Genomic DNA, 72,089 nt, shown 5'->3' on the forward strand with positions numbered 1-72,089 from the left:
AGCAGCAGCAGCAGCAGCAGCAGCAGCAGCAGCAGCAGCAGCAGCAGCAGCAGCAGCAGCAGCAGCAGCAGCAGCAGCAGCAGCAGCAGCAGCAGCAGCAGCAGCAGCAGCAGCAGCAGCAGCAGCAGCAGCAGCAGCAGCAGCAGCAGCAGCAGCAGCAGCAGCAGCAGCAGCAGCAGCAGCAGCAGCAGCAGCAGCAGCAGCAGCAGCAGCAGCAGCAGCAGCAGCAGCAGCAGCAGCAGCAGCAGCAGCAGCAGCAGCAGCAGCAGCAGCAGCAGCAGCAGCAGCAGCAGCAGCAGCAGCAGCAGCAGCAGCAGCAGCAGCAGCAGCAGCAGCAGCAGCAGCAGCAGCAGCAGCAGCAGCAGCAGCAGCAGCAGCAGCAGCAGCAGCAGCAGCAGCAGCAGCAGCAGCAGCAGCAGCAGCAGCAGCAGCAGCAGCAGCAGCAGCAGCAGCAGCAGCAGCAGCAGCAGCAGCAGCAGCAGCAGCAGCAGCAGCAGCAGCAGCAGCAGCAGCAGCAGCAGCAGCAGCAGCAGCAGCAGCAGCAGCAGCAGCAGCAGCAGCAGCAGCAGCAGCAGCAGCAGCAGCAGCAGCAGCAGCAGCAGCAGCAGCAGCAGCAGCAGCAGCAGCAGCAGCAGCAGCAGCAGCAGCAGCAGCAGCAGCAGCAGCAGCAGCAGCAGCAGCAGCAGCAGCAGCAGCAGCAGCAGCAGCAGCAGCAGCAGCAGCAGCAGCAGCAGCAGCAGCAGCAGCAGCAGCAGCAGCAGCAGCAGCAGCAGCAGCAGCAGCAGCAGCAGCAGCAGCAGCAGCAGCAGCAGCAGCAGCAGCAGCAGCAGCAGCAGCAGCAGCAGCAGCAGCAGCAGCAGCAGCAGCAGCAGCAGCAGCAGCAGCAGCAGCAGCAGCAGCAGCAGCAGCAGCAGCAGCAGCAGCAGCAGCAGCAGCAGCAGCAGCAGCAGCAGCAGCAGCAGCAGCAGCAGCAGCAGCAGCAGCAGCAGCAGCAGCAGCAGCAGCAGCAGCAGCAGCAGCAGCAGCAGCAGCAGCAGCAGCAGCAGCAGCAGCAGCAGCAGCAGCAGCAGCAGCAGCAGCAGCAGCAGCAGCAGCAGCAGCAGCAGCAGCAGCAGCAGCAGCAGCAGCAGCAGCAGCAGCAGCAGCAGCAGCAGCAGCAGCAGCAGCAGCAGCAGCAGCAGCAGCAGCAGCAGCAGCAGCAGCAGCAGCAGCAGCAGCAGCAGCAGCAGCAGCAGCAGCAGCAGCAGCAGCAGCAGCAGCAGCAGCAGCAGCAGCAGCAGCAGCAGCAGCAGCAGCAGCAGCAGCAGCAGCAGCAGCAGCAGCAGCAGCAGCAGCAGCAGCAGCAGCAGCAGCAGCAGCAGCAGCAGCAGCAGCAGCAGCAGCAGCAGCAGCAGCAGCAGCAGCAGCAGCAGCAGCAGCAGCAGCAGCAGCAGCAGCAGCAGCAGCAGCAGCAGCAGCAGCAGCAGCAGCAGCAGCAGCAGCAGCAGCAGCAGCAGCAGCAGCAGCAGCAGCAGCAGCAGCAGCAGCAGCAGCAGCAGCAGCAGCAGCAGCAGCAGCAGCAGCAGCAGCAGCAGCAGCAGCAGCAGCAGCAGCAGCAGCAGCAGCAGCAGCAGCAGCAGCAGCAGCAGCAGCAGCAGCAGCAGCAGCAGCAGCAGCAGCAGCAGCAGCAGCAGCAGCAGCAGCAGCAGCAGCAGCAGCAGCAGCAGCAGCAGCAGCAGCAGCAGCAGCAGCAGCAGCAGCAGCAGCAGCAGCAGCAGCAGCAGCAGCAGCAGCAGCAGCAGCAGCAGCAGCAGCAGCAGCAGCAGCAGCAGCAGCAGCAGCAGCAGCAGCAGCAGCAGCAGCAGCAGCAGCAGCAGCAGCAGCAGCAGCAGCAGCAGCAGCAGCAGCAGCAGCAGCAGCAGCAGCAGCAGCAGCAGCAGCAGCAGCAGCAGCAGCAGCAGCAGCAGCAGCAGCAGCAGCAGCAGCAGCAGCAGCAGCAGCAGCAGCAGCAGCAGCAGCAGCAGCAGCAGCAGCAGCAGCAGCAGCAGCAGCAGCAGCAGCAGCAGCAGCAGCAGCAGCAGCAGCAGCAGCAGCAGCAGCAGCAGCAGCAGCAGCAGCAGCAGCAGCAGCAGCAGCAGCAGCAGCAGCAGCAGCAGCAGCAGCAGCAGCAGCAGCAGCAGCAGCAGCAGCAGCAGCAGCAGCAGCAGCAGCAGCAGCAGCAGCAGCAGCAGCAGCAGCAGCAGCAGCAGCAGCAGCAGCAGCAGCAGCAGCAGCAGCAGCAGCAGCAGCAGCAGCAGCAGCAGCAGCAGCAGCAGCAGCAGCAGCAGCAGCAGCAGCAGCAGCAGCAGCAGCAGCAGCAGCAGCAGCAGCAGCAGCAGCAGCAGCAGCAGCAGCAGCAGCAGCAGCAGCAGCAGCAGCAGCAGCAGCAGCAGCAGCAGCAGCAGCAGCAGCAGCAGCAGCAGCAGCAGCAGCAGCAGCAGCAGCAGCAGCAGCAGCAGCAGCAGCAGCAGCAGCAGCAGCAGCGCAGCGGCAGCGGCAGCGGCAGCGGCAGCGGCGGCGGCGGCGGCGGCGGCGGCGGCGGCGGCGGCGGCGGCGGCGGCGGCGGCGGCGGCGGCAGCGCGGCGGCGGTGAGTAGTGACTCTCGGGACTCAGCTGAGGTTCAGGCTCTAAAAGAACAGAATCAGTTGTTACAGGCGCAAGTTAGGGCACTGCAGGAACAAATAATTGCGATAGGCAAAATTTCACAACCAATGGAGACCGAAATGCCGGTAGCGGAGGCACCGCAGAAGGAACAGGAAAAGACCCCTAGGGACAGTCCTCCTGCAGCAAAAAAGAAAAGAGGTCCCGAGCCGGATCTCGAAACCCGCGTCCAAGGATTGGAAAAACGATTCGCTAAAAAAGAAGACGACGACAAAATTTTCCAACAACAAGTTATGACCGCGTTAGAACGCCTGAACAGTGCTATGGTAGAGATGCGGGTCGAAATGGCTAGGAGAGACGAGAGAATTCAGTTGGTTTACCAAGAGATTCATAACATTAAAAATGGCTCTGCATCACCGTAGAAATACCATTTGGCAGTGGAACTGTAGGGGCTTCAGTCGCAAACGCGCGGTACTGGAAACTTTTTTGACGAACATGGACAAACCCGAAGTAATCGCATTGCAGGAGTGCAGTAAGCACGCTAAGCTAGCGAGTTACAAATCATACGTGGGACGAGATGACAACACGCGAGTGGTCACCCTTGTCAAAAGGAATATAACGGTGCTGCAGCATAATACCGGGACAACAAATGTTGACCATATACTAATCGAGATAATCCCACAAAAAAGAAAATTCAAAAGTCTATTCATCCTCAATGTATATAGCCCGCCTCGACAAAAACGTCAATGCAACTTCAATGAGCTATTCGCCAAAGCGCGAGTGATCGCGAAAGGAGGACCGCTGTTGATAGTAGGGGACTTTAACGCGCATCACACGGCATGGGGGTATAGATACACGCAGGTAAAAGGACGCGAACTATGGAACAGCATTCAGCAGAATGGCTTATTGCTTCTGACGGATCCCCTGAAACCAACCCGCCAGGGTAACAGCGTTTCGATAGACACATCTCCGGACTTAACTCTAACCGGAGGCTGCATTTACGCCACGTGGTGCAACACAGGTGAAAACTTAGGCAGCGACCATAAAATTATAGAAATCGTAGTAGATAACGGCCCACCGGTCGTCCGCACCAAAAAGGCAACGTTGGTGAACTGGGAGGCTTTCCGAAATGGCCGCACAGGTGACAAGGAAGGCATAAGTAACATTGACGATTGGAATAAAAAGGTCATTCAGTCGGTCAACGAAGCAACGGAGGAGGTGGAGGTTGACGAGGACATTGAAGGAGTAGACCGTCACATGGTCAGGCTCTGGCGTAAAAAGAAGGATCTAGAAACGAGACTCACACAGAAAAGAGGGAATAGGAACTTGCGCAGAGAATTGGCAGTGCTTAACAAAGAAATTGAAGAATATGCGCTTGTTTTAACGAGGCAAAACTGGGGCAGCATTTGTGAAAAACTGGACAGGAATATCGGGAACGCAAGTACGTGGCACTTACTTCGGCATCTTTTAGATCCCGACAAATCTAAACTGGAGGCCAGGCAGCAAATTCACAGGCTAATACATACCTTTGATGGGACCGCGGCTACTCTCATAGCCCAAGTCCGAGACCGGTATTTGAACTGTGCAGAGGGTATAGGCCAACAAATGCCTGATTACAAGGGCCAGGAAAACCCGGAGCTAGATAGCCCGATAACGGTTGCCGAAGTCCGGGCAGAAATAAATAGACTGAGAACAAAGACTGCTGCAGGTCCGGACAGAGTCAACAATCGAATGCTAAGAAACTTGGACGACGCGTCGATCCGACACCTCGCAGCATTCATGCAGGAGTGTTGGGAGGCCGGTCGGCTGCCGGCGACATGGAAAGCCGCAAACCTCGTATTCCTCCCGAAGCCGGGGAAGCGGCCGGGTTTCGAACACTTGCGTCCGATCTCGCTCACGTCATGCGTGGGGAAACTAATGGAGCATGTTGTTCAGGCCCGGCTGAACCGGTTTTTGGAGGACAACGATATCTATCCGAACACCATGATAGGATTTAGACCGCATTTGGCCACATGCGATGTCATGCTGCAGCTAAAAGAACAGATCATACACAATTCAACAGTAGACACCAGGGTGATCGTTGGTCTAGACGTGTCAAAAGCTTTTGACAACGTGAAGCACTCGGCTATTCTGCAGAATCTCAGTGCATTAGATGTTGGAGTTCGCACGTACAACTACATACGCGACTTCCTCAGCGATAGAACGGCAACTATCAGTATGGGGGGACACACAGTAGAAGGTATTCGACTGGGAAACAAAGCCACACCACAGGGATCGGTGTTGTCCCCGACGCTGTTTAATATCGCCATGATTGGTCTCCCCCCAAAACTAGACGAAATCCAAGGGCTACACCATACATTATATGCAGATGACCTGACTCTGTGGATGTGCAGGGGCAGTGACGGTGAAATTGAACAGACACTCCAGCGGGCAATCGAAGTTATAGAAAGATACTTAGAACCGATCGGGCTCAGATGTTCGGCCGAGAAATCGGAAGCGCTCGTTCTCACGTCAATGCGATCGCCCCATCGTCGACGTATAAAGCAGGATAACCCGAAAATAACACTCAGGGTCAACGGTAACGTTATACCAACGGTGGAAACCATTAGAGTTTTGGGATTACGAATTCAGGCCAACGGCAGGAACTCGGAAACGATACAGAGGCTAGACGCTAGCACGAGTCAAACCTGTAGACTCCTGCAGCGGATCGCAAACAAACATGCGGGAATGAAAGAAGCTAACCTCCTTAGGCTAGTCCAGTCTTTTATAATCAGTAGGATAGTCTACGTGGCGCCGTATTTACGGCTTCACAAGGCAGAAAAGGAGAAACTTGACGTTCTCATTCGTAAAGGGATAAAAACGGCACTAAATTTACCACCCAATACACCGACAAACAAGATTATGAGACTAGGGGTCTCCAATACCCTCGAAGAGCTCATTGAAGCTGCAAGGACTTCACAATACCAGAGACTGCTGCGCAGTCGTACTGGTCGGAGCATTTTGGAAAAACTGGGGTATGAGCCGCAAGCATGCTCCAGACGTACAGAAAAAGTACCTAGACAGGTTAGAGACAAATTAAAAATACCTCCGCTCCCCAAAAACATGCACCCCGTTTACCATGAGAGCCGGAGGAGTGATAGAGCAACAGCGCTGCAAGCCCGTTTTGAGGGAAGACAGGACGTCTTATATACAGATGCCGCACAATGCGCGAACGGTAGGGGACGTGTTTCAGTAGCAACTAGAGAAGACGGGGACTCGGTAGTATGCTGCAGCACCAGAAATTCGACCACAACGGAGGCGGAAGAGGTGGCCATCGCGCTAGCTCTAACACAACAACAGGTCAAAATTATAGTTACAGACTCGAAATCAGCGATTAGAAACTTTGACGCGGGCCGCATTTCGGCCATAGCAGCAAGAGTGTTGGCCAGTGGTTCACCACCGGCAGAGCAGGTCGCGCTCATTTGGACACCGGCGCACCAGGGGTTGAGGGGGAACGAGAAAGCGCACGTACTGGCCCGAGGATTAGCTACATTCCGGGATCCCAGTGACGACTTATGCGCAACCCCGTACCCCTTGCGCGATGAGGAGCCCCTGCAGTTCGACGAGGACCTTAACACCTACCAAGATATCCTAAATCATTACAAATTAGGCAGATCAGTACTACTAAAAGCGTGTAAGCAACTCAACAAAAGCGAGGAGGTTATGTGGCGTAAGCTACAGACTGGAGTATTCCCGAACCCCCAGCTTTACAGCGAGTGGCACCCGGAAATTTTTAGCCCCAGGTGCAAACATTGCGATGGCATAGCGGACATGATCCATATGATATGGACGTGTCCTAGATTTGGAGAACCTGACCGAACAGATGAGTCCTGGGAGGCACTACTTCTCAAGCAGGACGAAAAAGGGCAACGAGAAGTCATCCGTCTTGCCCTGGCCGCTGCTAAGATCCAAGGGATCCAGGTCGACGGCTGAGGGGGAGGACATGGTTGGGACAGAGCTTCACCTCGGATCCTCACCAACCTTTTTACGGGTGCAATAAATGTTATTTCTCTCTCTCTCCTACCCACTTCAAGAAAGAAAGACAAATCTTCCCAGAACCACATCGATCTCTAAGTAAAACACAACAAGTCACCTGGCGACAGCTTCAAACAGACACTTTCTTTAATCCGTACATGTACTCCATATGGTTCCCAGAGCAGTTCAGCCCTGCCTGTTCTCTCTGTGGACATCAAAAGGCAGACACACCACACATCCTATTCTCATGTAATCAAACAAGCTATCACAGAGTCTGCAGCTCTCTACCCAATCTCAGTGGGAGGCCGCGCTGCTCATCTCCGACCCGGAGGTTCAACTCCGAGTCACGGAGCGGGCTGAAGAGGTCGCCGAACGACATCGTCGGTCGGCCACCTGGCGTCCGGCCTAGAAGAGGAGCCCACCGCGGGGACGGGAACGTCAACCCACCCCGCGCCTACGACCTCTTGTTTAAATAGTTTACCTCCTCCTCCTAAATGAATCAGTCAATTAACGCGGCGTCAAGGATGTGACGTCACGCAACCTGAATTTTCGAGCCAAAAAAAGGGCATAGGAAGAGATTTGCGCGCAATTTCAAAGTACTGAAGGCTCAAATGGGTATGCGAGAAGTGAATTGATGTGACGTCAAGGATGTGACGTCACGCAACCGGAAGTAGAGCCGAAAAAGGGCACAGGAAGGGATTGGCGCGCAATTTGAAAGTAACAAAGACAAGAATTGGTAAACAAGAAGTGAATTAAGCAACTGGAAGCAACCGCAAGAAACAAACAGTAGCATCCATGCTTTTTTATTACTTTAATGCAGATTCTGCAGGGCTCTTTAATTTTTTGAAAACTAACACGGGCTATCTTAAGGCAACGTCCCGGTACTACTTGCAACCGATCATGCTCATAGCATTCGACCAATGTCTTGTTTATCGAAACAAAAATTACACAGGATCATTCCATGCGAAGGTTCCCAGACTCCAAACGCGGCCACTGCCAACTTCTCTAAAGGAAAGGGCGTATTAGCAACTACACGAAAGGCCTTTTGTCAGAGTGTATTTACAGAGAAATGGTTATTTTTTTTTTTTGCTGACCAAACCATTACTTGAAGTTTGCGGACCACAATTTGACCCAAGAAACGCGTTTTATGTTATGAGCAAAACTAGATGAAATTCCGCATATGTAATTCCGCAGATGCAATTCTGCAGTTCCGCATCGCCTGCTCGAGTGCTCGTACGGGATATGGTTTGGCTATGTACGCAGCCCTGCTAGCATTTTTTAAATCAAAGTCATACCGACAATTCGCTTAAATCTATCAAGAGTTTGTGAACGACTGAATGATATTTCAAGGATAGTTTAGTGAATCAAAGTACGGAGTAGAATGTAAATATATTTGTATAAACAAACATTTCACTCAAACTCTTAACTGAGTATATTGTAAAAGCACAACACAGCAGAGCTGTGCTCTTAATTCGCATGCCTCGTATTGTAACCATCGGACAATACTTTTACATCCCGTTCTCTTCTTTCGACGTTTCTGCAAAATCATTCACAATAGTTACGTTTCTTTTAAACTACAACTGCTGGTGTGTAATTGTTTGCCTCTTTCCACCTTCTATGTTTTCACTGAGATACAGCAATGTGTTTTAGAATTACTGCTGTAGCATAGTGTGTTCCTCTACAACTTCCAAGAATGCATTTCGTCAACGACTGTCAGCATGAATTTGGTAAACGCGTTTCCATAGCGGCACAATTAGTTAACATCGTGCATGCGTTTGCTATAACAGCCGCTATCAATGGACGTCTAGATGTCATATTAGATTTCATGAAATTATTGTGAAAAGTTTATCAGCGGAAACTATTTAAAAAACTATAAAAAGCATTACTATTTCAGACATCGTATCATTCATTGCATGTTATCTAATCAGCAGAATGAGGTTCGTTTCAATTGACGAGTTTATCTTCAGTTATCTCCGACAATGGGGACTTTGGTTTTTCAGGTCTACAAATTATATTGCTATGTGGTTACCCTAGGGTCACATATACGATTTTTTCTGAGAACTGTGTAGTATTTCGTCAAATAATGTGTACTGGAGATTATAATGGACTTGGCCTTAGTCTCAAAATGTACTTGGTTGGTGCAGAAACTTCGTCATCGTTCACATGGAGAATTTAGTTCTCTCCAAAGAAAACGTGTTACGAACTCAATAACTACGTTTGAAATTTTTGAACTGCTACTAAAATAGATTGAAAGCTACAAGTAGTTGAGTGTTACAATAACTAACAGCTTTTTATGGAATTCGAACATAGGTAGCCTAGGTTCCTCAGTGTTTAAGAGCCTATATATATATCAAAGTGTAATACTTCTAGCGCAACACATGCAACAAATAAGCGTAACCAGACAGGCACTAACTCAGAATGGTTTATTTAGAAAGAATGCGCGTACATAAATACACTGCTATAATCATTGGTCATATCACAGGCTTGTAATATTACACACATGTCGCCAAGAAAAGCTCTTCTTTCGTCATGAGGCACAAAGACTTAAGTATCGCTGATACAGACATCAGCCTTTTTTCTGATGTAAAACGCACCAGCAATTCGCGTGCCAGAGTGTCACGACTTCCTCCTAATATCTTTATTTTGGTCAGGTTCGGTTTGCATATGCTTTTTTTACAATGTTTTGGCAGATGTAGGCTCGTATCGTTCTGAATAAATAGATGGTGTTGTCGTGTCCTCTCATTAACGCATTTGCTTGTTTGTCTGTATATAGTTTATCAAAAGAAAGGGGAATTTTAGATACAACCCCGCTGACAAACTTCATATAGGGATTGGCATGCGTTTCCCGCATCCAACATTTTTTTTTCTTTTGAATCCATTATACGGCGGCATTGTTTCGCAATCTTCAGGGTGGCTGGGAATAGAACCGGTACTTTGTCACTTTTTTTCAGGTTATGCGACATTCGGTGCATATAAGGTGCTACTGTCGGCGCCACTTGATTTTTCTGCTCGGGTTTTTACTTCAGCCCCTTTCTGCAGCAGGGTCTCAGTAATCCACACAATTACCTGCTGCGGATAGCCTGCTTTCCTTAGTCTCTCAATCTGCTTACAGAATTTATGCTCTAGCGTATGAGTTCATGACTTGTTTAGTGCCGATGAAAGGCAAAGGTTAGTTATTGCCATCTTCACTGTTTTAAGTGAGCGGCATCATAACGCAGGAGATTTTTTTTTTTACTTTTCCCGGTGGACATGAAGACAGCAGCTTAAAACGCTGGCATTGCACACAGCTGGCTTCATAGCACTGGACATAATGTAACATTCCTGTACATTATGCACTGAACGTATCTTAGGTACATGACGCATCTTATGCCAGTAAAATCGTTGCTGTTTGCAGTGCAGTATTCAGGCCCCTCCCAAGTTACCGGACGGGTCGTATTCGTGCATCACTTCAAGAACTGTGATGCGTAGGCTTTCTGGCACTACAAGAAGCATGCGTGTTACCCCAGACACGAATTTCGTCTTCTGAAGTAATCCCTCGCCAATGCAAAAAGTGTTCTTCGTAAGGTATTTGGCGGCTTCAAAAAAGAAGTCAACGTTTCGTCTTAGCGTTGCTCACTTCAGCAAACTGGATGATCGGGAAACTTGTGAAAGTGAATCCAATTATTCATCGAAGTTGTCTGCGTCGTAAGTCGATTGAAAGCGACAAACGCAAAAGACAATCAGCATCTGAGTGCTTATGGTCACTTTTATGCACCAATGTAAACTAAACTCTTGTAGACGCAAAGCCCATCGAGCGAGCCGTGCGCAGGGGTCACGAAGACTCACGAGCCAGCATAGCGAACGGTATATTCTTGCTCGGTAACCATGTAATTTCGGTCGCACTTACTCAACGAGCGGATGGCATCTGCTGTCCCGTGCTGATCGTGGTGATGGCGTTGTAATAAGTACAGCGCAGATACCGATGTCGCTTGCGTCAGTGTGCGCTTAGATTGGTGCTAATGGGCGAAGTGAGTGGCGTAGGATGTGGCCCGAGGTCAAAAGAAATATAAGATGACGGAAAGCTGCGTCACATTTGCTATTCTAGTTGGGTGGGGTGTTTTTATGCAGCAAACACGTGAGGGGGTAAGCGATGTCAGCAAAGCTTGATATAAAGCGTCGAAAGTACGAAGCATAGGCCTAAAAAGCTTTGCAGCTTTTTTACTGATTGGGGCTCCGTATAACTTTTGACAGCTTTAGTTTTCTTGAAATTTGGTCGAACTCCTTTATCAACCAATTGACCAAAAAACCATTGTGTCACGATCCCAAAATTGGCATTTCTTTGAATTCATTACAAGACAAGTTCAATCCATGCAATGAAGCCCGATATCCAGATGGCCGTGGTGCTCACTAAATCTTATGCCCAAGATATGATCGTCGTCCAAGTAACACAAACAAATTTGCCACTTTAAATGACGCAGGATTGTATCCATGAACCGCTTGAATGTGGCAGTGACATTACATAATCCAAAAGGCATAGAACGTCCGTCTGGTGTTACGAATGCCGTGTTATGTAATACCGTTGGAAATGTAACTTGACAACCGTAACAAAGTTGATGCACTTGTAACACGAAGAAAAATAATTGTCTCGACATTCCTCTTTCTCTGCTTAACCATAAACGAGTTTTGAACACTATCAAAACTTGTCCAATCTATCCATCGGACAAACTCGAAGTGATCATTCTCTTCACAGAGCAATATTTATAAACGAAGGCCTAAGTGAGTAGTGCTTTACTGCTGCGGGGGTAAACGTAACTCTTTGTTGTAAAGGCCACATATCTCTGGGGAGAAATTTAATCGCAGTGTACATGATCGAACCTGTTACCGGTGTGTATTATGGTTGACGTTTATGTTTTGTTCAGAAATTTATTTTTAGGGCACCCTATCTGGGCAAGCACATCAGAGGAATAAAACCAGAAAACAAGACAAATGTATTTATAGTGAATTACTTGTATTTTCCTTTACTTCTCGAGTTGGAGAGATGCCTGCGCCCTATAAGAAATGCGTTTTTTTAAACCGTCCGCTGCGAAAACGTCTTTCCACCAGACTTTTTGCTGATAATTTTCTATATAATGTCAAGTTGTTTATCGCTCAGCATCAGGCACGGTTTGAAAGCCCCTAAACATGTCAGACCGAAGATAAACGAGCTCAAATGTGACGTTTCTGAAAAAATATGAGCACACGGAAACAAACGCCTTAGCTTGTGACGTCAGCAAAGTATGTCATTGTAGCTTTTGATTGTGTTTCAAACTCATTAACGCTCCTTTCTTTACCTATGTCTTCCAAGAAAGCTTTTGTCGTAGATATTTAATTTCACAAACGGTAATGTTTGGACTACAATATAGACAATTACTAAAAACTTGCGGTATTTAGAAACGTCCGGAACTAGTCGAATACGTTAATGGGAACCCTAACTATCAAAGGCAACTTTCGTGGTCACCGACTATTCATGGAAGTTAATACGTGAAAAAAATTTTTTTCGTCTTTCAAAGCTTCATTCTTCGTAGTTGCGCCTACGGAAAAATCAAGCGAATGTTGTTCTCACTGAAAAGCCAACTCGAATTGCTGGCGCCTCTTGTTGCAATTTTCTATAGTGATATAGACTAAAGGCGTAAAAGGCATAAAAAGGGTTCATTAGTAGTGCTTACAGAACACAAATTTTAGAGTGCGCACGAAGTACTGAACTGTAAACATTCATTTATGCTTATGCTCTTTGGGATTGACGGTTAACAGAATAATGCTTTGCTACAAGAAAAAAAGAAAAAAGGCACGGCCAGGCTTATCTTCTTTTAAGTCGTTTGTCGATTTGCACATTTCGAAAATGCCAGGGCTGGGAAAAGAGCTTACAGTGATAACGCCCAGCACACACACACACACACACACACACATATATATATATATATATATATATATGGTTTTCACTCTTTTCCTTCTTTCCTTCATGCATTATAACGAGCACCCTCTTTTCCTATATATATATATATATTGCCAGGGGGCGCTCAGAGTGAAAGACGACGTTGAAGTGAATCGGCTCCGGACTCGCAGGACGTATCCAAACCTTGGACCGTGTGATTCTACCTGTACCGGCTCTGTTAATCTACCCCCTGTCGCCAACACCGTGACAAATCTGGTGGAGGTCAGGTCTGATGTCCCGTACCCCTACGCTAAGCAGGAGTGCTGGTCATATATTCGTGGAAACGCCCGTTCACAGCACTAGCCGCAGGCAACGAGGCCTACCACCTGAGTATTCCCCCTCGGGCATGACTACCAGTAGCCACGACGTCGTCGCAATGCCTGGCACGACCCCCACCTACGTGACGTTGCAAAACCCCCGCGTCCCAAAGACCTTTCACGGGGACACCTATGAAGACGTCGACGACTGGTTGCAGCACTACGAAAGGGTAGCTACATTCAACCTCTGGGATGACGCTGCACGGCTTCGAAATGTATATTTCAGCCTCGAAGATGGCGCTCGGACGTGGTTCGAGAACCATGAAGAGCAGCTGTGGTCTTGGAGTGAGTTCAAACGTCATCTTGCGGCAACTTACGGAAGCTCAGATCGCCGCGAACGGGCCGAACGCGCTCTACACACTCGGATCCAAATGCCTAACGAAACTGTAGCGGCGTATATAGAAGACATGACGCGCCTGTTTAAGCGTGCGGATCCTACGATGTCCGAGGACAAAAAGCTGCGCTACCTCATGCGTGGCGTCAAAGAGCAGCTTTTCGCTGGCCTGGTGCGCAGCCCGCCGAAAACTGTTGCAGAATTCTTTGCTGAAACATCCACTATAGAGAAAGTGCTTCAACAGCGAGCTTCGGCACGGGATCCCACCTTCCACGCCGCCTCCGTCTCTGCTGAGTTCCCATCGCACAGCATGGACACATCGGCACTACGGGAGCTCATACGTTCCGTTGTGCGCGACGAACTCCGACTGATGTATGGCACACCTCAACCAGCTCCTTCCTCCATCGCCAGCGTTGTCCGCGACGAGGTACAGCAAGCGCTCCGGCCTCCATTTCCAATCGGTGAACCTGGCCCTACTCCTCCTCCTGCACCACCAGAGTGTCACCGCCCTACATACTCCCAGGTGCTGCAATACTCTCCGCCCTCGTCGCCGTCCCTGATTCCTCCGAACGTAGCTGGGCCGAAAACAGCAGCCCCCGTGATCCAGTACGTCACAGATTCTCGACCGCCTACACGGAAAGCAGACGAGTGGCGTACCCCCGACCGACGGCCGCTATGCTTTCACTGCGGCGAACCGGGTCATGTCTATCGGCGCTGTCCCTACCGTCGACTAGGTCTCGAAGGGTTTTCCGCTGATTCTCCGCGGCCTCGCTACGGCGAACGGCCTCGAGCCGTTGAAGATTTCGTCAATGATCAGCGCCGGATCGTTCCGTCTCGTCTGCGACCATCTAGATCACCGTCACCCAGGTCTCGCCCGTCGCCATCTGCTACGAGTTCCTCATGGGCAGCGCAGGGCCGCTCGCCCAGTCCCCAGAGGGAAAACTGAAACCAGCGACCTTCGGGGGTAGGCTCGCTGGAAATCGCGGCGCGGGAGACCCCCCATTGATGCGGACACGGAAAGACTACGCATCGACATTGGAAAAGTCCGCGGTTACCGATCATACTGCCACCTCGACGCCACCACGACGCACCTGCAACCACGACGAATTGCCGGTGGAATCGACGACGAAACGACGCACCCGCAACGACGACGAATTGCCGGTGGAACAAACGACGCAACCACGCACCCGCAACGACGACGAATTGCCGGTGGAACAAACGACGCAACCGCGCACCCGCAACGACGACGAATTGCCGGTGGGACACATGACGCAACAAGGCACCCGCAACGACGACGAACTGCCGGTGGAACGGACGCTGCAACAACGCACCTGCAACGACGACGAATTGCAGGTGAAGCAGACCGCGTACACCAACGCAGAGCACTCAAAGACTCAGAAGCCTGACATTCGCGAGCAGATTTCGTTGGACATACCCGTAGTACTGGATGGTCGCCATGTTCGGGCTCTGTTGGATACTGGCGCTGATTATTCTATTTTGAGCAGCCAGTTTGCCGCAGTTCTCAAGAAGGTTTTGACTCCGTGGGCTGGCACAAACGTTCGCACCGCGGGTGGTCATCTGATTACTCCTCTGGGCATGTGCACGGCCAGAGTTCAAATTCAAGAATCAACATTTGTGGTAAGCTGCCTTGTTCTGAAAAGCTGTTCGCGTGACCTGATTCTGGGCGTAGAATTCCTTCGTGAATATGGCGCAATTATTGACCTCCGGAATTCTAAGGTCTCGTTTTCTACTGAAAAAGCAGTGGCCCTCAGCGGTGCAAAGCGACCACTCAATGTGCTTCGAGTTTATGAGGACAGTGTCACTCTGCCTCCCCGAACCAGCACCTTCGTTAATGTCAAATGCAATGCCCTTAACGATGGTGACGCAATAGCCGAAACTAACGTATCGTTACTGTTGACACAAGGAGTCTGCGTGGCCCGCAGTTTGATACATCTTCACCGTGGTCATTCCAAGGTACTTGTTACAAATTTTTCGCACGAGTATCGGCACCTTTTTCGTGACACTTCCGTAGCTTTCGCCGAACGCATATCTGATGTCTCCGAGTGCTTGTCCGCAGAAACCGTGCCACCGCCCACATCCCTCGACAATCTCGATGTCAGCTCAGAGCTATCGGTCAGCCAGCGCGACCAGCTGTTTTCATTGTTACTCGAATTCAAAGAGTGTTTTGCATCGTCGTCAAAAGTGAATCAAACTCCCATCGCCAAGCACCAGATCGTGACGTTCGATAATGTGCGCCCAATCCGCCAGCACCCCTACCGCGTCTCTTCGACCGAGCGCGAAGTTATTAGGTCACAAGTTAAGGAAATGCTCGAAGATGAGGTTATCCAGCCTTCCAATAGCCCGTGGTCCTCCCCGGTCGTTCTAGTTAAAAAGAAAGACGGCACGTTACGTTTTTGCGTCGATTACCGTAAACTGAACGCCGTAACCAAGAAGGATGTCTACCCCTTGCCGCGGATTGACGACTCTCTCGACCGCCTTCGGCGTGCAAAGTATTTTTCGTCCATCGATCTAAAAAGTGGCTACTGGCAGATTGAAGTCGATGAGCGAGATCGTGAGAAGACGGCCTTCGTCACACCCGACGGCCTTTACGAATTTAAAGTTCTACCTTTCGGCCTGTGTTCCGCGCCGGCCACATTTCAGCGGATGATGGACACTGTCCTCGCCGGCCTTAAATGGCAGTGTTGTCTAGTCTACCTAGATGACGTGGTGGTCTTCGCAGAATCATTTGCACAACATCTTCAGCGCCTGCGGTCAGTACTCGAAGCCCTTCGATCCGCTAACTTGACACTTAAGCCACAGAAATGCCACTTTGGCTACCGAGAGCTTAAATTTCTCGGCCATGTCGTCAGCGCCGCCGGCGTGAAGCCCGACCCTGACAAGATTGCTGCTGTTGCGGAATTTCCGATTCCACGTGACAAGAAAGCTGTTCGCCGATTTCTCGGCTTGTGCAGTTACTACCGGCGTTTTATCGATAACTTCGCTGATCTCGCTGAACCGCTGACTCAGCTCACCCGGGGAGACACCCCTTTTGTTTGGACGCACGAACAAGAAGCTGCTTTTGTCGAGCTGCGTCTCCGTCTCCAATCGCCGCCTGTTCTGGCCCATTTCGATGAGCAGGGGGAGACAGAAATACACACCGACGCCAGTAACATTGGCCTTGGGGCGGTTCTCGTGCAACGTCAAGAGGGTGTTGAACGAGTCATCGCCTATGCCAGCCGTACTTTATCCCGCGCCGAGACGAACTATTCAACTACTGAAAAGGAATGCCTCGCCATTATTTGGGCTGCTGCGAAATTTCGCCCCTATCTTTATGGTCGCCCATTTAAAGTTGTCACTGACCACCATTCTTTGTGTTGGCTGGCCAACCTGCGTGACCCATGCGGCCGCCTGGCGCGATGGAGCCTTCGCCTACAGGAGTTCGATCTCACTATTGTTTATAAGTCCGGACTTAAGCATGAAGATGCTGACACGCTCTCCCGCGCGCCTGTCGAGCTCGCTCCACCAGACACGGATGACGCTGACAGTTTCCTCGGAGCTGTTGATGCTTCAGATATGTCACATCAGCAGCGTGCAGATCCAGATTTACGAGCACTGATTGATTATTTAGAAGGTCAGCCAGCCACCATACCTAAGTGCTTTTCACGGAGCCTCTCAACTTTCTGCCTGAGAGGTGGTGTGCTTTATAAGCAGAACTCTAGATCCGAGTCAAGAACCTACCTCCTCGTGGTACCCACAGCTCTGAGAGAGGAAATCCTTTCCGCGTGCCACGATGAACCAACATCTGGCCACTTGGGCTATTCTCGCACACTTGCTAGGATACGACAGACATTGTACTGGCCCAACCTTGCCACTGTTGTTAAGCGCTATGTCAAGAGCTGTCGGCAATGTCAGCGTCGGAAGGTTCCGCAATCAAAGCCTGCGGGCCTCCTCATGCCCATAATACCACCACGAGCACCATTTGATCAAGTCGGCATGGACCTTCTCGGTCCTTTCCCTCGGTCCTCTGGTGGCAACCGTTGGATAATCATCGCCACAGACTATCTGACTCGCTATGCCGAGACCAAAGCGTTACCTAGTGGTACAGCGTCTGAAGTTGCCCATTTCTTTGTACACCAGATCATACTACGGCACGGTGCTCCTACCTGTATTATTACTGATAGAGGGACTGCCTTTACTTCAAAAATGATGGCCGAAGTCTTTCATCTCAGTGGTACGGCGCATCGAAAAGCTACTGCTTACCATCCGCAGACCAATGGGCTGACGGAAAGGCTTAATAAGACCATCGCGGATATGCTGGCGATGTACGTCGACGCCCAGCACAAGACTTGGGATGCGATCGTACCATATGTGACGTTCGCATACAATACGGCAGTCCAAGAGACCACACGTTTCACGCCGTTTCGCCTCGTTTACGGCAGGGAGGTTCGGACGATGCTGGACGCAATGCTCCCTTACCAAACAGATACCGAACTTTGTTCTGACGCCGAGCAGTTTGCCCAAGATGCTGAGCAAGCACGCCAACTAGCACGCGTCCACATCACCCAGCAACAGGACAGGGATTCACGCCGGTACAACCTCCGCCACAGACAAGCTTCCTACAACACCGGGGACCAGGTCTGGGTGTGGACTCCTGTTCGACGCCGCGGCCTTTCAGACAAGCTAATTTGCCGCTACTTCGGACCGTATAAAATCGTGCGACGCATCAGTAACGTCAATTACGAGGTGCTCCCGGATGGATCAGAGCACACAGGCCGTCGGCTACCTCGTCCAGAGACAGTTCATGTCTTGCGACTGAAGCCGTACTTTGCACGGTGACTGACAAACTACATCTACAAACTTTTTTTTGAGGGGGGGAGGTTGCTTTTGTACGCTTGTGTGCACGTGTAACTGTGTGCGTTACGCTTAAGGAGGGAGGAATGCCAGGGGGCGCTCAGAGTGAAAGACGACGTTGAAGTGAATCGGCTCCGGACTCGCAGGACGTATCCAAACCTTGGACCGTGTGATTCTACCTGTACCGGCTCTGTTAATCTACCCCCTGTCGCCAACACCGTGACAATATATATATATATATATATATATATATATATATATATATATATATATATATATATATATATATATATATATATTGTTAAGCGGGGATCCAGGCACTGGTAGTGGGCACTGGTAGCGAGTCAGACCGGAGCGGCGGTGGCTCAGCTTGTAGACAGCTTGTCCGCAAAAGGCACTTCCTCTTTCTCGGCGATCTGTCCGCCTGATTGGAACTTCCTCTTTACAATCTTGCCCCCGCAGAAAAGAGGAGCCATCCTGGCGACTCAAGGAGACGAAAGGATAGCGGGATCGTAATAGGGTTTCAAACGGTCCACGTGAACAATCTCACGCCCACGGCGACGAAGGTCGGTGGAAGCGGCTAGCGGTTCAACAAGGTAATTGACGGGAGACGTCTGTTGGAGCACTAGATATGGTCCGTGGTATTTGGCAGTAAACTTGCTGGTAAGACCTGGGGGTGTCGATGGGACCCAGACCCATACGTGAGCACCGGGAGAGAATTGATGCACAGGGTGGCTGCTGTCGCTGTGCGCTTTCTTCTGGGCTTGCTCGTCCGAAGTAAGCGAGCGAGCCAGCTTGCGACATTCTTCAGCGTGCCTGGCAGCTGCTGAAAGTGATGTGTACTCTGAGATATCAGGACGGTAGGGGAGGATGGTGTCGAGTGGAGACGAAGGTTAACGCCCGTACAGCAGAAAAAATGGTGAGAATCCGGTAGTTGCTTGAACGGCGGTGTAATAGGCATAGGTTACAAATGGGAGAATCTTGTCCCAATCGGAGTGGTCGAAGGCGATGTACTTGGACATCATATCACCCAGCGTGCGGTTGAAGCGCTCTGTGAGGCCATTGGTTTGAGGGTGGTACGCGCTGGCTGTCCGGTGGATGGTCTGACATTCGCGTAGGAGCGCTTCGACAACCTCGGATAGGAAAGACTTTCCTCGATCACTTAAAAGTTCACGAGAGGCCCCGTGCCGCAGAATAAAATGATGAAGAAGAAAGGACGCGATGTTGGGTCCGGTGGCATCCTGAAGTGCTGCTGTCTCCGCATAGCGAGTAAGGTGATGGACGGCCACGATGATCCAACGATTCCCTGCAGGTGTATATGGCAGGGGTCCATACAAGTCGATGCCAACACGATCGAATGGTCGGTGCGGGCACGGAAGATGCTGTAGTGGAGCCGGCTGATGGAGAGGAGGAGGCTTGCGACGCTGGCAGTCGATGCATGAACGCACATACTTGTTGACGAAGGTGCACATACCGCGCCAGTAAAACCGCTGTTGCAACCGTTCATAAGTCTTAAATACACCCGAATGACCACACTGCGGATCATTATGGCAAGATGCGCATATATCACTACGGAGGTGGCGAGGTACGACGAGCAGCCACTTACGGCCATCTGGCATATAACTGCGTCGATAGAGAAGACGGTCACGAAGGGCGAAATGCTGCGCTTGACGATGAAGGGCGCGAGGAGCCGGTGAAAGTGACGAGTTCGTAAGAAGATCGATTAGTGATGTAAGCCACGGATCCTTGCGCTGTTCTGATGGTATGTCGTCGATGGACAAGGAAGACAAGGCGGAGCTGGAGGCAGGGGACAACGGAGCCTCAGGCAACACTGGCGAGCGAGATAAAGCGTCTGCGTCGGAGTGCTTACGCCCTGTACGATAGATGACTCTGATATCATACTCTTGTAGTCTAAGCGACCAGCGGGCGAGACGGCCGGTGGGGTCTTTTAGTGAAGACAACCAACACAAAGCGTGGTGGTCTGTAACAACATCGAATGGGCGCCCATACAAGTATGGCCGAAATTTCTGAAGCGCCCAAACAATGGCCAAGCATTCCTTTTCTGTCACCGAGTAGTTGGTCTCGGCTTTGGTCAAAGTTCGACTTGCGTACGCCACAACGTATTCATCAACACCGGGTTTTCGTTGGGCAAGAACAGCGCCGAGGCCGACGTCGCTGGCATCGGTGTGCACTTCAGTAGGAGCAGCCGGGTCAAAATGGCGCAATACGGGGGGTGAGGTAAGTATCGTGCGCAATTTCGTAAAAGCAGCATCGCAAGCCGGCGACCAGGCAGAAAGATCTTTGTGAGCGCTGAGAAGTCGCGTCAGAGGGGCAATGATGGTCGCAAAGTTCCGAACGAAACGCCTAAAATAGGAGCATAAGCCTATAAAGCTGCGTAACTGCTTGATTGATGTTGGCTTCGGAAACTCAGCGACAGCGCGACGTTTAGATGGATCTGGAAGGATGCCATCTTTGGACACTAAATGCCCTAAAATAGTGAGTTGGCGAGCTGCGAAATGGCACTTTTTCAGATTGAGTTGTAGACCGGCGTTGCTAAGGCATTGCAAGACAGTTTCAAGGCGAGTTAGGTGGGTCGCGAAGTCGGATGAAAATACAACAATATCATTCAAGTAGCAGAGACATGTGTGCCACTTCAAACCGCGGAGGATACTGTCCATCATGCGTTCAAATGTGGCGGGCGCATTACACAGGCCAAATGGCATGACGTTGAACTCATAGAGCCCGTCGGGGGTGACAAAAGCTGTCTTAGGGCGATCGTCTTCATCCATCGGAACTTGCCAGTAGCCAGAACGTAAATCGATTGAAGAGAAAAATTCCGCTCCATGCAGTGTCCAGCGCGTCGTCTATGCGTGGTAGCGGATAGACGTCCTTTCGTGTGATCGCATTAAGGCGTCGGTAGTCCACACAGAACCGAATAGACCCGTCTTTCTTCTTGACTAAAACGACCGGGGACGCCCAAGGGCTACTGGAAGGCTGAATTACACCCCTACTGAGCATGTCGTCGACTTGCTCATCAATAATGCGGCGCTCTGAGGCTGATACACGATAAGGACGTTGGCGTAATGGGGCGTGCGTTCCAGTATAGATGTGGTGAGAAACAGTTGACGTACGACCCAAGGATAGCTGCTGGATGTCAAAGGAAGCTCGGAATCGGTTCAGTAAGTCGAGGAGCTTGGCGCGTTGATCTGGAGCGAGAGCACTGTCGATGGCTTTGTCGAAGGTAGCCAGAGGCGGTGAAGGAGATGAGGAAAGAGGTGGGCTAAGGGCACTGACGTTGTGGGATATTGTGTCGGTACAGGTGGAGAAAACCGGCGGGACGATCACAAAATTTTCTGACCGAACAGGCTCAGCATGTCCAACGCACTCGCCACGTTGCAACGTGAGTGGATAGAACGAATCGTTAGTAATGGCTAGTTCGGTGCGTCCACTTCGTACACTAAGGACGGCGCAGGGCAGGGGAAGACAGCGTCGCGAGACGAAGAGGGAAGATGGGGTGAAGAGCACCGTACAGTCTTGAAGAGAGGGACAGTTTATAGGCACAATCGCAGCAGATGAAGGCGGGATATCAGTAGCATCCGCAACGTGGCATTTGGCTTCCGTAAGAACGTTAGCGGCAGTCGGTGTGGTGCACAGCGGAAAAAACTCTACTTCGGCACGAGCGCAATGAATTACGGCGCGATTGCGACACAAGAAGTCCCATCCTAAAATAATGTCATGAGAGCAGTCACGGAGAACGATAAAACTGATGACGTAGAGAACGTTCTGAATGGTGACTCGAGCCGTGCAGGTACCGATCGGTTCGATGTGCTGAGCAGTGGCGGTGTGCAATGAAACCCCAGAATATGGCAGAACAACTTTTCGTAACAAGCGGCACAGTCTAACGTCAATAACCGACACAGCAGCACCAGTATCTACAAGCGCAAGAGTACAAATATTTTCAATGGTAACTTCTATTAAATTGTTCGGGGGCGAAGCAGGACTTTCACTGTTCGAAGAAAGCGCAGTTCTTGCCTGCGGAACTGCGTCTAGTGGTTTTCCGGCATTGGCGAGGTAGAACGGCGGCGCATCGGTGACGGAGAGCGACGGCGCGGAGAGCTGTGCGCCAAGGGCGTAGAATAGGTGGCGCACGACGCTGAGTGAAAAATGCCCGCTGAGGCGAACCGTACGATGGAAAAAGCGCAGGAGGGGTTGGTCTTGCGGTAACCTCAGCATAAGACAGTGGACTGGGTCCGGGCGTCGAGACAGCGTCGGCATGAATGAGCGGAGCTGTCAGTGGAGCGGCATGAAGTGGTTGTTGTAGAGGGGGCGGAAGTGCTTCGGCGACTTGTTCGTGAATAACCTGGCGTATGTTCGAAGCGAGGTGTGAGCTGGATTGCGGAACGTTTGAAATTAATGATAATTGCCGGGCAACTTCTTCCCGTACGAAGTCTTTGATTTCCTGGATAAGTGCAGAGCTGACAGTGCCATCAGACATAGCCGCGATCGTGCCTTCAGGTTGTCGAGGGACGATGCGTTGGCGACGAAGTTCGTCGTAGCTTTGACACATCGTGACAACATCACTTACAGTGCGGGGCACTTTGGCCATGAGGATGTTGAATACGCCTTCATGATGCCCATCATGATGTGGCGAATCTTCTGAGCTTCAGCCATCGATGCATTTACACGATGGCACAAATCTAAAACGTCTTCGATGTAACTTGTGAAGGTTTCGCCTGTCTGCTGCACCCGCTCGCGCAAACGGTGTTCAGCGCGAAGCTTGCGGACCGCAGGGCGACCGAAGACATCCACAAAGCGAGATTTGAACGAGGCCCAAGTTGGAATGTCAGCCTCGTGATTTGTGAACCACAGCTTTGCGACTTGCGTAAGGTAGGAGATAACGTTGTTAAGTTTCAAGACGTCGTCCCACTTATTGTGGGTGCTTACACGCTCATACGACGAAAGCCAGTCCTCCACGTCCTGATCGTCGGTACCGGTGAAGAACGGCGGGTCCCGCTGTCGAAGCACCCCGGAGCATGGAATTGAAGAGGCCGAAGAGGCCGAGGTAGCGGGGCCGGTGGTGTTGGTGCTGGAGTCAGTCATTGCGGTTGGAATTCGGCGGCTGCGGAGCTCCAGGGCGAGAAAGTAGTAGAGAAATCCCGCGACCTCCACCAAGTGTTAAGCGGGGATCCAGGCACTGGTAGTGGGCACTGGTAGCGAGTCAGACCGGAGCGGGGGTGGCTCAGCTTGTAGACAGCTTGTCCGCAAAAGGCAGTTCCTCTTTCTCGGCGATCTGTCCGCCTGATTGGAACTTCCTCTTTACAATATATATATATATAGGAAAAGAGGGTGCTCGTTATAATGCATGAAGGAAAGAAGCCAACAATCGCCGAGGCCAAGGAAAGCATTGGGGATGGTACTTCGTCTTTTTTTTTTAATTTTTACTTGGATGATCACAGAAATTCGTAATGTAATCTGTTTTAGGGGAAAGATAATTAAACACAATGTAGAAGAAAAAACAACGTGCCGATGGTGGGAACCGAAACCACGACCTCCGAATATCGCGTCCGGTGCTCTTCCAACTGAGCTACATCGGCCGCTGTCCCCCCTGCTACTTTCTTGGGTATTTAATTTGTCTGTATACGAACTTTGAGAGTGTTCACCAGCGCCACCCTCAACCATAGAGGCGGATGTGGACCTGTGTTACCGCCAGCGTCACGTAGAACGTGATCAAGAGCGAGGGCGAAAGCTGTGCTAGAACCCTCTTACGCTACCTATGGCCTCAAGACTGCCAGAACCGAGACCCCCGTAAGCTACACGCAGATAAATTAAGAGGAAATGAGGGTGCTCGTTATAATACATAATTATAGCTTCGTAAGCTACAAGCAGATCAATTAAGAGGAAATGAGAATGCTCGTTATAATACATAATTTTAGCTTACGGGGGTCTCGGTTCTGGCAGTCTTGAGGCCATAGGTAGCGTAAGAGGGTTCTAGCACAGCTTTCGCCCTCGCTCTTGATCACGTTCTACGTGACGCTGGCGGTAACACAGGACGTTCCACGTCCGCCACTATGGTTGAGGGTGGCGCTGGTGAACACTCTCAAGGTTCGTATACAGACAACATAAATACCCAAGAAAGTAGCAGGGGGGACAGCGGCCGATGTAGCTCAGTTGGAAGAGCACCGGACGCGATATTCGGAGGTCGTGGGTTCGGTTCAAACCATCGGCACGTTGTTTTTCCTTCTACTTTGTGTTTAATTATCTTTCCCCTAAAACAGATTACATTACTAATTTCTGTAATCATCCAAGTAAAAATAAAAAAAGACAAAGTACCATCCCCAATGTTTTCCTTGGCCTCGGCGACTGTTGGCTTCTTTCCTTCATGTATTATAACGAGCACCCTCATTTCCTCTTAATTTGTCTGCTTGTAGCTCACGGGGGTCTCGGTTCTGGCAGTCTTGAGGCCATAGGTAGCGTAAGAGGGTTCTAGCACAGCTTTCGCCCTCGCTCTTGATCACGTTCTACGTGACGCTGGCGGTAACACAGGACGTTCCACGTCCGCCGCTATGGTTGAGGGTGGCGCTGGTGAACACTCTCAAGGTTCGTATACAGACAACATAAATACCCAAGAAAGTAGCAGGGGGGACAGCGGCCGATGTAGCTCAGTTGGAAGAGCACCGGAAGCGATATTCGGAGGTCGTGGGTTCGGTTCAAACCATCGGCACGTTGTTTTTTCTTCTACTTTGTGTTTAATTATCTTTCCCCTAAAGCAGATTACATTACTAATTTCTGTAATCATCCAAGTAAAAATAAAAAAAAAGACAAAGTACCATCCCCAATGTTTTCCTTGGCCTCGGCGACTGTTGGCTTCTTTCCTTCATGTATTATAACGAGCACGCTCATTTCCTCTTAATTTGTCTGCTTGTAGCTCACGGGGGTCTCGGTTCTGGCAGTCTTGAGGCCATAGGTAGCGTAAGAGGGTTCTAGCACAGCTTTCGCCCTCGCTCTTGATCACGTTCTACGTGACGCTGGCGGTAACACAGGACGTTCCACGTCCGCCGCCATGGTTGAGGGTGGCGCTGGTGAACACTCTCAAGATTCGTATACAGACAACATAAGTACCCAAGAAAGTAGCAGGGGGGACAGCGGCCAATGTTGCTCAGTTGGAAGAGCACAGGACGCGATATTCGGAGGTCGTGGGTTCGGTTCCCACCATGGCACGTTGTTTTTTCTTCTACTTTGTGTTTAATTATCTTTCCCCTAAAACAGATTACATTACTAATTTCTGTGATCATCTAAGTAAAAATTTAAAAAAAGAAGACAAAGTACCATCCCCAATGCTTTCCTTGGCCTCGGCGACTGTTGGCTTCTTTCCTTCACACGCACACACATATATATATATATATATATATTGTGGCTACTGAACACCTTTTGTGAACAGTGACTCTTCACGTCCCGCTCGCAATTTGTATCTTCTTTCTGTTTCTTCTTTAGGGTGTAAATCAGGCGCACCATAGCTGCTTTCCTCCAACCCCTATAAATACTGAAATGGATCTATAATATGCTCCTCTGATGAAGACGGGTCTCAGCTCGCAACGTCAGTTAAACCTTGTTAAGTTTTTAGGCATGTGTCAGTATACTTTATATGTATGTATGTATGTATGTATGTATGTATGTATGTATGTATGTATGTATGTATGTATGTATGTATGTATGTATGTATGTATGTATGTATGTATGTATGTATGTATGTATGTATGTATGTATGTATGTATGTATGTATGTATGTATGTATGTATGTATGTATGTATGTATGTATGTATGTATGTATGTATGTATGTATGTATGTATGTATGTATGTATGTATGTATGTATGTATGTATGTATGTATGTATGTGTGTGTGTGTGTGTGTGTGTGTGTGTGTGTGTGTGTGTGTGTGTGTGTGTGTGTGTGTATGTATGTATGTATGTATGTATGTATGTATGTATGTACGTACGTACGTACGTACGTATGTATGTATGTATGCTTCTTTTACGTGCTCGCGCCGCGCACCCGCACCGAACGTCTTTGTTTTGCGGCGCAGCGCTCTTCAGCATGCGCCGCAACATGTCTTTATTGATGGGGGGAGGAGGGGGGTGATAAGGAATGGACTAAAGGTGCCGGCCACACACATAATGGTTTCTTGAGCTTCTCCTCATCCTCCATTTAAACCATCTTGCTCGACAAGGAGTCCTCATCCTCGGTCTCGACATTCACAGGCCGATCGCCCTGCTCACCTTCGCCTCTGCTGCCCTCCGTACTCTCGATCTCGCTCTTGGTCTCTCCGTCTGCACGATCCGTCTTTGTGGGCTCCTGTACCTCACGCGCAAGCTTCTACTTTTAAAATTTTAGAGTTTGGTCTTTCAGCCCGCTACCGTCATCGAGTGCCTCGTCCATGCTTCCGCGTGAAACCTGCCATGCAACTGTAAAAGATTTACTCTTTTACCTTGGTATATCATTATTGGAGGAAGTAAGCTAAAAAGACATTTCATAGTTAGTAGTTCTCCACCCGACATATCAGAAACACACGAGAATTTCTGAAAATATTCTAATAGTAATCGCGCCATGTCGGGACGCACTGTGGGCGGAACCATAACGACCAATGTGACGTGAAAATTCAGTCGGTAAATACATTCCTGCATTTGTCTCTTTCACGGATGCTGTCTGAGCGTTTCGCGATGTTCATCCACATGTGCCAGACGAGCTGGATACAGCTTCCTGGTGAGCAATGACGGGCTCCGTGAAACCGTTAAATGCTCGAACGCCACATCTACCCCATGCCGTGGCGGCATAGCTACCTGCTTTTATGTCAAGTTTTAGGCCGTCATAGAGGACCCTCTCTCCGGATGGGCGATGTCATGGAAGGTGTCCGGCCAGACTCATTGTGCTTATTGCGAAACCTGGTGGGTGTCCATCTGACCTCCAAGCCCGATGACTCGGCTAAACGCAGTTAAAGTGCTAGCGACGTTACTAATGTCTAACAGATTGAGTAAGGTGGCAGCGGGGCTCATTATCCCTACACACACTTGCAGCGTTTCAGTATGGTCGGTGTACTCCTCTTGGTTCTCGCACTAACGCGCGACTTGTTCACATTCACTTCAAGAACGGGGATATCAGGCTGCTTCGAGTCCCTCGATGAGGCAAAAGCCTTTGATCGTGTTGAGCATAGCTATCTTTTTGCCATTTTTTAGTCTTTTGGCTTTCCGCTGAGTTTGTAGGTCAGTTGGAGCGGCTCTACTTAAGTTTTACACCCCACTTACAATTGAATAAAACGGAACACCCTTCTCCATCGATGGCGGTATCCGATAGGGCTGCCCTCTTTCGGCGCTTTTGTGTGTTTTATATTTAAATCCGCTGCTACGTCGCACTGCGGAGATTGCATAAGTGCATGGATTTTCTTTGGCCGGCAAAGGTCAAGTAAAGGTGTCGGCGTAAGCTGGTGACGTGCCCCTGTTTCTTTGCGGAATGAGGACAACGATGTAACGTTCGTACGGATTTTGCAAAGCTACATCGTGCTCTGCGCCGCCCTTCTCTTTAGTGGCGAGAAGAAAACACCGCGTTTTGATATCAGACCTATAGGCCACCTATAATAGGTCTCGGCAGTGTATTGCTGTTTCAGCGGGAGAGGTAGCACGTTAGAATCGGACCCTGCTAAGAACGACTGCAGAGGCACGCCTGACAGTTGCAGCGCGTTTCCATTCTTCGCTCTCACAGCACGCTTTCATGATGCGATCTTCCAAGTGGGCGGAGTATTTTTACATTGCTGGCGTTGCCTGTCCGCCGCGCACCGTAACGTATCGATTGCCATCACTTTGTGGCTCCTTTTGCTGGGCGGTAAAACGGACACAGTAGCGCGCGCTCTCCTCCGCCTTTCTATACAAACATGGTCGATTCCAGCCTGCCGGACATGCGCACAATGTTAAGTGTTATTGGAGTTCGGTGTGTCCACGATCTCGTTAACGCGGCCGAATACTCCGGGAACGGGCTTCTCGCCTACTACCTCTGCCACGCCGCGGTGGTACAGCAGTAAGACTCCCAACAACTGTGCCGGAATTCCTGGGTTTGATCCCGACCACCGGTGGCGGCGCTTCGATGGAGGCCAAACGAAGAGGCATCCGTAAGTGGTTGTTGTTGTTGCGGCTGTAGGAAGAAACAAAAAAAAATGCACGGGCCTGCTACTGGCTCTGTAGCTGAGCCACCTCCGCTGTCTCGTGCAGACAGAATAGAAAATAGACAAGAAAGAAGAAAAAGAAGAGAGAGAGAAATACGCGCGCCGCAACAGCCGTCGTCCACCGCCGAAGCGGTAGCGCGTGCAGTGACGGCCCACAACAGATAAAAATTGGTGGCAGGCTAGCCCACGCTGTCGCCGCGACTGTTCACCTGGCGGGTTTTTCTGGCACGCTGTCGCGCGGCGCATTGCATGTTGCCATATTCATTATCCTTTATACACAAAGCAAAATAATGAGCCAAAATGACTCAACACAATCTTTCTCGCGTCTAGTCTGTTTAACTGCGTTAAACCTCTGCCACGTATTTTTTATGTGTATTCTTCCCTTCTTCCGAGATCAAGCCGATAATATTTCGAAATACAAGAATATAATGGTTACCTCGTAATAAAATAAACAAAAAAAAAGTTTTATATAGGCAACTTCTTTGGCCTGCAACTCTGAACCAGGTAATAACTTTTTTACTATTAAAGACGCCCTTTTATAGCAGTTTGGAAATTATTGCCCATACAGTACTTGAGTTGCCTACCTAGCACTCTAGGACCACTGCGGATGTTTTAGTAATAAAATGGTTGCACTGTTCAGCATATGTCTTAACTAGATCACTGCTTGTTTGCATTGCTGTCATTTCTTCCTTCCGTGTATGTCATATAGTGCGCTTATTTTCTCCTACCAAAAGTTATGTACCATCTCGCCCAATAAAAGCTCTCGGTATATTTGTCGATATTGGCAAAAAAAGATTAATTACCAAATTACCTTCTAGCTGTTTAAAACTGTGTTAGAGCTGTGATTTTTCCCTTCCTTCTTGGCGCACCTGTCGCACTCTAGTTATTGAATATCATAACATTTCGCCTCAAACTAGTTTTTCTAAATGTTTAGGATATTGACACGTCTTTGTGGATAGGTCCTTGTCCCATTCGTTGTAGTGCAAAGTGCGTCAAATATATCTTGAAGAATCGCCACCAGAAGACTTCTTTCTACACTGTTCGTGGCCGAGCTGGAGGCTTTGGTAGGTTTATATCAGTGTATATCAGTGTTTCCATTCCAAAATTAAATTGAGCGCTTCTCAGATTGCGGGCGTTACATATTTTCGAAGGCCGCCAAGCACGCTTCGGATGCGTTTTTGGGAGGACTGTCACATTTTACTGCCGCGCCAGTCTCCGCGCATATTGCAACTGCATTGTCATCACCATGTGAAAATATTCGATATAATTTATTCTTCTGAATTCGTGCTGACTTGGTACAAGAAAGATATGTAAATTAATCACACCTTTTATATCGCACATGGGAGGACACACGATAATATTGCTGTAGATTTAGTACATCGGAAAAATGACAGCGTTCGAAAATATATCCACCCTCATACATTTGCACATAACACAGCTTGCTTTTCACGAAGACATATGCCTCACAGATAATTATGACCGTGTTAATAAACGTGATATATATGTCACATGGTTTCGTCTCAAGACACAAGGCAGTCACTAATTCCGCGTGGCATTTATGCAGAGTTATTGTATGTTCTTAATTTTTGCCGCTATAAATGTCATTTTTTCGCAAACGACATCACGAAATTATAGGACAGGGAAGATACCCAGTTTTTCAATCTACACATGTGGCTATGCTCGCTTGGAGACAAGAGAAGGCTAGGTAAATGTTGTTCGGATCTTTTTCGTCATTAAAGGTCACTGGAAGAGCAGCTGTGTTGTTGACATGCCGCGGTATTAACATCTTTCATCCATTTCAGGCCAAAATCCCGAAAAAATTGTTCATTTCCACTTTGTGTGGCATATTTAGGCAAGACATGCATAAGCACTGAAGCGTGGTGCTTTAGGAAACAGATGACAGATTGTGATATTAGAATTATGTTATTGGATAAGTGTTTTGTATCTTGAGCATGCCCTAACTAATTGTTAGTTATTCTTTGATTTATACGGCACGAATGATCTTTCTATCTGCGTTCACTGCTTATGGAGCTCTGCAGCTGCATCGCTTCTGGCGCTTCACGTGCCTCAGCGATTGAACGCCGCTTTCTTTTATTGGCGGATAGTGGATTCCGCATACAGCTGGCTACTTTTGCAATTTTAACGAAACAATTTGGCACGCACTTAAGCTCCGACTAGCTAAAATAAGACAGCGTTAGTGTCTCTCTTTTGCTGGTCCCCTTGCGGATCCTCGTTTCCGTACAAGTATTTCTGCTACAAGCTTAATCACTAACCTCCAGTCTTCGCCCCTTCTATCTACTACATACTTATAGCATAGAGTCGTGAGTTACAACTCGAAGTGAAAGAACACCCTACATAGATATAAAGCAACATTTTAATTAAACGTTTCGGACATGACCTAGTGATAGCGTTTCTTACTCGACATCAATGTTCTCTCCCGACATAACACAGCCCCCAGCCAGTCAGCGCCTGGCCACATCTCGCCTGTCAGCTAACACATGGGAGGTTCACGATCATAATTGCTCCCTTATAATGCTGACAACGCTATCAACGTCGATCAGGATTCAGTGAAACATGGGCTCGTTAACTGAAGTGCCTCTTAACTTTATGGAAATGACAATTATTCCTTGTGTTACCTTCGGGGGGCCCCAGTGACCCATAGCTCTCTTCCCCTTGCTTGATTTTGACTACCAACCTCTATCTGGTCGAGTTGAGTTTCCGCTTTTCGAAGGTTCTCCTAAGAAGCGCGGAATATGGAAGAGTCTCTATATCTATATCTTGTCTAGAGTCTCACGGCGTTCTATTCGTTAGGACGGGAACTTGTCACCCGCATGGAGTTTTCTAGCACGTATGCATCAATGCATTCATACCACCTAACTTAGTTACGGGGTTTATATATCTATATATATATATATATATATATATATATATATATATATATATATATATATATATATATATATATATATATATATATATATATATATATATATATATATATAGGAAAACCAACGCGCCCACCATCGGCACGTTGGTTTTCCTCCCGCTTTTCATTTATTATTCTTTATCCCGGCAATCACCATAAGACTAAATCTTGTCTAATACCAACAACCAAATCTATAAAAAAATCCCCAACGTTTTCCATAGACCCGTATACTGTCAGCTCCCTTAAACTCTGTAATAACGAGCCCCTCATTTCCCTTTCAAATATATATATATATATATAAGTGTGTGTGTGTGTGCGTGTGCGTGTGCGTGTGCGTGTGCGTGTGTGTGTGTGTGTGTGTGTGTGTGTGTGTGTGTGTGTGTGTGTGTGTGTGTGTGTGTGTGTGTGTGTGTGTGTGTGTGTGTGTGTGTGTGTGTGTGTGTGTGTGTGTGTGTGTGTGTGTGTGTGTGTGTGTGTGTGTGCGTGTGTGTGTGTGTGTGTGTGTGCGCGTGTGTGTCCACTTCTACCCATACTTTTCGGGGTAGAAGTGGACAGCGGTGGCCGCATCTTGTTCGAACAGTACGGGACGGATGACCGCCCATTGTAACTTTACCGAATGGCATCTCCTGTGGTGGTCTACCCTTCTGAGTGAGCGTTGAAAATGGATGGTGTTGCGCAAGAAATCGTGGTGTCGTCCTGGAAGCTAGCCTCAACTCTTTTTATAACGTGCTATAGCGCGCAACTGGTTTGGTTTGTCAATGCTTTCGTTGAGCGGCATGCAAAAAGGCATTTTGATAGCCCCGTCTGGTGACCTATTTTGTCATCTCGGAGTGTGAGGGTTAGAGAATGGAAAGGGAGGCCGTACGCTAGTCGGCTGACGGAAAGGGCGTCGACCTGTCATGTTAGTTACGTTATGATAATTGAGCAACTTTGAAGCCCTGGGAATTCTACTCTGGTGCTTTATGAGGCTTTCGCGCTTTGCCGCATTTTAATAAGTTATTCCGCCTCCTGATAGACATTTCGGTATTGTGTCAGACTACCCTGCAGCCTACTTATTTAGCTCGCTCAGTAGTGTGGTGTCGATAGGTTAACGCGACAAACGTCATTTAGTAGTATTCGTACCCAAACGATTGCAGTTCGCAAACGAGCTGGTTAAAAAAAGCCACTGGTCTGCTTCTCGTTGTTAAAATTTATTTGGTTCTTAAAACAAATGACACTTAAAGTAGCTCATTTCTCAGTACGCCCATAAGTTAATGGCACATTTCTCAAGCTAGAAGGCGTCCACTCATCTGCCAGGCTCTGATCATTACCTATATCCGCGTTTGCGAAATTGTTACCGCTGAGGAACATAATTCGGATTGCCTCAAATGGATTTAGAGCTTAATAGGTGGATAAATATTTCCTTGCACAGCCAAGGAAAAACAACACCTGACTGATTATCTTTGAAGGAAAATGTACGGGTAACACAGGCGGACCAGGTACGCTGTCATTTGCAGTGATGTCGAAAAGCTCAATGCATCATATCATTCGAAGGAAACTATTTTGAATAAGCGAAAATAGTCGCTTTTGTGTAGTGTATGAAATTGGTATATAGTATTTAGGTGTTCCCCTTAAATTCAACCTACCAGTACTTGTACCTCGGCAAATAAGTGAAAAGCAAACATAATGAAACTTATTTTAGTGTCATACCAATCACTTTCTTGTAATTTTTGTGCACTGTAATTTTTTTTCAGCCGTTAAAGTTATATTTTATATGTAATCTCTGAATCATGGAAATCAACCAATTTTTGTCAATATTGAAATTTATCTTTTTACTAAGAATGTACGTGATATGTTCATTAACTTGCGATAGAAAAAAATATTGCCTAAGACGATCGCAAAGCACGTCTGACCTTTATTTGTGCCACGCTATATCTGAAGTTTAATGCATAACAACCTGGAAGTGCAAAGAAGGCGTGTGGCTGTTGAAATGTATTTATGAGATGGATAGGTTGCAAAATATGCTTGTTGCAATGCTACGTAACAAGTAGACGGCACTTTTTTAATCTACATGAACACTTCTTCCTATGTACAATTGGAAATGAAGCTGCTTTGGCGAGTTGCGTCGTCTCTTTAAAAGTCCTAATTTTGTTCTATCTCTTCGGGCAGCTGTGACCTATTGGGTGGAAAGAAATTTACGTTGCGTGGAACATTCCTAGATTAAACGTGAATAATGTAAAATGTTGATCCCTGAGTTGAATTCGCTGGTGATATAGCGAGCTAAATCGCGATAAATGTTGGGAACAGAAAGCTGACAAAAGCTTAAAAACAAAAGCCCACTTCTATCAGCAGCAGTCTTCTTGAAATTCATCATTATTCATGCCGCCCTCAAATGTCTTAATTTGAATATCATGTTAAAACATTGCCAAGCAAACTTTCACCTAATATATGTTTTAAAGTCTTCATTACTGTTTTAAAAATGCTAATGCTTGTGATGATTTTCAATGAGCATGCAAAGATGGAAAGCGCACATGGCCATATATCTATGCTCAAGAAAGCTTCATTTATCAGTTTGACGAGAAGCCTCATAAACATAGGACATGAACAACTGCTTCTTTTTGGTAGGATTGCTTACCACCCTCATTGGTTTGCAACAGTGAGTATGGTGATTACATTTCGTCGATTTCCTTGTGAAAGCTCATTTATACGCGTACAACCTAACAGAAACGACAAGCAAGCCCGAAGTAACTTTCATTACAATACTATGTTCAAAACTAAGAATATGGCCATGTATGCCGGGCCTTGAAATTTATCAATTTCTTGTCAAAGTAACGACGAAAAAGCAAAATTTTGAGCAATTTAGATTTGCAGCTCAGTAAAAAGGTTAAAAATCTGAAATACATATTTTCCTTCTTGTGTTGTAAATGCGGAGAAATTTAGTTTTTGAAGTTCATTATGTGCAGTCCTCCAAGTCAAGCACTTGCACACCATAAAATGACACGATCGTTGTTCACTCATAGGGCACACTCTCACTACGTAGTCGGCATGGCGGGATTCTTTTTTTTTTTAATGGAGGAATGCAGTTAACGGCTACATTTTAAGCTCCTATTGTCCGTCACGGTACCATCCGCCAAGGCAGATCGACATCACAATGTAGACCGGTTACTATCAGAGAAGCCTTAGACACTATGTATGTAATATTAGTATGTATTAATTCAAAATAGTACTATTTGAAGGCGAAAAATTGTTTGGGAAATATTCCAGAATGGTGCCAAGAAGGAACTGCAATGTTTTAAAAATCACGTTAATGCCACCAGATGACACAACTTGTCTAAAGAAATAGCCGTATACTCTTGTATAAAGTATCATTTTGCCTTTTGCATATCCCGCTCGTAAAGTGCTACCTGTGTCGCTAAGACGCTATGAACTCAAATATTAGCGTCGTCATCGGCAAAGCCTTCTCCGAGTGCTATTGCCTGCCGATCGCCGAGAAACATTTTGACGAGAATGCGACCGCCTTCGGAAGCGACAGGCGAGAACGCTAACCAGTGAAGATGACCAGACACTCTCCCATCATATGCGGTGACTAATGTCGAAGCGTAAAAATCGCATTGGTTGCCAGTCTTTATGCGCAAACTACTTGAGGTCACAACTGTTAATAAGCCCCTTCAAGCCACGACCACAAGTGAATCTTGTATTGATTGCACATTTGCACCACAAATGGATGCGATCGGCACGAACAAAGTTACTTCATTTATCGCATGCCGCTACTCGCTGTCCTGTGCTATAGCCCAGCAGCACACCACTGATTAAAACTAAGTTTTATCACAATATGAATATGTGCCAGCACGCATGCATTCCTGCGGTTGAATATTTCAGCCGTAGCACTGGATTAGACCGGCAATTTTTATTGTATTCACCAAAACTTTTTTCAATATCTGACGGAAACTGCACTTGTTAAATGTTATTTATTGTGCTACAGTTCTTTTTGTGTGGGGGCGCATTGATGCTCTTGAGATTTCTGTGTACTGCTGGACTCCTATTGCTGGACCGTTCTCGCTTTTGTAATTTAAGATCTCACCCATGTTATAAATAGTTCCACTAATGTCGAAGCTAAGATAGTGGATACTCTCTCTATTTTCAACGTGATAACGCAGCTTTGAGAGTTCTTGCGAGCGAGGAAAATGTAATGAAAAGAAAGCTGTAGAGGTAGGGCGGTGCTGGTGACCCTGGCCTGCTGCTTCAGACGAGAAAAATGGGAAATAGGATGTAAAAAAAGAGTTAGGATGCAGAAGGAGGGTGAAGATGTCACAGTAAAATGAATTAGTGTGATGTGTAGGGGACCACGCACACAAAAAAATGACACTCGTATGGAGCATCGCCCACCACTTACTCCAGTTGCTGGTGGACACGCACACCGCGCACAATTGCAGAGAAGAGCAATGCAAAATTGCGTATACAGGTTCACCAAGCACTGAATATGGTCAAGCTCAAAGTACACAGATACATCTGTAGACACAACCGCGTATACAAATGTGTAGGTTGTAATATAAAAAAATACCGTTTTGCTTCTTACATCGCAGTCCTGTATCGTTCGAAAATCTTGGCAAGTTTCGCATAAAAACTCCGAGAGTCTATCACAGGTAAGCTTTTAGTGTGTGGCATCCGGGTGCCTGTAAGGCAGTTTCATAGGAAAGAGTATGATTGTCCGACTTTCACGGAGTAATTTCGAATTAACTCATCGCATGTGTGTACTAAAGGAGCTCACAGATATTATTATAAATTGTCTCTGGTATCTGCGGCTAAAACAAGTCGGGGTTAGTCAAACTTCAATCTTCTGGCGTCAGCTTTGGGTTTGCGCGACGCCAAGCTGTAATCGATATAACCTAGTCACCTGACATTGCGTAATATTAGAGGTTAAGTAATGTCATGGAAATAATCAAGTTGAGAGATGCCGTCGTGCTGATGGCACACATTTAGCCACTGCAATTCCATGGCAGCTTGCTTTGAAGAAGCCAGTAAGACTGATGCACCATTTCTCGAGTATGGGACTTGGATGGAAACCCGATAACTATAAGGCAGCTGATCTTCCACATCAACCCGTTTATTTTCGTTTCAGCGCAATGGCTGAGTGTCCACCGAAGCCTGATGCTGTGGCCGCGCTAGAACCACAGCGGCTGGATGTATATTTGTGATGCAAGATCATATTTAGGATCAGTAATGTAGCAGGATCATACTTGCAACCATCAGACGCTAACAAAAATAAAATTTAGGAGTAGGGCTTGTAATAAGAAATATTTTGAATTTCAAAAATGTTTAGGGTAAGAACAAGTCTTCATTGATGACGCTTACACGTCTCTCATGGGCCCTATCACCGCTAGCCAAGCTAAAGCCAAAGGTTTGTTTGAAGGCGAGCATCATCCTCTCCTTCTCATGGATGTCCCCTGGCTTCCCTGGCTGATTAAAATTTCGCCATAAACTGAGTAGAGTGACCGTTCACTTCTCATCAACAATTGCTACCCCAGACACTAGGTGTCAAAAACAAACCTCTTCACGTCAATGCTCTGAATTTTGCCACTAGTTGGAACTCTCTCTCTCTCTCTCCACTGCACGTGCATGGAACGTTTGAACTCTGTTGGTGCAGAGTGCTGAAGAAAAGTTTTCAACTCGAAAGGAGTGATGGTGCCTGTTAGCTGAAAACGACAGCGTTAACCGCGAGCTTTGGCGTGAGATAATCAGGGCGGGCAGCTATGATTTATTGCAAAATTTAAAGAACTCGAATTCAAAGGCAAGTAAAGTTCACTCAAAAGAAAATGAGAGACGTCGCGGGGGAATCGAAACCGGGGCGCTTGTACCCCGAGGTTCAGAAGCTGTCCCGAGGCCTCGCAAGCTTATTTACTAAGTTTGATATTTATTACACCGATGTAATATGACGGCTTATTTTAGTAACTGTACTACGCTTGAAGGAACAGAATCTAAGACATCATAATGTAAAAGGCAGAGAAACGGAGCACAATAAGTAAGTCAAATCTAAGAACACCAGTAAGAGCGAGCCCCATTCCGAGACAAGGTATGGCTGTTCATTTACTCCCATGAGCTTAAGGATCATCTGGCACAAATGAGATTTGAGCGCAAGAGATTACCAGTGTTTCTTAATCGCTCCGGACGACCATTATTGTACAGCCTAATCAAGAAGGCAATATCAGAAGTGATTTCTCTTCATACTACAGTCCAGTATGACGTCGCATAGTGAAGGTGGTCAAGTAAAGTCGTTTAAGATCCCTTGTACGACATTATATAGTATCTTCAGAAGTAATGAAACTTTTCTCAATATCTTGAGGAACACCACAAATGCGGCTGTTCAGAAAGAAAAAAAAAAGCCCCTTTTACATACCCTTTCTTCCCTGGCGACGTCTGCGTGCACATCTTGAAGAAAGCCTTGGTTCGTGGGGAAATTGATATTTTTGAACTCTGAAAATTAAATCATGGCCATGAGACCTAAAGTGCACTGAAGGTGCATTGGAAGCGGAACAAGCTTCGAAGTGGAGTTTCCACAGACCAAAACTTTCAAGTTTTCACAGACTAAGGTAATGATGCATACGTTCTAAGAAGAGGCATGGCTGGATGGTTGCTCTCGCACTTTTGACGGACCTGAAGAAACGTTTTGGCCACGTCAACTTTCTTCACTGTCGTTTGTGCTTTTGCAGTTTCTATAAAACATTAATTCCGTGAGGCATTAAGCATGTTAATTTGAACTGGACGGTGCCTGATGCAATTAGGCGGGGTAGGTGGAATGGGAACTGCGATGGCTAAACTGTAGCCTATTTGCTAAGACATGTTAAAGTATCTTAAAGACATCATATTATATCGTGATGGACCATTAGATCTCCGTATATTGCAGTTTTTATGTATCGCTTTTTAAGCTATGAAGACAAATTATTTGTGTGCATTTCTTTGCCAGGTCTCCCATATCCAAAGTAGCGTAAAATGTTGAAGCGAAAATCTACCACCAATCAAGTTAAAGACTTTTGTGTGGCGTATTAAGGCATGAAATTCGAGCCATTCTTTGATGTATGTATGTATGTATGTATGTATGTATGTATGTATGTATGTATGTATGTATGTATGTATGTATGTATGTATGTATGTATGTATGTATGCATGCATGTATGTATGTATGTATGTATGTATGTATGTATGTATGTATGTATGTATGTATGTATGTATGTATGTATGTATGTATGTATGTATGTATGTATGTATGTATGTATGTATGTATGTATGTATGTATGTATGTATGTATGTATGTATGTATGTACTGCGGGAGGGCATACCGGGAATACGTCTCCGGTTCTCTCTTGCACTTCCCCTCCTGACTACGCCGCAGCAGCGACGGAGAAGCACTCGGCCTCTCCTCTCCAGATCACGTGACCAGCCTTCCTCCCTCTGTCTCTTGACTGCTCGGCTGGGGGTAGGAAGGGGGAAGTCAACACAGCCTTCTTGGCTGTGTTGGCTGGGTGTGGTTTTGGGCAGACGGGAGTCAGTGAGTGAGGGCGCGTGTGCCTGAACCGAGAGCAGTGCCTGCAGTGCGGACTAGACGGGCAAGCAGAGCGGACGCAACCACGAAACCAGACGGACTTCTCAGGTGAATTGTGCCGTTGCTTGATCGCGCGCGTGGTCGATGAAGACCCATTAACGGTTAACCCTTTGATCTTCGGTGTTCGTGTTGTTCACTGGGGCCACTACTGTGGTCTGAGCTAGCGGAGTGGTGTTTGGCTCTGAGAGCGGAGCCGCAGCCCCGTAGAGAATCCGATTTTTGGCGCCCTACGTTGGACGCAATTTTGTGAGGGTTCTCACGGGGCTCCGTCTCCGCTCTGAGAACCGAAGCCACACCGCTAGCTCTGACCACATTAGCGGCAGGAAAGAACGAAACACCGAGGTACAGCCAGCCGGCCAAGCTGTTTATTGGGAGTGCCCAATTTACATCCTCGGCCATAGCAGCATCCGCGCGCTGTGGCGACGTGGCGTTGTCTGCCTGAATGCAGATGCTATCCCCCGAGATGAGTGGGGAGGAGCAAGGAGAGGCCGCCCGGCGCGCTACGCCAGTTCTTTCATGCCCCGCCCCTCCGCCACAGCTCCAGGGGAAGGATGCCGGGAGGGGAAAGATGAGGGCTCCTCGTGAAAGAGGGCGTTCGCCGCGACGTGCGGCCGAGGGTAATGCTGAATTCCCACAGTATGTATGTATGTATGTATGTATGTATGTATGTATGTATGTATGTATGTATGTATGTATGTATGTATGTATGTATGTATGTATGTATGTATGTATGTATGTATGTATGTATGTATGTATGTATGTATGTATGTATGTATGTATGTATGTATGTATGTATGTATGTATGTATGTATGTATGTATGTATGTATGTATGTATGTATGTATGTATGTATGTATGTATGTATGTATGTATGTATGTATGTATGTATGTATGTATGTATGTATGTATGTATGTATGTATGTATGTATGTATGTATGTATGTATGTATGTATGTATGTATGTATGTATGTGTCTTTGCTAAGCCGCCAATTTTCCTCAGGGGCCCGAACAGAATTTCTCAGAAGCTAAAGAGCAACGAATTAGCGGCACTAAGCTAGTGGCTCTTGTTTCACTCCTGAGAAATCCTCTTTTGCTCGTAACTCTCTCGTGGCTGGTGAGCCTCTTTCGCTCAGTTTCACCAACAACGGCACCAACGGCGACACGGCAAATGGGCGTGTAATAAGTAAGCTCTAAAATTACACAGAATAACGTCTCCAAACATTGTAAAATGTTCCAGTAAGACGGTCAGGTGCAGTCGTCTGTCAAATTGGAAGCAAATCAATGACATCCTCTACTTCAGCTAAATACATAGAAAACTTAATATACAGCCATCATACTCAGAAAGCAACTTCATAAGGTAGACAAAGCGCGTCCACGCTTAGCATCAGTGTCTTGGGAGGAAGCGGAAAACAGAGACGCACAGTAATTCTCTAATTCTGACGAAATTCCCCCAGATCAATTCTGACAGCATTACTTTAATACAGGAGCGATATTCACTTCGCCGCTGTACGGCGGCTCTCAGCAAGCAAATCCTTATGAGCATTTTCTCTCAGTGCAAGGCGCAGTTGGTTCAAGACAGAATACGGGGAGGGCTGGAACGTTTTGGGTCTGACGCTTGAAGCTGGCGTGCGCTTGAAAGTACTATCTACTTAACATGAAGAACAGCGCGTAATAGCGGACAATGTAAATTTGTAGCTGAATTTGTCGCAGTTATAGAAGGCGATGCAACCAATGTACGCAGCTATGGACTCGTAAGAACAACATCTGATGGAAGCCATTAACGCTGCTACGTCATCTCCTGAAAGGTCGAGTTTATATGTCCACCAAATTATAACATTTCGCTTCATTTGCTCTAACGGACACTCTGTTCTCTTTGATTTGGGCTGAACAACCACATATGGCCTTTAACGTGCACTGACAATGCACAAAACTCCATTACTCTGTTCTGTGACGGGCGAACTAATAGACCCATGAAATATTGCAAATTTACTGTTTGGAGACGTAATGCCTTCGTGGTATTGGCTCTTACTGTAATATGCGCCGTGCTGCGTTGATATCTGCTACATGAATTGGTTTGTGACGTGACGTGAGCACCAACTATCTGATGGTACAAAATATTTTAAGCAAGACTCAGTAGCTTCAATGGGCACAGCAACGGCTGCGAAATCTCAGTTCATTATTGCGATCGGTACACTACCGGCGCATGTTAAAAAGCTGCAGATAGTCGAAGTCAACGAAGCTACGTAGAAATGTATTAGTGATTTGCTGAGCAAATTAACTCTTCTCTAAGTAATGGGGAGAAGTTTGGTTAAAATAGAAGCATACTTTTCAGATGTGAGCAATTTAATTCTATGACGACGCAATATGACCTTGAAACTATTGAATTCTGCCATTACCCGCCCAAGCAGGTAAGTTAATTGCTGCTCACAGTCACCAGCTATTTACACGTTTTTTACTTAATGAGATCGTTTCACCCAGACATGGAGATAAGAAATCTAGTGAAAAACCCACCTATAAGATCGACGTTTTTGGGCACATGAACACGCATGTTGTCATAGATGATGAAATCGCAAACTATTTGAACAAATGTACAAGTAGTTCGTCATGAATTCTGGTACAGTCCACTGACTACCATCGAACAATGTCCAAACAATATGAAATGATTTGAGGGGCTTGGAAACGAAGAGTATTATTTATGCATTCTAATTGACCAAATAAGACATCTTCGATCACGAGTAAAAACTACTTTTTTGAGAAGAAGAAAATGCTCTACCATTCTGATTTAAAGAACAGGGGGCCCGAAGGAAGAACAGGACTACAGCTCTTAAGACAGGGAACTAAGCGTCTTTCGCAAGAAGGTAAACTCTAAAACAAAAAGACAATACTTCCCGTTCTGTCCTTTCGTTTCCTCTCGTATCTCATCATTGTGTGTTTCTTATACTTTTTAGTATTGTATTTTGAACGTGTACAGCTCATATGTTTGTTTAGAGTTCATCGCCTCCTTTTTTCCGTTAATTAGAAAAGATTCAATTACGTAAAATTGTTTACTTTTGGGTGCATTTAGTTATAGAGTTCGAAAACATCAGGCTGTCAGAAAAAGAATAAATGAATACTTCCGAACCTAAGGAGAGTTTGTTGTAAAGTGACCTGTCTAAAACCGAGCAGTACAAGTAAATAATTTTATTGTCCTACGAGAAAAACTCCACTGTTTACGCGCTCATAATCCACTTAACGGTAGTTCACATACAGAGGAAGATACGTTATACAAAACAAGAGAAAAAATTATCAGATTTCACTTAGCTTCACTTAAGAGCTTAATGGCCAAAGCATTTTCCTCTTCTTTTTCTTCCCCTTCTGTCTACCTTTTCCCCTCTTCCTCTACCTTGCGCGTTTGTGCACTGGTTATAATTTCATTAGTTTCTTTTCTTTGGCTTCGTCTTCAGACCTTATTGCGACGTCCTTACCGGAGAAATTACGTTAACGTCAAACTCTATTGCGACGTGTCGCTGACATGTCTCGCGAAGTCCTAAAGAATATCGATCACCCATTTTACGAACATATCTTGCAGACACTTCTCGCAGACGCGAGGTATTCATATGAGCCTAGAAAGGCTTTTGCCATAAAATGTCTCTCAGAGTATCACGTGAAGCTTCCTGGTGGAATATTTTTCCTGCGATTGGCCTTAACAGCTTTTCGAGAATAATTAGTATTTACTTCAAAGGGCTTGTAGAAAATTTTTGTCGCGATCGGAATTTCGTGGTCACCCTTTATGGTGTTGCTGGAGAAGTGTGTTCCACTTGCTTCTAGTGTCCAGCAATGAAGAACGATGCTTAATCTGCCATATGCTTACCTCGAAGGGCTGTCAAAATATGAATGCAAATATAAAACGTGTTTTCACGTTTGGGTGATGGCCTCTTTTGACTTCTACCAGTCTTCACATCTTAAAGCGTGTCGCTTCTGGCGACACATTGTGGCAGAAGATTTTGAACTTTTTTTGACAATCTGAGCCTTTTTAACTAGTTAACTGGTTCATAATACTTCTAGAAAAAGCTTTAGATCAAAATAAGCCTTCTAGTATGTAGAAAAGGTTTACTTATGGATACGTGCCCTGCTTCAGGTATTTTTCTAGGTGGCTGTTCTTCGAATTGAATTGTGAGTGAGGTCAGTATACTCCTGGAGATATTCTTCCTGTAATTTAAGGAGAAAGTATAGGCCCGCGTATCGGTCGTCAGAGCTCAGGCATCCATCTTGAAAGCAGACTAAATTTTATTCGTTTCGCGTATCGAATTCGTCTCACAAGCATCTGTAAATTTCCTCTATAGTAATGGCTTTGTTTTTCAAGCCCCCCACGCAGCCATGATTAGCCTACCCTTCTGGGTCCTCTTCTCAATGTCTTAGAGGAAATGATAAACGTGGTCAACGGAGCCAAACAGCATTGGATGCATCGGAGGCGCATTTATGTAAGTGTAAAAAAGCTGTAAATTATAGATGAAGCACTTCTGCGAAATTTCTATTCGTTTTTGCTTCGCTATTTCGCATCAGGGCAAGGTTTTCACACAACCAGCAAACATGATTCAACTGCTTTACGGAGGAACTTTTACTATCGCTTCAAAAAAAGCGTGGCCCAAAAATGTGTGTTCTACTGACGCTTTGTCTAAAAACATATTGTTGTACATTTTATGAATGTATTTTTTTCATAGTGCTCAAGTGACCAAGATTGCTCAGCAAATTGCACCTGCTACGCCATTGGACAGAATTTGTTCTTTTGCGCTGTTTCTATAATGGACCTATACGACTACTATACGGGATACAATGACTGGAATCAGCAGTATTGAAAGGATCAGCCACTGGATGTATGAAAAAAGCAGTGTGAATAAAGGCATCAATAATGCATTGAAGCTGTTGAGCGCTTTGAAATGTGCGCAGCACAATCGGCACGTTAGTGCGTTTTCGTCGTAAGCAGCCAGAAATGGAAACACGTTATTATAGTGATTTAAATTTTAACATCATCATCCGTGTTTTGTTAGTAATCTCAGACAAAAAAATCGTCTCTTCCATGCACTCTCTATGCCGAGTAATGGCACGAAATCATGCGGAAAGTACAACGCTCGCAGTCTCCATTTTGTCTTGTTGAAAAATCGTACTCTCGGCCAGCCCCCAAAAATGCTAGCGGAAGGTTGCACTTACCCTTATAAAAAACTTGTTCAACCAGAGTCGTTCAAATGAATCAATTATGCACGACGCATGAATTTCGCTCACTTTTAAGGCTGAATGTCGAAATGCGACAGTGTAAGACCGCCATTGGGTATATCGCGTGAAAAAAGTAAGAACTCTGGACACCTTTTTTCCTGAGCCTATAACTAAAAACACTACCAGAATGTATCGCGCAGTGCGATGTAATCTGATATATTAAAGTGCTTTGAGTATCTCATAAACACGTGCGTTCCGATAAAAAACGATAATGGTTACATGACCATGTTTTTGTTTTCAACGACAGTTTTATATATGATGTGCAGATGTGTCGACATAAAGGTATGGGCCTTAGTTTTTGAAATGTGCCTTAGGTATCTTGGAAAGAAATCGTATATCGCAAAATATGAAAAAAACCGTTTCTGTCATTTCAAAATTTTGAAGTTTCGAGCTCCGCTGCTTCCACACTGTAATTTTGTCGTACATCATTTATCGCCCACAAAATGTATGCAACTTACGCGTTTAGGAAAGCTATAAAAAACTTTTTTTTTTTTGGTTCCTACAGTTTGTTTACTAAAAATCGGAAGCATTGCTCCAGGAGGGACAAGCTGCAAAACAAAAAAGTGAATTTTGAGCCCTGTGCTCTGACATGACGCCAAGTGACGTTGCCACTCAAGCATTTTCTCAGCATTATGCAATTCATGCTGCTCATTTAAGGCTCAAGTTCGATCTCCATATCATTGGTTTCTTCCCTCCGGTTCAAAATCGGTCAAAGTAAAACAAAAATAACAATGAACTCTATTTCAATAAAGCGAAATGCATTATTCAACCTTTCTTCAAAGTCTCCCGCAACAATTCATAATCCTTCATGAATATCACACACTAGAAAAAGCCTGTCAATTTTGTTTAAACTGTATAAATTAAACTAAAACTGGAGGCATTTGCCTCAATAAAAGCCCAATTTCAGTAATACAGCCCGTCGCGATGCACTTAAACGTTCCCACTTGAATTTATTCAGTGTATTCTGCACATCCTGTTCATTATTTTAGGTAAAATTATAGAGAATATATATCAAACTAATCATAATATCTATTTTATTGAATTTCTTACTGATTTTGTCGGGTAGAAGGCGTCAGAATTTGTATTTAGGGTTTTATAATGTAATTAAATTATTTTCATGCAATATTCGATGCCTTTTCGGTACTTATAAAATCAGTTTTTGAATTTTGGCAGGGATGATAGTAATTTCAATTTGCTATATCGTGTATTTTTATGGGGAAGACAAGTGACGAAAAAATTTTTTAGCCACCCTGTAATTTTTTCGTTGCAAGGTGCATTGGTATTCAATCAAGTTCTTAAATATATTAATCAATTTATCGATTTGCACAAAAACCAATCATAATAAGTTCTGAAATCAAATTTCCAAAATTTCGCTCATGTACTCTATTGTACGGGGAAAGTAAGCGCGAACAAAGAGACAAACACAAGAGAGGAGACAAGACAACGCGCTACTGAGAACTGATTCTTTTATTGAAATCGACACACAATATATAGGGACATCGTCACACCACCTATCGGCTCCCTACGCGTCAGAAGGCAATATTACCTAACATAAAATTCCATGTTCAACCTAGGTTGATCTAAACCCGATAAAAAACACCTTACTCTTTAAAAGCAACAATTCGACACGTGGTACGTAAAAGGACAAAGAACAAAAAAACAATAAACAATAAATTCCATGTTTACCATAGGGTGGACTTAAACCGATAAAAACACAGATAACTTTAAAAACAAAATGACACGTGGTGTAAAGGGCCAAAGTAACATGATGGGTAAAGGGCCAAAGTAACATGAATAAGAAGTGAGCAGAACTTAAAAAAACCCAACCCCGAGAAATCATGTAACATCCTAAACCTTCTTCAATGTTTTAAGCACTATAAGCACCTTGTGCCACCTCAAACAGGCAAACAAAACTTCTATGATGATGGGACCCAGTGACATGCTGATAAGTGAAGACGACATAAAAAGCACGCGAAACCATACAACCCAGAACGGACACATGTACCAGCGTAAGCATTCACCAAAGGTTTCGTCTTCTGGATACACACAGTACATAGTAGCACACCTCGTATTCTTGTTCTGTTCAGCCAAATTTTTCCAAAAAAACATTCCTCACTCTTATAGAGGGAAACCGAGGCATCGCTAACAAAATTTTGGCCTTTCTTTCTAATCCAAAAAGCCTCCTTTAGTTCGCGGGCAACACGTTCGCGGCTTTGGTCCAAAACCACCGTTCTTTCTAAACTGGGTTTGCACTGGCGATCACAGTCCTTACAATGCAGCGGCAGATTGGACCCCGTTCCAGTTTTCATTGACCATTCATGCTCCCTTAACCTACAGCGCCCCGTTTGCCCAACGTACGTCTTACCACAAGTGAGAGGAACCTGATATATAACCCCTTCATTGCACTCTGCATACCTATGCCCATGCTTTGTTCCACATGTTCTGTCTTTCTGTTTCTCTGAGTTTATACGAGGACACAACGCGGCCAGCTTACAGGGGGCAGCGAAAACTACTGGTACCTTAAACTTGGAGGCTACTTTTTTCAAGTTATGGGCTACCCGATGGCTATAGGGAATAACCGACTGATACCGCTGGATGCCGCTGATGCCGCTAGAGAGTCAAGATAACGTGACTGCATAGAACACCGTCGCCGCCATGCAGAAAGAGGAGGGGAGGGTACCCCCCTGTTCCTGTGTGGCGGATAGGGTGCTCTTGAGTTGCCGACGCGCCGGTTATTTCACGTAGGCCCCGGCACGTCGACGAATACGTGACCACCTTCCCACGGCTAGACCTGGTTCTTGGCGCTGCGGAAGCAAGGGTATCATATTGTTTGCGTCGGCAACGGCGGCGTTGTCCCTGAAACCAACTCCGCAGCTGGGGTTGACTCACTATCGGCGTCAGCAGCATCAGTCAGTCGCTGCTATCTCTTCCCTCCTCCATTTATCGCGTTGTCCGCTTGCTGCGCGCGCTTCTGCCCCCATCGTTTGCTGCTGGGTGTACACGCCGCCCCCCTCCCCCCTCTTCCTGCGAGTCTCCGGTTGTCAAAGCGCCGGCTCGAACTTAATTCCTTTCTTCGCTCCTCCTCCAATGCAACCCCTGTGCGGTGGCAATCAGAGAGCCAGATCGGTGGCGGCGGATCTGTATATGTGCACCGCCCGAGCCGAAATTGCCGCTGCCGTTCGCCACTGCGAAATTATCTGCCAGTTCTTTCTGAGCCATGAGCGAGACGACCGGTGGAAGTCCTCCGTCTGCTGCTGCTGCTGCTAAACGAGCTGCCAGATCAGAGGGACCAAGTCGAACATATATCAGTCTATTTCTCCGACCACAAAGCTTCCTTCATGACTGTCAAGAACTGTTAGTGGAGTCTTTGTTAAATGAATACGTGCGAAAAATTAAAAAAAAAAATTCTGTGATAGCGCATACATGTGTTGCTCGATTTCTTTGCCTCAATCTATCGAAAAGGTGAAACAGCTTATTTGCTGCGCTCAAATTTCTCATTAGGAAGTAACGTAATCGTCGGTAATTTTTTTCGCCCTCGCCAACACCGGCGCATGGCCGCCCACGCAGGCCACTGACGTCGGACTTTCGGTGAACGGTGCCTGAAACTATCGTGTTCAAAACTAAACACGTCTATGTGCACAATTCACTTAGCAGCAATAAGCTTTATCAGAAATTTCAGTCGAAGACGGCATGCCGGTCTCCTCCGCAACGGGAAGCAATCGCCATTCCGCCGAGCTCTTGCCTGCGATTTCGGCGATGGCAGGCAGCGCGTACTGTGGTGATCGTACTAAGGTGATCCGCCCCTAAACGTTCGTATTTACTATGCTCACGTATCCGGCGTCACCGGCCATTCATTACCCTTTCCCTGTAAATAATCAAGTTGGATTTCGATCACATCAGCAAAATATGGAAAGGAGCAGGCGTTTTTTTTTTCGTACCCTATGCAATGCAATTTGAAAAGCAAGCGCGGTGTTTTTATTTTGCTCCCTCATGGTAATTTTAACAAATGGTCTTCAGAGGGCAATTACAATATAGTATATGTGCAGTTGCACCAATAGCGTGAAGAAACATGTTACTACTATAGTGCACTTTCTGCTGAAAATTCCACGTGCTAACATCGCGGCAGTGACATGGGAGGTGCAGAGGGAAGGGCTTTATTTAGTCACCGATGTTCTGAAACCTTTAGAACTTTCATTACTATTCTCCTTTCAACGAGATTATGAATGCGTGCTTGTTTCCTTTAAACTTGGTGAAGACGTTTTCGGAAGGAAAAAATGAGAGCTTGGAATGAATAGGGCAGGATGGCATGAAAGTGGAAGTGGTGAAGAGCGAAGGTAAGGACGAATAAAAGTTTCTAATCGTTGTCAGCCTGATGTGCGGCGAAAGAGCGAACCGTCAAAGCTTAGAAAACAGCTCTACAAACACAAGGAAATGAAATATCAAGCTGCAGTTCAGCTTTGCTAAGCATGTGTATATACGTTATTTAATATGGTATTGGGGCTTTCTTCTCTTACATGTTTGCTTCCTTTTGCCATGTTTAGCTCAGTAGGCCATTATATCAATTGGCGTACTTTTATGACTATGAAAGATGTCCAAATAAAGTATTTAATGCAAATCTGTTATGGGAAATGGAAGTGAAGACAAGGTCTTTCGAAGAGCAGCATGTAAGACTGGCAGCCTGGCACGTCAAGAAACCGGCTACCAGGTGTCGCAGTGGGGTGACGCAAAGGCGAGAAATTCTCTTTTCTTCGGCGTGGACTGAAATCTCACTCAGAAAGATAATAATCTGAACCGATGATTGGAGAGAGCTTCGCAACCTAATCGGCCCAATTCAGGTACGTGGGCATTAAGGGTTCTGCATCAGCGATTTAAGCATCTGCCACTTTTTTTTTCTCGTATTTGCTACCCCTCTTTTAGCATCCCTATAGCAAAGGTATACCACCTTGCACTAACAACTGCTCATCATTAGACAAATTTAGACAAAACCTGAATAATAATAATCAATACCGTTATTATTTAACTGTTATGCCACGTGATTGCGTGTTATCGTCAAGCGAAGGGTACACTCCCGCTGTACACCTTCTTAACAGTAAATTAAGCTTCTTGCCTCGAGTACTTCAGATAGTTTTAGTCTTTATTGGAGACGCGCGCACTGCAGCTTTGTTAAAATCGGCTACGAATATAGTCCTTTGTTGCTAAGCTTGAATACGGGTCTTTGACCTGTGACTCTAGCTTGTGACTCGGGCACCTTAATACGAGCACATGACCTTTTCCCTGTAGTGGCTTCTCCAGTTTTTCTGAAGCATTCGGCTATATTTCATCATAAATTCATCCGCATTGTAAGTAACTAGAATCTGCATGCATTTACTGAGTATTTATTGTTAGCACTTCCAGTGTGGCTTAGGTCCGTGCAACGCGTTATAACGTTCAACTCTACTCCAAAACATTGATATGGCCATTCACTGCGTTGTAATAAAAAGCAGCTGACTGCCGTGGGGATAACTGGTTCCCTGGAAGACTCTCTAGCTGTTACAGTATTCCCAACAAGACCGTATTTTCAAATATGTCTCTTAGTCATCCAAAAGGTGGCAGCATAAGTATTTCTTGGCAATAGTGTTGGTGTTCTGCCCTGGTCCGAAATTGTGTGCTATTAATGAGCGGTGAATTGTTTGCAGTTTTGGGGATATAAAATATTCCGCAATATTTCTCACGTACACGTGCTCTCAGACGGCCTCATAGGTTTATCATCACTTGAAATATAAAGGGAAAATCTTTTGATGATAATTATGATGTCCTCAGTCGTAACGATGCATATCGAGGGCGCGGGATTGGCCGGGATGCATAAAAAATTCAACACATTCCCCGAGAGAGAGTGGAGTGTTCGAATTCTATTGGTGTCTTAAACTAGGAATCGAACAAAAATAAAAAGGCAAAATAAAAAGAAATAATTCTAGTTGAGGAATCTACGTGGTGTAATGCAATCTTAAAGTCTTTTCTTGGATCTCTTTCATATTGAAGAGGTGCGGAATTGAGGCCATTTCTGCATTATTTCAAACGCGACTTTCACATCTAACATTTCTCCTCATTTGCAACGTTTCTATGTACGTGACAGCCTGAACAATGAGCTCATTATTAATATAGCAGACCTCAAATAATTGAAATTTCTAGGAAAAACATGTTTTGACTATAATATACGACATTTCTATGTCGCTTTTGGGCTGCATTTTTCTTCGTCGCAACCTTCATTTATGCTATCCAGCCATCACGCCGTCAGAGCTATGTGCGTCATTCGCTGACGCTGAAGCTACCCATCATTAGTCCTCTCCTGCCAGGGATTTCTCTTCCTATAGACCAAATCCTTTTAAAATTTCAACCGCGAAGTAATGGTTGCTCTACACAATTCCTTTTCTCATCTCCTTCAAAGGCCACGCCTAAATCCCGTGGATTCAATATATGGTTAAAATAATGTTGCTGCCAAAGATATTTGTGATAGCTTTGTTGCTGTGCTTTTAGTTTCTTTTAAGTTACTTTTCAGCTTCTTTAATTTTAAAAAATATTTGTTTCAGGTTTACTATTCCTCGGATGTAAAAACATTCAAAACCTTTCTCAGCGTCCCTGTGTTCTCAATTCCGATTTATGCTTTGTAGAACTGAAGTCGGTGTTCTTTAATCAAGGTTTTAGTCTGCTCCATAGCCTGGGTAATCTTCCATTCTGGTTGTGCGCTATTTCCTATGAGCAACAATATAACCTATAAAATCTATGTTGATTGGGAAGTGGTAGATTATGAGTCAACTTCGCGCTTGCGGGAGGACAGGAAGGCGATTACGGATCGAAACACATCTTCAATAGCGCTCGATCATGAGAAAAGTGGCGCTTTAGTAGGCACTACTTTCATAGTTTCAGGCCGCTCACATCGGTGGCCATATAATGCCCCAGTTCAGTCAAGAACAAATCTGCAGTTCACTCTGCAATGCGCCGAAGTACTCTGCAAAGTCAGCAGTAGCTGCGGAGGAGCTTTCCACGGAACCGCAGGTCTGAACCTACACATGGTTATCGGGTGGTGGTGTAATAGTGCTGTCGTGTTTGCGCGTCGTCGATGTAGAAAAGACGTCCGCGCTACTGTTAAACTGTTAACTTCGTTTATTCACTAGATAAGAGGGTGCGACCAGCGTCGGCCGAGGCGTAGGCCGAACTTCCGGGCGAAGAACGGAGGGAACGGAGGCTGGAGATGGGGATGGGGCTTGTTTACCAGAACTAGAGGAGAGTGAGGGAGCCCGCCGTGGGAGGCGTCCCGCTGAGCGCAGGCAGGCGGTGAGTCCTCCCGGCGAAGCGCTAAGAGGGGTGCGGGTCTGTTCATTAGCGCGCACTGCTCCAGTCAAACAGAACGGACGAGCACAGCACTTGGAACACGACAAGTGCCGCAGGCTATAATGTCGGGACAACGTGAATTGCTGGTTCTTAATGGGCAATCAAGTGAGCTAATGGGCTTATTAGGAAATTAGTGGTCTCAGAGTACAATTTTAAACAGCGAGAGCTGCACTAAGCGGAGCGACTTTTGCAAGATGTATCCGTGAGATAATAAAAATGCGAGGAACAAGCAGCGCGCGCGAAAGAAATAACACGCCTCTGTTGTGGCTATGAGCTTATCCTGAAATACTTTTACGAATGACTCACGCGAAGCCGTGAATATATTAGGTGCCATACTGCGCCTATTATAGTGTCGTGAAAATTGGTCCACAGAAGATCACCTCATGCGAGTGCCTCTCATTTCTCGTTGCAGTATATGACCCAAATGCAACAGTCAGCGACAGATGTCAAGCTGCGAAGGGCGGCATGTATTTTCGAAAGCGTTCATTTTTTCATTGAGCAAGTATACAGCAAAATACATTTTATTTCCACCTACTTTCACAAAATGTACATGTTTACTCCAAATGGCGGAAGGGAGGACATTATTAGCGTAAGTAAGAAAGAAATGTTTCCTATATCACACCTCGCTAGATCAACATAATTGACCAATTGTGGCCTCTACCTTATAAAATGTGACAGACCAGCATTTTTTCCTTTTGTAGGTCATTGAACGCCGAATCGAATTGTTTAGTGTTGCATCCGTTATAACGAATTTAGACTAGCTACCATATCTGCTGTCTTTCTTCCTGCTACTGAATGACCGGTAACTTCAACCTTATTTTATTTTCTCTTCTCAAAGTATCAAGGAAGAACTCGACCGTACAACTAAGAGATCCACAGTATTAGCAATAGGCTCATATATTTCACCTGCAACGTTGTTAGCCCATGTTTCTGGCTCTATTTCAAGATGAAAGCATTGCACTGGCGCACAACGTGGACGTCGAAACATTTCATAGATAACGGCTGGTAAAAATATGGAACACTCAGTTACGAGCGTTGCTGCACGATGGATTCCCCAATGTTAAACCCCATTTGAATGGTTATATTTGAAGATGAAACCTCTGCATTTCCTTACTCGTGGATGTTCAAAGGTGTGAAGAAGGACGCTTTTCGTCTGTAATTCGCATTGCTGTAATTCGCATTGCTCTCCGCATGAAACCACTAAGCGCACGGAGTAAAGGCACACGTAATTTGAAGATATTACAATACTGATCGACTCTAAATTCGCCATACGCAACTATGTGAGGGGTAGAATTTCTCAGGCAATTATGAATATGTTGCGTTAAACCAAACCCTTAGACAGAATTATTGCCTTTATATGGGTCCCTGCGCACTCGGGGAACCCTTGTAACGAAGCGGCACCCATCAAAACTGAGGATTCGTCAGCCGAGCAGGGGACGTGGTAGTTGCTGAGAATTTCTCAAAGGACGGCCTAGTATCATTTCAGGACTTTACCAATCATCTTAAGCACGAAAGGAGAATATTCCCCCCGAGATCACATTAGAGGCGACTCCAGGCGCGATCTTTCATGTCTCTTTACCTGTTGCCAAAATTGTACCTTTGTGATTACGACCCGAAATGTACACTGTGTGGTGAAATAGCCACTTATAATAACATTTGTGGAATTGTTAAGGGAAGCGCCCCCATAATCTTAATACAAGTGCCTACTCTCGAGCAATGGGAGGCCGTGTTAGTTAGCTAAGACCTGGGAGTTCAAACCCAGGTCATTAAATAGGCTACTCAGGTCGCTGTCAGCCGTGGACTGATAGCCACCTAGCACGGATCATCTGCATCATGCTTTTACTGAAGAATAAATGTTTTGCAATCAAAATCCGAGACTCAGCCTAGTTGATCCCATAATGCACTTCTAACACTCTAAAACATAATCATATTTGGTTGGTCGATTTTAATTCTTGACATGCAATATAATGTCAGGCCAACAACCTTTAGTTTATTTGTTACTCGGTTTGAATTTGTATACATTTTGCCTCGAATATCATATGCACGCTGATAAGGGACATATTAGTTGTATAAATCAGACTTTGTGTGTTTTACCTTTCATATGAAATTCATGAAATTAATATTACTAGCAATTATCAGATATTTCTCCCAATTCCAAGCTATTTGTTTCGAACCAGTTGGCACTGGTCTGACCTGGTCTTATTTGTTATTATAGTCCCTGCCATCTTGAGCACCATGCATCACGGTCGTCCTCGCCAGCATGCGTCTGGAAGGTGGTAATTGGCACGTTACGTGGCCGAGCACTCATCGATGAACCGGCGGCGGCAACGTTTAGTGGTAGAAATCGAAGTGGCCATGTCCTCGCCTGTGTTCGGTGCCAAAGCGTAAAGTCGTACTCAGGAGCGGAAATACTTAATCATGAATTCTTAAATGTAATGTTATATACAGTAACGATTTGGGGAGACAAGTGAACGGAATACTTTGGGTATGATCTCAGACGATGGCGCCAGCTGTATCTCATTGTGCAGGCAGTAAAATGAACGCAGGGTCATAGGTTTGAGGCTATCTTTATAGTGAATCTGTTACTTGAAATGTTTCAATGGGCTAGTGTCCCCGAAGGGCCGAAAGGATTCCCGGATGTTCAATTATGCCGCAATCCACAGTGTTAAATTTATGAATAAAATACGACTTACGTTGCCCACGCTCACGACCTGTTTCATTAGTGTGTTTCGATAGAGGAAGGTTAGATACCTACTTGGGGTGTGCCTGTGGTTATGGAATCTGATCCTGAAGGGAGTGTGGATTTGACCTATGTATTATTCCAGTAGGTATACTGCGTTGCCCGAGCCGCAGTTAAGGTTTTTTTTTTAGTATCATGTGTGAAAGCGGAATGCGTGCTGTTGGCCTGTTTCATTGTCTGCATGGGTTTGCACAACTGGCATCGGCTTTTGCCACAAGGTAGGCAACGTAACAAGGTAACGGAAACGTCGGATGCATTTGCGACTTAAATCGAGGCAGCGACTGCTACAGCTAAAATTTATTCTCATGGCACGGTAGTTAAGGTTAAACGACTTGTACTTGGCTCATGCTTTGAGGCGACTCTCATGAAATAACCTGAAATAATTTTGATGTCCAGGGGATTTTTATCATTCTCGGATAGCACATAAACTTACATATCTATTTTCGTCTGCACAGAAACGGGACTGCCACGTCCGAGCTAATGATTTACTTCATGGATTTCCGTAGCCTTACTTCTTTAATATTTTTTTTCTGTCTAACAATGCATTAGAGATTAGTATATTGGGCATTATCACATGGTATTCATTTATGACCCATACTTAAATTTTGACTGACATATTTCTCTCATTCTTTCTGTTCACAAATGATCAATTGGTTATCAGAATTAGGTTTTAAGTTGTGGGGGCAATATTTCTGCGGTGAATTACAGAAGCAATTACTGGCAATATTGATGTAGTGTGGAAACCAGTATGGTAACAATGCGTTCTTAATTCTGGATAAAAAGCACCAACAAATCCCCATCGTCAAGAAAAGTAGGTTTTAGAAATATATCCGATTTGGTAAGAGGCAGCTCATCGGTAAACCAAACAGTAATAGGACAGGATTTAAATGCTGTTAGGATATGGTCTACAATCATACGCAGGGTGTCGTTCGGTGCAAGAATTAAAATTTAAAAAAAAATGTCCAGTATATAAAAAAATTTGCACACAGATCAGTAAAGAAAGCAGCCTTGAAGAGTTCTCTCAAACTCAGGCAAAAGCATCTTGCACAAGACTGGCTCTAGCTAAATCAAATACAAAACAGATTTTGTGTATAAAGAGGGCATCACTAAATTCTACAGATGTGCAAAAAGATAAACTTCTGGGAACACATTGCCATAGACGCAACAAGGATCTTGGAAGACGACTATGCCGTCCTTTTCAGTCAGTTTACGCACTGCAAAAGAGCATTAGCCATAAGGAATACTGGTTCATTGCTTAAAGACAGTCTTCCAACTGACCCGGGTTGCACGCCTCCTGTTAAAACAAACCATGCTAGCTGTGCTGCTCAAGTCAGCTGTGCGCTGGGCGTTACAACGTCTCCTTAATATCACCGCTATATTGCTGCCCACTGCTTGGTTTCTAGAATTTACTATTTGATTCCACTCTTAAACGCGGACGTTTGTGCGAGTTACAATTAAGTTATATATTGAGCGACACTACGCACCCTCTGTATACTAATGAGATTTGTATCATTCCACTCGAATAAAACATACTCGTACCGGATTATTACAAACTGCTCCAAATACCTTAGGGCCCATATTTCTTTACACCGAAGAGCTTGCGCAAAAAGTGCTTAAAACATGAATTGGTTTATGGTAACTACTTGCTTCTCCATTGCTCGTCTCTCTCTCCGTTTCTTGCTATCGAAATCCTACCCTTTACCTGGGTCACCTGCTTCGTGGATCACGAGGAAGACAGTCATTTCACGATAGATATCACTGGTGTCTAATAAAGACTGCAGATAAAAACGGGTTCTACCTCCTCTTAGTTCTAATATGCGCGCATAGACTTGTGGAGTCACAAACAGTACAATAATTTTTTAGTGATAACGGTGCCCATGACCACAAGAACACTTTCAACACACAATGATGCGCCTCTGCGTGCTTTAACATTTTTAGAATCAATTTTCTTTCCTCTGCTCGTGGCATGTCATATAAGAGGTGGCCGTACGAAGATACTGGAAGTTACAAGCACTCATAAATTAGATACACTTTCGCTGCTTTCTTATTTTATGATATGAGCATGACCTTCGGCTAGATATGAGGTTTACCCTTCCCGGCGTCCCCCGTACATAGGCAGCCAACTGTGGATATTTGGAATCATAATTTGCGCCATAAAACGCAGGGTAGGAAGTGATGGGAAATCTTGGTCATCCTTCCCTGATGCAAGTCTCTGAGTATGTAGGGATATGAGTTGGCAAACCGCAAAGAGAAAGTCCAAACTACTAACCAGTTTCGTCACTTGTCACTTGGTGGTTGGATTCCTGCTAAGGCTGACAAATTAGATGTGGGAATCATAATGTGAGCCGGTAGAGTTATCATCACGCTCTAAGGTATCATATACATGACGATCATGACAGCTATAAGGAAGATGGAAACCGCAACGCAGGCGACACGCCAGACCGCTACATTTTAACTTCATACCATTAAATAGCAGAACCTAAGAATAAATACTATAGAGGAGCATGTATCATGAGCTCAGAAGATATATGCAAATTCTAAAATTATGACTCGAGAACAAGCAAAAAAATGTCGGAGGAAAAACTAAGGGAGCCAATACCACCGCCACAAAACCACAACAGTACGAGTTGAGAAATGAAATAGACTTATGTCACAAACCAAACAAACAAAACAAAAGAGCACTAAACGTGATATGGTGCGGGGTAATAAAGGCTGCAGAAGTTGTCTGTAATCAAGACAAATAGACTACACTGAACAAGAGTTGGGAGGACATTTGCGAATGCACAATAACAAGATGTGTATAGAGAGCCAGAAGATATGTCTTGTCCAATAGATCATCGAAATAATTATTTTGTGAAAAAGTGAAAAATGCAGAGACACACGCACCTACAACACTTTGTTAGAAGCGTCGAAAAACAAGACTCGTATTTGATTTGAGACCAAGCTGGGAATCACATTGTTGCTTGAAAACAATTCAATAACTCCATCTTATATAACTGTATGCGCAACCGAAGGTGCTCACGGGGTGGCGCAGTGGTTACGGCGCTCGACTACTGTTCCCAAGGACGCGGGATCGAATCCCGGCCTCGGCGGCAGCTTTTCGCTGGAGGCGAAAAGCAAGGCGCCCGTGTGCTGTGCGATGTCAGTGCACGTTAAAGAACCCCAGGTGGTCGAAATTTCCGGAGTCCTCCACTACGGCGTCTCTCATAGCCTGAGTTGCTTTGGGACGTTAAACCCCCCAAACCAACCAACCAACCATTTGCTTTCCGACTACTTATGTCACGTCAAGAAAAGAACCTTTAGAGGAGCATTAATTCAATGCGAGATAAGGAAATCATTTAGAAATACACCATCGTTCCAGGGTAGGTACGTGTGCCAAATTGAATAGAAAACATTTGCACTAATGTCTTGGAATGCTGAAGCGATAAAATCAGGACGACAAAACCACGAATAGGAGATCAATAAGTTAGGAAAATTTGTTTTGAGCATACCCTACTCATTTTTGGGATAACTTTATTATGCTATACTATGCTGAGGCGCAGTGTAAATGTGCTCTATATAAGCAAGAATTGCGTAACTAATAGTATTGTAACGTTTAGGAACAGGAAGAACTTCTGATCGTTCTACTGAGCAGCTTTTCTATCAGTTCATGCGTGTTCTCGGGGCACAACATGTCTGATCACGAACCGCTGTCGTCACTGTCATGTAAGTCCCAGTGCCTTCAAATAAAGTCCATCTTACATTTGGCGAGTCGCCACATAATGACATCGGCCTTGGAGATAGGTAGTCGCCCATCCCGACCCGTATAATGCCTGATGACATTCAACACTAAGCCTTTCAAACGGGCTCGGGTGAAATATGTTCTGGCTCCCTTCGCCAGCGAGACCCGGCTGTATTCAGCGGAGCCGATGACCATGTCATTGAAGTCTGGCTCACATCTTACGAGCAGGTAAGCTTTTACAGTAGATTGCACGACGAGAGGATGCTGCACAACGTTATCTTTATCAATCCGGCGTCGCACTATAGCATTGGAATCACGAGGGCGAGATGAGAACTTGGGCCGCCTTCAAAACGAAGCTAGCAGAAATCTGGCCATCTGACAGTCAAGAAACTTTGTGCCGAACAGCACTTGAGTGAACGCTCGCAACAGGCTGGTGAAAGCTTTACCAGCTATATAGAAGAAGGCGTTCACTTATGCAAATGCGCCAACGTGGACAAGACCGAACCCGACAAGATAAAACACATCTTCAATGTATCGATGATAAGGCCTTTCACATGTTCGCTCGCCACTTGTGCATGGTTACCGAACTATTCACGCTCTGCCTGAGCTGCCTACCGCTTCGTATAAGGCAGCTGGTCAACTTTCTGATCTGTCTAGCCCTCAAGAGGTGTCGCCATATTTGCTCTCGGCGCTCCGACACGGTGTACATGAGCAGTTTACCTAGCCATTTCTCTCCGTTCATCCAGCGCCGCCTGTCACCACATGCCTGACATATACCGATGCTGCTCCAATGCTTGTCACTGGTCGTTGCCATGCGCCGACGTCGCCCTAAGACCTATCGCTGGTCCCCAGACTTAAGCCGGCGTCCTGCACAATCCCCCTCGTCTTCCTACACCCCAATGTCCGTATCTGTGAAGCGTCATCACCTCTTCTGCGACCGGCTCGACGGACAAGCAATCCCTGAAACACAAATGGCAACCACAGTATAGGCTACACTTGCGGATTGCCTGTTACTGCCGTAGCCAAGTGTCAGAACCACCCGTGCAAGGTGGTGATGACACTTGCTTCAGTATACCGCGCCTGTCGACCGACAGTCAAGTTGTCCGTTTTCCCTTGATCGTATAGCCTTCTACAGCAGCCACTCCCCATCGCCACGATACCGCTTCATTTCCACGTTGTGACATCGCCCTAAATCTCCTCAAGAGCAAAACTAGGCGCCCCAGTTCCTGAGGCAAGAACCGCGCCCCCTTCGAAATTCCGAAGGCCTCATCGAATATGTGCCAACTTTATTGATGCTTTGTGGAGGGCGCTTATGTGATGGCTCTGATCGACACCGGTATCTCAATTTTGGTAATGGACGGAAAGGTTTGTAGCTCTTAAAAAAAGAGTCCAAATACCATGCAGTTTTCGGACTCCCGCTGGGCACAGCCAGCGCTCAGCAGATCCCACAGGTAGCAGCATGAACCGCTTGAGTTAAGATCCTAGCCTTAATCTACACAATCGAGTTCGTCATGCGGCCTTGTTGCTCACATTCTGTTATTTTAGGTTAAAATTTCCTCTCACGTCAGGAATCTGTCATCGACTTTACTGGCGCTGAAGTGGGGTTCTCCAGTTTGCCCAGTACCTTGCTCCTTCTATTCCTAATTCTATTCCCTGCGTTAAAACCTTCGTCGCTGAAGACATTAACCTTCTCGCCTTCTCCACCACGTTGTTAGCATCTCTCATGACTCGGTCTGTGATGACGTGCCCTCATGCCGGAAAATAGTTGCGCCGCAAGCGCACACGCCTTCTGCTGGCCTTTTCGTTTGGGTCTCTAATACGTTTTCCTGTCCTACTGCTTTGCGTCATGGCGAATGGTTCGACAGAATACAGCCTATTCCATCTCTTCTCATGCGTGAAAAACCGGCCGATTGGCCTCATCTAGCCATCACTGCGCTGCAGTGCTCCATCTTCTGCACCTACTTCCTCCTCCAATCGGCGCCGATCTTCCTTCCCCGCAACGGGATCAGCTTAACCACATTAACCACTTCCGCTCCTCCTTTATTGTTATAAGAGTTACCTGGGCCAAACCTCTACTGATACCCGTTGTATCGACACCGGCAAACGCGCACCCACGGCGTCCCTATCATGTATTTGTAACAGAACGCAAGGCTATTGAAGAGCAAGTCGACGAATTGCTCCAAGACGGCGTGATTCAGTCACTCAGTAGCCCTTAGGCCTTGCCTGTTGTGCTCATCAAGATGGCTCAGTCCTGATGTCTACTCTCTTCCGCCCATATGTGACACTCTGGACTGTTTTCAAGGGGTCGAACTTCTTTCTTTCTTCGATATACATTCTGGGTATTGGGCTCCATGGAAGCGGCGAAATACCTCTAAACCGCCTTCTAACTCCCGACGCCTTATACGAATTTACAGCTATTCCTTTCGGTGTTGTGTTCGTAATGTGCCTGCAACACCTGAGAGAATGGAGAAAACCAATTTGGTGGGCTAAAATGTAAGACATGCCTCTGCTACATCAACATCGTCGTCTTTTCTCCAGATTTCGAAATTCGCCTCTACCAGCTGACGAACGTCTTGACCTGAATTATTGATGCCGGCATGAAGCTAGACTTAGAGAAATTTGCCGCTTGTCAAAAAGACCTCTTAGGGCACGTTGTCTCCAAGGAAGGCGTTTTCACACCCAGCCAAACATTGCGCTTTCGCTGACTTTCCTAAGCCAACTTTTGTTAACGACCTGCGCAACTGCCTAGGTCTGTGCTCCTATTGTCGTAGGCTTGTTTGAAGCTTTGTTTCAGTTGCTTTAACTCAACACCCATCCGGCTATTCTGAAGTTTCGCAGTGGTCACCCGCATGCGACGACGCGCTTTTTACCTAGCGCCGCATCATCACTACAGTCCTCATCCTACGTCATTTCGACCCGGTGACCCTACCACAATTTACACTGACGCCCGTGGTGTTGATTTTGGTGCTTTACAGCCTTTGTCAAAAGTGTACAGCTCAGGGGGTCTGTTTCTGCACCCTGTAGTGGCCCTGATTTAGCATTAGTGGTGGTCTTTCCCTTTGGGCGTGTTAGAACAAAAAAGGTTTTTATCATCAAGAGATTAGGAACATTTGAAATGCATTAAAATCTGCACAAAGAGGCTCAAATTAAGACCTCTGGACCCTACACTATTGACAAATGCTGTACTTGCGCCGCCCAAGCCTGGCTTTTCTGTGTATATTGTCTCCTATACAAACTGCACCCTCCCGAAAGCGGAGTCCAATTGCTCAGTAACATTAAAATTGTGTGCTGATTTCATTTGGGCGCTTACCGAAATCCGCACTTATCTCTATGGTCGTCCTTTTGACATTGTGATGGACCACCACGGGCTTTGCTGACTGTCCTCCCTGAAATAGACCTCCGGCCGCCTCGTAAGATAGGTTCTTCATAAATAGGAATATGACGTCCGCGTCATCCATCGCACCGGAGGCAAGCACCAAGACGCCGGTGCCCTTTCCCGCTGTCTCACTCTATATTACGTCTCCAGCCTCTATACACTCGATGACTCCACACCATCGCTTCAGATCAAAGACGTGCTTTCCGCACAGCGAAGGACCCCTGAATTGCGTATTTGCTTTATTTCCTCTGCGACCCTGCCAGGGAAAAATACAATTATCTTACGCTAATACCTCTTCTAACAGTGTCATGATCATTTTATGCCTATGTACCGCTAATCTCACAGTCATTGAGAGATATCTCCAAAGCTCAGCATCTACTCTCCGTGGCGAACCGCTATAAATGATAACAAGCCCAATAGGTGTCGCCTTTCTCACTGTGTTTGATCATTGCATGTTATGTAGCTTGCGCCTCTCTAAAACATCCTGATCAGAAGATCATAAAATTGCTTCAAAATGTCCAGATTTGAGTCGTTAACATAACTCATCAAATTGCGAAAGATCAGCGTTAGCCAGATATCAAGCGACTTTTAGTTCGAGGCGCCATGCAGACAAATCTTTTGTCTATAGCTCAAGTAATTTGGAAATGAAAGTGTGACCAGCTGCCCATTTCCATTCGTATATATGCAGTGGCGGTGTGGTCACTAGCATGAGCCGCTCATGCCGGCTCGGTCTCGGGTGCGTGTTGCGGACGGCGGAACGGTTCGTGTTGACGGACTCTGCACCGCTCGCGTTAGTGTTGCTGTCTAGGACCTCCTGGTGCAGTTCACTGTTTTTAACTCTTGTGCACGTGACCTCATCCTTGGCCTCGACTTCCTATCAGTACACTCAGCCATGATCGACTGCTCAAAAGGTGTCCTGCACCTAGACATTCCAATCATCATGTTCAGGGATTACTTTTGAGGCTCCTTTCTGGTACTCACTGGTGACCTCTTGAAGCTCCCTCTACACGTGATACATCAATCAAATGCATAAAGAGGTGATACGTTGAAGGTTACAAACGTAAATTTCAAGGGAGTACGGGTATGAAAACACACCGAAATTATTGCCGTGTAAGGTGAGGCACACCTCCGTAATGGCTTATATTTTAGTTGCCTATTAAATATAAATTCATTCCATATTTCCATTAGCACTTTTTTGCCATTTTGATAGGTTACTCCGTGAACGCGTGGCGTATTTGTATCGAGGTGAAGTAACAACAAAATGTTGTTGATATTTCTTTTTAAGGATTGACAAGCCATCTGTTTTTTTCCTTTTTGAAAGCTTTTTATGCACGAACTAAATTGTAATGTTCCTAAAATTAAAGAACACTTCTTGAGTAGCTGGGCTCTGATGTGGCGAAAACTATTCGTTTGTAAACAGCATTATGTAACTTTCAGCCTATGTTATATTCAGGGGTTCTGTTGAGCAACGTAGAAATTTTTTGCGCGTGCCATATGCAGGTTAAGGAAGAGATGACAATTGTACGGCACTGGAAAGGATCTATGTGAACACGCACATGCTTGAATCGAAACATCAGATGATATATAAGCTGGGCAAAAACCCTTTTCTTGCATAGGCAAGAAAGCTTCCCCCAAAACATGCTGCAACATGTGGCTATTTTTTAAATGTAAGAATGTAGCGGAAAAACGAATTTCTTATGAAAGGTGTTGTAAAAGAGCTAATAGGTCGCGCCCTAAAGGAGAGCATATAGGGAATAATTTCGGGGGTATCGGGATAATCGACTGCGAAATTTAAAAACAATCAGATGCCCCCGGGGGGATCTTAGCCCGCAAACTCCAAATATCGCGTCCGGTGTTCTACCGACTGAGCCACTGCGGTCCCGGCTAAAATTTCTATATAGCTATTTACTTGTGCTGGATGTAAAGTGCCGCCGAGACTATTAGCGCCACTTCCATTCATAGCTGCGGATGTGAACGGTCCGGCGTCAACTCGTGTGTCACATGGAGCATGATCCCACCGGCGGCTTGCCGTTGTTTTTTCTTCTACATTTTAAATAATTATCTCCATGACTATATTAACATTTAAAATTGATCTTCAACACAACTGCTACCCTATGCTTTCCTTGGCATCAGTAGATATTGGTTTCTTTGTTAAGTGCTTTGGGAGGCTCAGTACTGGGAATAATTAGAGTATACTATCCAACGGTTGTGTGGAGACCAGCTGTTTTGATTAGCTTATCTATTTGGCATCACTGCAGTTGCGTCACTCTTTAGCGTGAGACAAGAAAACGCCATTTTCTTCATTTGTTTTGAGGAAATAGTCACAAGCGTGCCCTGCTGCAATATTCATATTTCTGGCCATTACGCAATCCTAAGCAGTAAAACGGATGCCAAGTGATGGTTTAACTGGCTCACTTCTGCGGCGACATGCTAGTGACCACACTTCCACTGCATACTTACGAATGGAGATGGGCAGCTGGTCACACTTCCATTTCCAAATTACTTGAGCTATAGATAAAATATTTGTCTGCATAGCGCCTCAAACTAAACGTCGCTTGATATCTGGCTCACGATGATCTTTCGCCATTTGATGAGTTATGATAACGACTCAAATCTGGATATTTTGAAGCAATTTTATGATATTCTGATCAGGCTGTTTTAGGGAGGCGCAAGCTACATAACATGTAATGATCAAACACAGTGCGAAAAGTTCAAATACCAAATGGGCAACGCTAAACTGCTGAAAACGGAACAAGTGTTAAAGTTTCGATTTAGAACTTTAACAGCACAAAATACATCGAGAGCTCTAATGAAAAACGAATGTTATGGAAGTAGTTTATTGATTCCGATGCCACATGAAATGACTTGGATTGTCTCGGCAATATGCGACGCATCTCAGAAGATATTATTTGTAGGATTTGAGTTCAGCTATCATTTAAAGTGCCACGAAAGACCTCCAGCTGTTTCTACGGTTCGCAAAATATAAAGTGTTTCCAAATAAGCTATTCTTTGTTGGCGATTTCAGGGCATTTGTCATAGAGATTTTTTCGTGCGTGTTTTAGCTCAACCAGGTCATTGAAGTTAATTTTAGAAACAGTTATGCCATCCTGGATTGAGTAAATGCTTCTCGGGCTATTATTATTCTCTCGTTGCTGTAGATAACGCATCCATGTTGTTATATGTGCCAAATTAGCAGAGACAGCGTTACTCATCAAGTGAAATTGAGAAGCCTATCTCACAACTTTTTTTTTCTCATTGCCCTTTCCCAAGTACACTCGTTCCTTTTAAACATTCAGAGATTTTCAAACTCCAAGATGACGCAATTGGCGCCTTGTCTAAGTTTTACGTTGTGAATGTATTTTTTTTTTCATCGGCAGGTTACATTCATGAGTCAGTGGGAAAGGCGACACCTATTGGGCTTGTTATCATTTATAGCGGTTCGCCAAGGAGAGTAGATGCTGAGCTTAGGAGATATCTCTGAATGACTGTGAGATTTGCGGTACATATGCGTAAAATGATCATGACACTGTTAGAAGAGGTATTAGCGTAGGATAATTGTTGCAATTTTCCCTAGCAGGCTCGCAGAGGAAATCAAGCAATTACGCAATTCAGGGGTCCATGCGCTGCGCGGAAATCACGTCTTTGATGTGAAGCGATGGTGTGGAGTCTTCGAATGTATAGAGGCTGGCGATGTAATCTAGAGTGAGGCAGCGGGAAAGGGCCCCAGCATCTTGGTGCTTGCCTCCGGTGCGATGGATGACGCGGACGTCATATTCCTGTTTATGAAGAACCTATCTTACGAGGCGGCCGGAGGTCTATTTCAGGGAGGACACTCAGCAAAGCCCGCTGTGGTCCATCACAATGTCAAAATGACGACCATAAAGTGTGCGGATTTCGGTAAGCGCCCAAATGAAAGCAACACACTATTTTAATGTTACTGAGCAATTGGACTCCGCTTTCGGGAGGGTGCAGCTGGTATAGGAGACAATATACACAGAACATCCAGGCTTGGGCTGCACAAGTAAAGCATTTGTCAAATGTGTAGGACCCAGAGGTCTTAATTTGAGCAACTTTGTACAGATGTTAATGCATTTCAAGTGTTCCTAATCTCTTGATGATAAAAAACTTTTTTTCGCCCAATGGGAAGGACCAACCCTAATTCTAAACAGGGCCACTACAGGGTGCAGAAACAGACCCCCTGAGCTGTACACTTTTGACAAATGCTGTAAAGAACCAAGACCAATAGCACGGGCGTCAGTGTGAGCTGTGGTAGGGGCCATCGGGTCGAAATAACGCAGGATGGGGAGTGCAGTGATGATGCGGCGCTAGGTAAAAAACGCGTTGTCGCATGCGGTTGACCACTACAAAAAGTCGGAACAGCCGGATGACTGTTGAGTTAAAGGGGAAGCAATTGAATCAAAGCATCAAACAACTCTACGACAATACGAGCACAGACCTAGGCAGCTGCGCAGGTTGTTAACAGAAGTTGGCTTGGGAAAGGCAGCTCTACGACAATAGCAGCACAGACCTAGGCAGCTGCGCAGGTTGTTAACAGAAGTTGGCTTGGGAAAGGCAGCTCTACGACAATAGCAGCACAGACCTAGGCAGCTGCGCAGGTTGTTAACAGAAGTTGGCTTGGGAAAGGCAGCTCTACGACAATAGCAGCACAGACCTAGGCAGCTGCGCAGGTTGTTAACAGAAGTTGGCTTGGGAAAGGCAGCTCTACGACAATAGCAGCACAGACCTAGGCAGCTGCGCAGGTCGTTACCAGAAGTTGGCTTGGGAAAGGCAGTGATGGCACAATGTTTGCCTTTGTCTGTGGAAATGCCTTCCTGGGAGACAACGTTCCCTAAGAAGTCTAGTTGACAAGCTGCATACGAAATTTCTGTAAGTTTAGCTTCATGCCGGCATCAATAATTCAGGTCAAGACGTTCGTCAGCTGGCAGAGGCGAATGTCGAAATCTAGAGATAAGACGACGATGTTGATGTAGCAGAGGCATGTCTTCCATTTTAACCCACCAAATTGGTTTTCTCCATTCTCTCAGGTGTTGCAGGCACATTACGATCGCCGAAAGGAATAACTGTCAATCCGTATAAGTCGTCGGGAGTTAAAAGGCGGTTTAAGGGTATTTCGCCGCTTCCATGGGGACCTACCAATGCCCGGAAAGTATATCGAAGAAAGAAAGAAGTTCGACCCCTTGAAAGCAGTCCAGAGCGTCAGTTTGGCCTAGGGAACTCATATAACAATGAGAGAGGAGCGGAAGTGGTTAAAGTGGTTACGCTGCGTCCGTTGCGGGGAAGGAAGGTCGGTGCCGATTGGAGGATGAAGTAGGTGCACAAGATGGAGCGCTGAGCGCAGTGATGGCTAGATGAAGCCAATCGACCGGTTCTTCACGCGTGAGAAGAGACGGACTAGGGTTTATTCTGTCGAGACATTCGCCATGACGCAAAGCAGTAGAACAGGAAGACGGATTAGAGACCCAATAACGAAAAGGCCAGCAGAAGGTGTGTGCGCTGGCGGCGCAACTATTTTCCGGCTTGAAGGGCACGTCATCATAGACCGAGTCACGAGAGATGCTGACAACGTGGTGGAGAAGGCAAGAAGCTTAATGTCTTCAGCGACGAAGGTTTTAACGCAGGGAATAGAAGGAGCAAGGTACCGAGCAATGTGGAGAACCCAACTTCAGCGCTATTAAAATCGATGATAGATTCCTGACGTGAGAGAAAATTTCAACCTAAAATAACAGAATGCGAGCAACAAGACCGCATGACGAACTCGATTGTGTAGATTAAGTCTAGGATCCTAACTCACGCTGTTCATGCTGCTACCGGTGGGATCGGCTGAGCGCTGGCTGTGCCCAGCGGGAGTCCGAAAACTGGTGTTTTGACACTTTTTTTAAGAGCTACAAAACTTTTCAACCATTACCAAAATTGAGATACCGGTGTCGATCAGAGCCATCACATAAGCGCCCTCCACAAAGCATCAATAACGTTGGCACGTGATCATTGAGGCCTTCGTAATTTCGAAGGGGGCGCAGTTCTTGCCTCAGGAACTGGGGCACCTAGTTTTGCTCTTGAGGAGATTTAGGGCGATGTCACAACGGGGAAATGAAGTGGTATCATGGCGATGGGGAGTGGCTGCTGTAGAAAGCTATACGATCAAGGGAAAACGGACAACTTGACTTTCGGTCGACAGGCGTGGTATACTGAAGCAAGTGTCATCACCATCTTGCACGGGTGGTTCTGACACTTCGGCATGGTTACGGCAGTAACAGGCAATATGTTCAGGCAATCCGCAAGTGTAGCCTATAGGGTGGTTGCCACTTGTGTTTCAGGGATTGCTTGCCCTTCGAGCCGGTCGCAGAAGCGGGGATGACGCTTCACAGATACGGAAATTTGGGTGTAGGAAGACGGGGGGATAGTACAGGACGCCGGCTCAAGTCTGGGGACCAGTGACAGGTCTTGGGGCGACGTCGGCGTATGCCAATGACCAGTTTCAAGCATTGGAGCAGCATCGGCATATGTCAGGCATGTGGCGACAGGCGGCGCTGGATGAACGGAGAAAAATGGCTAGGTAAACTGCTCATGTACAGCGTGCCGGAGCGCCGAGAGCAAATATGGCGACACCTCTTGAGGGCTAGGCAGAACAGAAAGTTGACTAGCTACCTTAAACGAAGTGGTAGGCAGCTCAGGCAGAGCGTGAACAGTTCGATAACCATGCACAAGTGGCGAGGGAACATATGAAAGGCCTTATCGTCGATACATTGAAGATGTGTTTTATCTTGTCGGGTTCGGACTTGTCCACGTTGACGCATTTGCATAAGTGAACGACTTCTTCTATATAGCTGATAAACCTTTCGCCAGCCTGTTGCGACCGTTCCGTTAAGTGCTGTTTGGCACAGTTTCCTGACTGTCAGATGGCCAGATTTCTGCTAGCTTCGTTTTGAAGGCAGCCCAAGTTCTCATGTCGCCCTCGTGATTCCGTTGCTATAAATTTGCGACACCGAATTGATAAAAAATAACGTTGTTCAGCATCCTCTCGTCGTTCAGAAAAGCTTACCTGCTCGTAAGATCTGAGCCAGTCTTCAATGGCATGGTCATCGGCTCCGCTGAATACAGCCTTGTCTCGCTGGCGAAGGGACCCAGCACATATAACACCCAAGCCCGCTTGCACGGCTTAGTGTTGAATGTCATCAGGTATTCTACGGGTCGGGATAGTGCGACTACCTATCTCCAGGGCCGATGTAATACGTGCGACTCACCAAATGTGAGATGGACTTTATTTGAAGGCACTTGGACTAACATGACAGTGACGATAGCGGTCCATGGTCAGACAAGTTGTGACCCGAGAACAAGCATGAACTGATAGAAAAGCTGCTCAATAGACCGATCAGAATTTCTTCCTGCTCTTAAACGTTACAATACCATTAATTATGTCATTCTTGCTTATATAGAGCACATTTACACTGTGCCTCAGCATAGTATAGCATAATAAAGTTATCACAAAAATGAGTAGGATATGCTCAAAACAAATTTTCCTAACTTATTAATCTCCTATTCGTGGTCTTGCCGGCCTGATTTTATCGCTTCAGCATTTCAAGACATTAATGCAAATGTTTTCTATTCAATTTGGCACACATACTTACCCTGGTACGATTCCGTATTCCTTAATTGATTTCCTTATCTTAAATTGAATTAATGCTCCTCTAAAGGTTCTTTTCTTGACGTGACATAAGTAGTCGGAAAGCAAATGAGCACCTTCGGTTGCGCATACAGTTATATAAGATGGAGTTATTGAATTATTTTCAAGCAACAATGTGATTCCCCGCTTGATCTCAAATCAAGTGCGAGTCTTGTTTTTCGACGCTTCTAAGTGTTTTAGGTGCGTGAGTCTGCATTTTTCACTTTTACACAAAATAATTATTTCGATGATCTATTGGACAAGATATATCTTCTGGCTCTCTATACACATCTTGTTATTGTGCATTCGCAAATATCCTCCCAACCATTGATCAGTGTAATCTATTTGTCTTGATTACAGACAACTTCTGCAACCTTTATTACCACGCACCATATCACGTTTAGTCCTCTTTTGTTTTGTTTGCTTGGTTTAACATAAGTCTGTTTAATTTTTCAACCTGTACTGTTGTGGTATTGTAGCGGTGGTATTGGCTCCCTTAGGTTTTCCAGAGACAGTTTTTTTGCGTGTTCTCGAGTCATAATTTTGGAATTTGTATATATCTTCTGAGCTCATGATACATGCTCCTCTATAGTATTTATTCTTAGGTTCTGTTATTTAATGGTATAAACTTAAAATGTAGCGGTCTGGCGTGTCGCCTGCGTTGCGGTTTCCATCTTCCTTATAGCTGTCATGATCGTCATGTATATGATACCTTAGAGCGTGATGATAGCTCTACCGGACCACATTATGATTCCCACATTTAATTTGACAGCCTTAGCAGGAATCCAACCACCAAGTGACAAGTGACGAAACTGGTTAATAGTTTGGACTTTCTCTTTGCGGTTTGCCAACTCATATCCCTACATACTCAGAGACTTGCATCAGGGAAGGATTGCCAAGATTTCCCATCACTTCCTACGCTGCGTTTTATGGCGCAAATTTTGATACCAAATATCCACAGTTGGCTGCCTATGTGCGGAGGAGGCTGGCAAGGGTAAACATCATATCTAGCCGAAGGTCATGCTCGTATCATAAAATAAGGAAGCAGCGAAAGCGTACCTAATTTATGAGTGCTTGTAACTTCCAGTGTCTTCGTACGACTACCTCTTATATGACATGCAACAAGCAGAGGAAAGAAAATAGATTCTAAAGATGTTAAAGCACGCAGAGGCGCATTATTGTGTGTTGAAGATGTTCCTGTGGTCGTGGGCACCGTTATCACTTAAAAGATTAACTGTACCGTTTGTGACTCCAAAAGTCTAAGAGCGCATGTTACATCTAAAAGGAGGTAGAACCCATTTTTATCTGCAGTCTTTGCTAGACGCCAGTGATATCTATCGTGAAATGACTATCTTCCTCGTGGTCCACGAAGCAGGTGACCCAGGTAAAGGGTAGGACTTCGATAACAAGAAACGGGGAGAGAGACGAGCAATGGAGAAGCAAGTAGTTACAAAAAAAAAAAAAAAAGAATTGATTTTTTAAGCACTTTTTGCGCAAGCTCTTCGGTGTAAAGAAATATGGGCCCTAAGATATTTGGACCAGTTTGTAATAATCCGGTACGAGTATGTTTTATTCGAGTGGAATGATACAAATCTCATTAGTAGACAGAGGGTGAGTAGTGTCGCTCAATATATAACTTAATTGTAACTCGCACGAACGTCCGCGTTTAAGAGTGGAATCAAATAGTAAATTCTAGAAACCAAGCAGTGGGCCGCAATATAGCGGTGATATTAAGGAGACGTTGTAGCACCCAGCGCATAGCTGATTTGAGCAGCACAGCTAGCATGGTTTGTTTTAACAGGAGGCGTGCAACCCGGGTCAGTTGGAATACTGTCTTTTAGCAATGAACCAGCATTCCTTATGGCCAATTCTCTATTGCAGTGCGTAAACTGACTGAAAAGAACGGCATAGTCGTCTTCCAAGATCCTTGTTGCGTCTATTCCAATGTTTTTCCAGAAGTTTATCTTTTGGAACCTCTGTTGAATTTAACGATGCCCTCTTTATACACAAAAACTGTTTTGTATTTCAGTTAGCTAGAGCCCGTTTTGTGCAAGATGCTCTTGCCGGAGTTTGAGAGCACTCTTCAAGGCTGCTTTGTTTACTGATCTGTGTGCAAATTTTTTTATATGCTGGACATTTTTTTTTTAATTTTAATTCTGGCACCGAACGACAAACTGCGTATGATTGTAGACCATATTCTAACAGCATTTAAATTTAAAACCTTTCCGATTGCTGTTTGGTTTACCCATGAGCTGCCTCTTAACAAATCGGATATACTTCTAAAACCTACTTTTCTTGACGATGGCGATTTGTTGGTGCTTTTTTCTAAAAATAAGAACGCATTGTTACCATACTCGTTTCCACAATACACCAATATTGCCAGTAATTGCTTCTGTAATTCACCGCAGAAAAATTGCCACCACAGCTTAAAACCAATTTCTCATAACCAATTAGGCGTTTGGGAACAGAAAGAATGAGAGATATATATCAGTCAAAATTTAATTATGGGCCATAAACGAATAGCATGTGATAATGCACAATATACTAATCTCTAATGGATTGTTAGACAAAAAAAAAAATATTTAGAAGTAAGGCTACGGATATCCGTGAAGTGAATTATTAGCTCTGATGTGGAAGCCCCGTTTCTGTGCAGACGAAAAGAGAGATGTAATTTTATGCGCTATCACAGAGTGGTTAAGATTCACTGGAGATCCCAACTATTTCAGGTTATTTCATGAGAGTCGCCTCAAAGTATTAGCAACGTAGAAGTCGTTTAACCTTAACTACCGTGCCATGCCAATAAAATTTCAGCTGTAGCAGTCGCTGCCTCGTTTTAAGTCACAAATGAATCCGACGTTTCTCTAATCACGTAAACGTAGAAGAGTGGTAACACAACTGCGTATATTCTTGGGAAAAGGGGACAACAGGTGAAAACATCTTGATTTTTGGAAGCGCAGAGGCACACATGCACACGAGAAGTGGACGGGACGGAGAGATATGTAAATCTACCACTGCGCTTCCAAACTTCATGTTGCTATATCAACTAGCCCAGCAAACAACCTCCTGGAAAAATCTGCCTCCTCAAATACTTTTTACAGCGAGTATTTTTCCTGGGGCACACATATGCTGCTAATGTCCACTAACAGACCCCACAGACAG

General features: G+C 46.0%; 1 long non-coding RNA gene across 1 annotated transcript; it reads left to right on the forward strand.

Annotated features, from left to right (window-relative positions):
* Nucleotides 1-33,723: 33,723 nt before the first annotated feature.
* On the forward strand, nt 33,724-43,692 carry LOC146197036 (uncharacterized). The gene is made up of 3 exons (XR_014705658.1): nt 33,724-33,854; nt 41,127-41,202; nt 43,495-43,692. It is a non-coding gene; the product is annotated as an uncharacterized LOC146197036 (long non-coding RNA).
* Nucleotides 43,693-72,089: the final 28,397 nt, after the last annotated feature.

The sequence above is a fragment of the Amblyomma maculatum genome, chromosome 3 (genome assembly GCF_055883805.1).
Source record: "Amblyomma maculatum isolate TAMU_Amacu chromosome 3, ASM5588380v1, whole genome shotgun sequence".
Classification (NCBI taxonomy): domain Eukaryota; kingdom Metazoa; phylum Arthropoda; class Arachnida; order Ixodida; family Ixodidae; genus Amblyomma; species Amblyomma maculatum.